Source organism: Dermacentor andersoni, chromosome 8 (genome assembly GCF_023375885.2).
Source record: "Dermacentor andersoni chromosome 8, qqDerAnde1_hic_scaffold, whole genome shotgun sequence".
Classification (NCBI taxonomy): Eukaryota; Metazoa; Arthropoda; class Arachnida; order Ixodida; family Ixodidae; genus Dermacentor; species Dermacentor andersoni.
Window position 1 is genome coordinate 46815061 of NC_092821.1, and position 72089 is coordinate 46887149.

Here is a 72089-nt window from a genome sequence, read left to right on the forward strand (position 1 = left end):
AGACTGTCGCCGAGTTTTTATCTGAGGCTGTAAGTATGGAGAAGATGATTCAACAGCCGTCGAACTTGTACGAGCGGCAAGTGAAGGCGACATCTCCTTCCGATATTTCCCGGCGACCGGAAGCAACAATGACAACCTCCGAGAACTCATCCGCACCGTTGTGCAGAAGAAATGCAGAAGGTTTACGGCGCGTCACAGGCTACGGTGAGCTCCACTGCGAGTGTTGTAAAAGATGAAGTGCATCCCCGCGCTACCCCCGCCTGCTCAATGGCCAGGTCCCACCACCTTTATTTTCGGGGGTCAACTGTCTGCATTAAACGTCGCGAGTCCAAACCAGCTCTGACCTCCAAACACTGGCGATTAGAGCAAAACAAGCGCGCCGGAAATTTTTTTTCAGCTACTTCACAACTATTATAAAATGGATTCATCATTGTCCATCACAAACCCGAAACTCAGATTGTCCATCAGAAACCCGTGTAAGCCGGCACAAACAGTCACACACACTGAACGCGTACTCTTACCGCAATGACATTTTCAAGCGCTCTTTTTTTCCACTTGTTGTCAGGGAATGGAATTGTTTAGACCCCTCGGTTACTAATTCGCATTCATTATCGGTCTTTGCCTCGAAAATAGAAAATATAATCTGTTAATGCACTCATGCTCTCAGCCCCCGAGGCATGCGCCATCACTGGAAGCATATTAGTGACCGAGTGCTCACAACAGAGTGCTTTCAGCTTTGCTGCTATCTGCCTCTGTACCACTCCATTTCCCATATAATTTCTGTTATCTTTTGGTGTAGATTACTTTGTGTTATGTAAGGTTAAAAATCTGAACTTTTTGTATTATTTCTGTTATAAGTGTGTAAAAGGTGCCGGCACTACAACTGCGTTGTTCGTAGAATTTCGGCTCGACATTCACTTCTAAATATCATTAAGGAAAGTCATTGTGTGTACCTTTAGCTCTTATGCCTTTGAGATGACTGTCACTGCGTTGGATTCCTGTGTCTGTTTTGCTGTGTGGTTCTGAGGTATAATTATACCTGCATGTAGAGTCTATACGCCCACGTGCTAGGGTCTCGCAAGGAGACTGACAGTATTTAAAATAAATAAATAACTAAATCACATTAAACCACGGTTAACACTGGTTTTCTAAGAAAGCATAACTGGCCACTAAGTCATCCTAGCTTTACCTATTGCTGATTTCGGCTCGTAAATGTACGAAAGATACGCCTTGCGTGAAGAAGGAACATTTCAAGCATGTCGTCGACTTGTTCAGAACTCAGAGTTTATCTCGTAATCGCGCAGAGCAACAGCAGCAATTTGTTTACAACGTCGCGCTACGCCCCCGCGGCTGTGTCAAGGTCCTGCAATCCTTTGATTATTGGCAACCTAAAAACAAGAATCCGGTGTGCATGGTGCTGCAGGTAATCTTCCCACTAAATTGGTGCCTTATCGCTAGCCTTATTGTAGTTCTAGGAACGCTTCTCATTGTGATTTCTAAAACACCTGCAACCACGATCTCTTCGATTTCGTTGACGTGGCCTGCTATGAACACGAACTTTCGCTTGTTTACAATGATGCACTCAATGAACGTGTCCGCGTCTCGCAGCCCGATGAATCCTGTCATCACGGCGACACTGTTTGTTGTCAGAACGAGCAGCACGCCAACCACGTGCAGCAATATTCAAATTGGCACTGGAGTTGGCGTCTCCTCCCTTCCGCCCAACAAACGGAAAGTGACACTGTGCTCGAGCTTTCTGAAAGCGGACAATGGCGCCGTCTAGCAATGCGCAGGGCGCCTATAATCTCAGTCGCAAGACAATTTGACGTTAAGTGCAAATATGCTTATAGTCGAGCAGTTTTTCAAAGCAAGACCTCAAGGCAGTCTGTAAGCATGTGCATTCCACTTACGCATATAAATTGTTGCAAGATTACAATATTAACTGGTGACGCCTTTCTTAATATCCCTTCAAAACGGCATGCGACGAATGCATTGCTCAAATTCAGAGCAGAGAACTGCACGGAAGCTCCGTGTGCTTGTGCATAGATGAGGGGACTCTATTTCGTATGTGTACGAAATATGTGCTCATCACACTGCTAACGGCGCTATCCAAACCTACAATACCAAAAAGATTTTCTCAGCACTCGCGCAGCATGCCTCTAAGAGGAGTTCCTCTTAGGCAACTTCGATTTCCATAAATGTAAGAAAAGTTGCGCAAAGGACGCCTTTATGATCTGCTGTTCATCGTAAAGGTGACGAATTAACGGCAAGGGTATTGTCAATTTGCCGAGACAATTCTCTTTTAAACACGACATCATCGCGTGATTGGTTTATCGATTGTGCTTGGCGTGTGAAACCAGCCAATAGGCTATTCAGTAGGACGCATAACGTGCGCTGCACAACATTTCTTGCCGCATGTCGTTCACATACGTCGGGGAAGATCAAATCACTTGTGTGGTTTTACACGACGCCATCATCGGAGTAAAACCACCACTACAGACAAATAAAATGTGTGTGTGTGTGTGTATGTGTGTGTGTGTGTGTGTATGTGTGTGTGTGTGTGTGCGTGCGCGTGTGCGTGCGCGTGTGCGTGTGCGTGCGTGCGTGTGTGTGTGTGTGTGTGTGTGTGTGTGTGTGTGTGTGTGTGTGTGTGCGCGTGCGTGCGTCAGTAAACTTAGCGGTGAGTCAGCGCTCCTCCTGTGTTTCTTTCGCCCATTCCTTCGTTTTGTTTCACGCTGTTACCCTTATCGATATGAAATGTCACTTGTAATGCACATCCGGCGTGCACGCAACCTAAGCTAGGTAAAATATTAAAAAAAGCCCAAGCTGTCTCTAATGACAGCCTAGATGAGCAGTGAAACTACCTTTGTAGCATTGAGTCTGCGCTATTTTATAGTCTCGTTCAAACAGTTCCCTGTGTGGCTAGCATATGTCGTTCACTCAGGACAAAAAATGAATTATTTTGTCTGTTCCTTAGAATTTTTGCCTGGCCACACATCTGTCGTGATGTTGTTGTGTGCATTGCATGCGTTTCGGATACAACCAGGCATCGTATCGCTTCCTTCTTGTCATTCGTTTTCTTAAGCGCCACGGCCAATGAACATTGTTTACGGCGCCTTAGAGCGAGTAAAATTTCGACAGAACACCAAGTCATAGTTCCCGATTAGGGGCCCCGAGGAGCGCTCTCTGTGGTAGAAAAACAGGCATTAACGCTGCTCTAGGTTAGCTACTATAAAAATTATGATATGAGGGACCAGGTGCAGGCCCTGCGCAGGTGGTTATTGTATATAGGCCTCATATTTTTTCGTGATTATTAATAACGTATTTACGTTAGTGATACTTTCGGAGTTTTTACTGTGGTCAACGTACCCTGCCGACAAAGGTGAATTATTGTTATTCGAAATTAAGATCAAAAGAAAGTAAACGCGCCCGAATAATCTATAGGGCCTCATAATCGCGGATAGTGGGATAAAAGGACCTAGAAGGAACGTACAATGTGCGTATGCTAGTACAATGTCCTCTTCATTTCCCGATAATCCGGTCTTTTGAGGTTGTTCTTTAGACACGGAAATTCTTTTCCATAAAAGTATATGTACGTGCCAGTTGGCGTATAGCTGCTAAATTTGAAATCGAGCCCACATGCAGGACAGAGGAAAAGATCAGCGTGAGCGCTAAGTGTTTGTTACCTTACTCCTCACGGATCGGTACAATATATTGCTGCGCTGTCCTCTACAGTGCATAATCACCGCTATTAGTTTATACGAAACTGTATTGATTCTGTCTATTGCAAATCAGTGAATAAATACATTCTCACAAAGAACAATTTCTGTGCGCCCTCTTCAAGCCCTCTGATCAATGCAAGGACTCGGGACAAATGACAAAACAGCAGACTTGAAGAAGGAAGAGGTTGGCTATGGTGTCTAGTAAGGATGACTTCGAGCGGTTTTATAGGCCTCTGTCGGCTTATCAGAACGCCACAAGCTGTCAACTGCTACATTAGTGTACAAATCGACTTGCAAAAGGGAACTGTGAGCTTGAAAACTGTCAGAAATATATACAAGACAATCCAGAATGTTGATAGTTCCAGCAAGTTCTTCTGACTAGTGTCTTCTTTATACAGAAATAAGCAGTCAATCTGGGAACTCTATGAAAGAGCCAGGGCCGTGCTTCCTTAACCTTAGATGCGCGATAGAATGTAATCACATCAGCGTGTCACGTTTCTTGCATTATTTTCACTTTTGACCTGGTATATCTTCGCCAGAATGCGTGCACTTGAGGCTTTGCAGTCAATAAACATATGAATCTTTGCTCCCTTGGCGAAGTATATTTGCTAGCTCAGTACAACTGTGTTTCTGTTCGCGCAAGAAGTAATACTTGTGCCCAGGCCTTCATCCGTTCTTCTTCTAATCATTTGCGCAATTATATATGTCTCTTATGTAGTTAGCAAACGTATCTTCTTGACTGGCTCCCATAGTTTTGTTCCAGTGGAGGCTTAGTTGTGATTCTTAGAGGAGAAGCCGCCCGAGTCTACAATAGATGGCACCCCATCACTGCAGTCGAGCCCGCTTCTTCACACTTGCAAACCGAGTGCTCGTCTGGTTGACCTCCTTGCATTTCCCCTCTCGCTAGCTCTCTCTCTCTTCTTCACACTTGCGCTGCAGCTGCGCTACCCACACCTCTTGAGTGAAAATGCCAGAAAAATGTACACAGCTCCAGGTAACTCGGGTGTCGCTACGGTTGTCCTGTATTTACCTGGTCGTGAACACTGTGATCTTCAGCAAAAATGGTCGCCTTACCGCTTCACTGCGTGAAGTCACAAACTCATGTTTACGACCTATACGGCCACATTTAATTTGTGTTTCGGTTGACTAATAATTGCACGGTAATTATTAGTCAATGAAAAGTGCCCCTTAGTAAACAATGAAAAGTGCCCCTTAGTAAAACGGCCGCATGTCCCAGGTGCAGTAAATGTAGGAGCAATAATTATTGTGAGCAGTGCGGTTTAAGTTTGCATACGCCAAACATCTTATTATTGCAAGCGATAAACCACCCTCGGTGACTTTTGTCTGGGAAGCAACAAAATGACGCCGCAGGTGAATTTCAACACTTTGTGTTATCCCATTCGTTTTCGCTTCTACTTTATGTAGAAACATACAAAAAAGATCACACAGCGTAATCGCCAGTGCGCTGCCATTGGGACACGCGATATTTATGCGTCTTAAGGTGCCTTTGAGCACGCTGTGAAATGTACAGTGTATTTCTTGCTATTCTATTGCTTCAAATATTGAAAAGCAACAAACGTCTTAAAGGACAGTTCTGAAAGTTAAATAACCACCCGAAAAAGCCTGCGTGGTAGGCTAGTTCCACGTGCCTACCTCACAATACCTTCCAATCACGAATCACGAATTTGGCAAGCGAAGGCTGAAAACCGTGTGCTTGGTAAGCTGAGTGCAACGCGAACTATAAAGCACACAGCGTTTGACCACAAGTAACATAAACATTACATTCTGAGCCACCATTCTCTTCACCTATCAGACAAGGAAGGCTGAAGTATCTGGTACGTTGTTCAGTCGGTGCTGAAAAATTACAGCACTCTTGTTGTAATGTTTTGAGAAAAACTGCCTTAGCAACAGCTATCGCAGTGAAGGAAACCAACATATGAACTTCTTTGGACCCAGTAGTAATGTTCTTTAGAGTTTCGTAATTTGAACGTGAAGTATGCTTCACAAAGCACAGAAATGTCAGTCGAGGCTTTTTTAGATGCCTGTTAACCAGATACACCGTTTGACACATCCTAACTGCTTTACTTTGTTTTCAAATACCTCCATATAGTACAACTGGCAAAATGTTTAGCTGGCTTGCACGAGCTCAAAGTCTCTGTACGGCAGCAGGTTTGGGTGAGAACAATCTATCAGTAAAATAGCGTGAGCTCAACTTCACCATTACGTCAGCTCGCCCCATCGTAACACGTAAGAAAGCAGAAAAGGTGATGTTCGCGTAAGGTAGCCAAAAATTCTGCCGGCTGTACATCTGCAATAGGAACACGTTGCGTTCCTATGCTCTCCCATTACATAAAACGCAGCTAGTGGTCTACGTCCCGCAAACTTATGGAAACCGAACTATATAGCGCTTATGTTCCACCCTTGTGGTCATATTTCGTATGCACTTCTGATTCGTCGTCTAGATTGAAGTGGTTTGTTGCTGAAATTTTTAGTGCATAAGGGAACTGAGAAAACCTAGGCGATGAATATACGGTCCACGTGCTGTCCAACCTGCACAAGGTGCATGTCTTGTAGGTCTGTATTTGTCGCAGATTTGAAAGAGCAACGGCTTCATTCAAAGCTCCGCGCCATGGCCCATACCGCTCTCAAAGAAGCGCGAAAAAGTAACGCAACGACAGCAGCGAACAAATGAATCGATACGTCACTCTTAGTTACGCCATGGGATAAGAAGCAAGACAAGAAGAAGAAGCGAGACAAAGCAGACGACATGTCAGTGCCCCGGATGTTTACCCGCTGCCTTGGCTCGACCGTATTCATTGAATTCCGGAGCCGTGACACATCTCCTCGCTGTCGTTATAGTTGTGTCTGAAGGTGGTTTCTGAGCTTGCGAGTGCCATGAAGAAGACACGGTATTATGGGCTGCCGAAGCAACAAGGCTGTCTGAGTTTGCACTGAGTTGCGGATAGCGAAGTCCAAGGCTGATATTCCTGCCGGCGAATAGCGTGATGCAGTTAAGTTCAGGGTATAAGCTGAAGGACGCCTGTAAATTCAGCGTAGGAATGGAGGTTTTGTGAGCTACCTTCCTTGTCTGCACTAAATTGATATTGCCCTAAGCCGATGCGGCTAAAGTAGCGAAACGAAAGTAGTGGAATATCCGCTCAGTCACGGTGTAAACATTTCAGTATGCTACTTGTTTTGGCAGTTCCGCGCACTGCAGGCCAAAAGAAACATTTTATGCTGTCTTGGAGGCAACTTGAACATCCCGCTTAGGCTTATTGTGGCTCTATTTCTGTTCAGGTTGCTGAATGCTACTAAGTGCGACCACTTTGGTGACGACACTACTACAATTAAGAGAATGTTACACATGCTGTATTGGGCTCCACGTTCACAAAATACTTTTTTTCTTCTTTGCTCTAATAACGTTTGCAACAGAGTAAGTTGTTGATGTTGTATGAACTAATCAGGTGGCTCATTTCCTCTCACAACACACCATGATTGACATCGCACCTAATATTTACCTACTCTGGAATTAGAGGCACCCAATAAATGTTGAATAAAGGATAGGCCCCCCACTTCTTTTACTTTTATTTCAACGAAGTGTGCAGTCTCTTGGAATAAAAGCATGGTATGGCGTGGTTTCGTAACGCACGCTGTGATTGGACGTTCGCATGTCACTGATACAGCGCGCTCTATGCTGTACAGCAGGCTACGCCTTACCTAAGGTATCGAGCAAAGTTAAATACTACTACAGCGAAGCAGTTAGCGTCTAGTTCTTCATTTTTTTCGGTCCACATACGCATGAAAAAGTTACAGGCCTGCATGGGACACGCAGCACAGCCACAATGTAAGCTAGAGAAGCGGCTCCATAGGAGCTCCATCTTCGGCACCACGCATTCTAGGGTTTACGCAGCGAAGTTGCTTCGCGTCATTTTCGAGAGAACGATCTGAACTGTCTGCCCGGCATCTATGGCGAGCTGCGGCTTGTGCTGCCCTCTACGCAGTGGTTCGCTGAAACCGACCTTGCGTAGTTGCAGCCGCGTGAGTAGATCTACGATTCACTTGTTCAGCCGCGGTTCGTACCTTGCGAGGAGGCGCCATAACATGTACCAAAGAGTAAGCACAGATATCGAGACTTTGCGGCGCACATGTCACATCCCTTCACCCATGGCAGGATACGATACCTGCTTGAGTTAACCAGGCCAGCTACGTGAAGCATGCAACTGCTACATGAGTGGACACCTGGTGGACGATCACGCAACTGCAATGCATCATTGAAATGCAACAATGCACCATCTCACATCGCGTGACAAAAGCCAGGATACGATCCTCAGGATAATGATGATGATTTGTTGGCATTACTTTTGAAATGGAACGGTGACAAATTCGGCTTTAAGTCACGAAGAGGACCTTAGTGTTGAAGCAATGAACGACAATCTTGTGGGCATCATTAAGGAGTGTGCAATAGAAGTCGGTGGTAACTCCGTTAGACAGGATACCAGTAAGCTATCGCAGGAGACGAAAGATCTGATCAAGAAACGCCAATGTATGAAAGCCTCTAACCCTACAGCTAGAATAGAACTGGCAGAACTTTCGAAGTTAATCAACAAGCGTAAGACAGCTGACATAAGGAAGTATAACATGGATAGAATTGAACAAGCTCTCAGGAACGGAGGAAGCCTAAAAGCAGTGAAGAAGAAACTAGGAATTGGCAAGAATCAGATGTATGCGCTAAGAGACAAAGCCGGCAATATCATTACTAATATGGATGAGATAGTTCAAGTGGCTGAGGAGTTCTATAGAGATTTATACAGTACGAGTGGCACCCACGATGATAATGGAAGAGAGAATAATCTAGAGGAATTCGATATCCCAGAAGTAACGCCGGAAGAAGTAAAGAAAGCCTTGGGAGCTATACAAAGGGGGAAGGCAGCTGGGGAGGATCAGGTAACAGGAGATTTGCTGAAGGATGGTGGGCAGATTGTTCTAGAAAAACTGGCCACCCTGTATACACAATGCCTCAAGACCTCGAGCGTACCGGAATCTTGGAAGAACGCTAACATAATCCTAATCCATAAGAAAGGCGACGCCAAAGACTTGAAAAATTATAGACCGATCAGCTTACTGTCCGTTGCCTACAAAGTATTTACTAAGGTAATTGCAAATAGAATCCGGAACACCTTAGACTTCCGTCAACCAAAGGACCAGGCAGGATTCCGTAAAGGCTACTCAACAATAGATCATATTCACACTATCAATCAGGTGATAGAGAAATGTGCGGAATATAACCAACCATTATATATAGCTTTCATTGATTACGAGAAAGCGTTTGATTCAGTCGAAAGCTCAGCAGTCATGGAGGCATTGCGGAATCAGGGTGTAGACGAGCCGTATGTAAAAATACTGAAAGATATCTATAGCGGCTCCACAGCCACTGTACTCCTCCATAAAGAAAGCAACAAAATCCCAATAAAGAAAGGCGTCAGGCAGGGAGATACGATCTCTCCAATGCTATTCACAGCGTGTTTACAGGAGGTATTCAGAGACCTGGATTGGGAAGAATTGGGGATAAGAGTAAATGGAGAATACCTTAGTAACTTGCGCTTCGCTGATGATATTGCCTTGCTTAGTAACTCAGGGGACCAACTGCAATGCATGCTCACTGATCTGGAGAGGCAGAGCAGAAGGGTGGGACTAAAAATGAATCTGCAGAAAACTAAAGTAATGTTTAACAGTCTCGGAAGGGAACAGCAGTTTACGATAGGTAGCGAGGCACTGGAAGTGGTAAGAGAATACATCTACTTAGGACAGGTAGTGACTGCTGATCCAGATCATGAGAGTGAAGTAATCAGAAGAATAAGAATGGGCTGGGGTGCGTTTGGCAGGCATTCGCAGATCATGAACAGCAGGTTGCCATTATCCCTCAAGAGAAAAGTGTATAACAGCTGTGTCTTACCAGTACTCACGTACGGGGCAGAAACCTGGAGGCTTACGAAAAGGGTTCTACTTAAATTGAGGACGACGCAACGAGCTATGGAAAGAAGAATGATAGGTGTAACGTTAAGGGATAAGAAAAGAGCAGATTGGGTGAGGGAACAAACGCGCGTTAATGACATCTTAGTTGAAATCAAGAAAAAGAAATGGGCATGGGCAGGACATGTAATGAGGAGGGAAGATAACCGATGGTCATTAAGGGTTACGGACTGGATTCCGAGGGAAGGGAAGCGTAGCAGGGGGCGACAGAAAGTTAGGTGGGCAGATGAGATTAGGAAGTTTGGAGGGTCAACATGGCCACAATTAGTACATGACCGGGGTAGTTGGAGAAGTATGGGAGAGGCCTTTGCCCTGCAGTGGGCGTAATCAGGCTGATGATGATGATGGTGACAAATGATCCCCTAGCCTTCATCATTTAAACAGGCATGCTCTACATGTGTTTTTTTTTCGTTCATCGTAACATTCTTGTCTATATTTCCTTAATCCTTCTTCCTCAAACATTTTCTATCTAACTTGTACAAATGCCTATGAAATTCCTACATTGCGTGCCATCTGGTGTAAAAATATGCAATTGCAATACAAAATGTGTACGTAACGTCGCTACGCGGCGCGAATCTTGCATCACGTGACAAGTGACAGGCTACAATTCTAATGGAGACGACGATGCTGAAGTGGAGCAAGGGGAAGTTTATTCGCATCCCCTTTGAAACAATGCGGTGACCAAGAGTCACCTATCCTGCTTTATTTAATCAGGTATGCCCTACATGTTTTACACTATAGCAATATTTATACATCTGTATAATATTTTTCTTCCTAAAGTCTTCTCTATCTACCTTGTACCCCCACCTATGCAACTGTTGCATGGGGTGCCACCTTGTGTAATGTAATTCAACTGCAATGCAAATGGCGGACGTATAAGGCTAGGCGGCGTGCATGTCACATCGCAAGACAGTGGGACGATACGATGGTAATGAGGATGATGATGAGTTATTGCCATCCCCTTTGCTAAATGGCGGTGACAGGGTCACCAGGCCAGCTTGATTTAATCAGGAGCACATTATATGTTTTCTAGCATTTTCTTGTATACATCTCCTTAAACTTTTTTTTATTCTTCAGACCTTATATAAGTATCTCGTACTGCTGCTACCTGTGCCTCTGCAACATGGCGTGGGGCCTAGTGTAATAATGTGCAACTGCAATGCAAAATGTGCATGTATCTGTGCTACGCAGTGCGCATGCCACATCGCATGTCACGTAATGCGCTAGGAATAACTTTTAGAGTATTTTTCCGCTGGGTGCTAAGCAAGCGCGGGTATTCTTCATTGGGGGAGTAGTTGACTTCCGCGCTGGGTCTGGGTTCGATCCCGGCGATAGCTACGAAGCACCGTGGGCCCTGGCAGTGGCGGACAGCACCGCCAACCGAAATGGCTATTGGAGTGAGCTTATGACAGCGTACGCTGTAAGACTTGGGCCGATCGGGGCACCTGTGCAGAGCCAGCAGCGGTGGCTCATACCTCCGTAAGGCAGGGGCTTGAAGCACTCAGCAGAGTATAGCGAACAGTGCATACATTCTTTGGAGTCACTCATACTACATACAAAACAGCATACGTTACAATAAAGAGCAGGAACAAAAGCATCCGAACCGCATAATTGATAATATGGCACTCCTAAAAACAATGCGAAGCACGTATCGCTCCCTACATACGTTTCGCAGAAAAAAATTACTGTTGCGCAAGCTGACGGGGTGACGGCAGCTTGCGACGTGGGATGTGACGTCTGTATCCTTTCGTATATAAAAGAACCAGCCAGCAACCGATTTAAACGTTGTTGCAGCACCGCTATGAGCGGTGGCCTGGTTGTCAAAACTATCTATGCTCATATTGCTGTAAATTATCATTACGCCCGTTACACCAAAGCAGTAAAGCATTGCAATCGACCTCAGCAGTTGTTTGTAGTGGTGGGTTTCAACAGCTTGTGTGGCCATCCACTTTCGCATGACTGGGATGGCAAGTCAATTTATTTTTGCTTTATATGTTTTATCAACACTCCAGGCGCATTTCTGCCGATGGCGTCGCCGTGAGGTTCCGTATGAGTGAAAGCGTGTGAGGTTGAGCCGGCGAAGGCGGTGCAATTTCGCGTGCGCAAGCGAGGACTGCGGCACGGATGCGTGCCCTATCCTGTCGCACGCGGGGCAGGAGATCAGGCGAGGAAGGAGGGGCATTCTTCTCCAGCAGCTGCTAGGGTGCATCGATGTCCTCCTCGCCTGCCGCTCCGTATCGAGGGGAGAAAACCAAGGCGTCTACTACGGTGTGGGCCACGCTAATCCCGGACGCGGAAGTAGACGCCTATGGCGGACGCCGTAGGAACGTGTGTCTTGAAAGCAACCTGCGACGTGGCCAAAGTACGCGCCTGCGCGGGCCACATCTTCAAAGCGATCTGCGATGTTTGCAAAGTGCGCGTAGTGTAGGTAGCTTCGTATGAGCTATGCTTTCGATGTTTCGTTCACGCTGAAGCGAGAGACGCATGACGAGCAATTCGCTTGCTGCTGCCGCGATTCCTCACTACAGAATTTCGACAGCAAGTTTCCATGCTCATCGAGCGAGATGCGTTCATGTTTACCTGTGTGCGCGTGACACCGTGCTGCTTAATTTTTTTGAAACACATTAGCGCGTTACATGGCTTGAATACATGATAAAATGTGCAATCGGGACTGAACAGGGTCGTAGGAAGAAGCAGGAAAACCAAGTCAGCGCTGTCGATGTGTGCTTGTTTCTTTCTAAGTCCTCATTGAGTCACGCTTACATATTCTACCTTACCTTTGCTAATTTAGTTAGTAAGCGGATGTTTACAAGTTTATACGGCCGATAAAACTACTATCCTTACTTCGTACAGCTATGTACTTATTTGCTATCGCAATTCATGCTTCGCCTTTCGGGCGCAACTGCGATATTTTTTTTTTCCTAAATGACATCATTTTTTTGTTACACATGCAATTTATGAAGAAACATTTTGCAGCAATGTTTGTGTTCTTATACTCTTTCTCGTAAAAGATATAGCCATAAATGTAACCTTACTCGGCACCTGTCAAACCGAAAGTGAAGGTGCTTGTTTTGTGTGAAACAAGAAAAATGAAATTTTTTTTTCTTAGTTATTTCATGTCAATATGATATGCAAGCAATAAACAATCCTCTTAAGGCATTTTCACAATGTTCTTATCGCTAACAAACATTAGCTCTCACAAGTGGGTCCCGATACAGTTGAACCGAGTTGTTAACGTTCTCAACGATCTTTGCAAGCGCCCAAGAAGCAGGATATTGTATTCTGCACCGTTGTTTGCAAGCTCTCGACTTCTGTTTCATACTAATCACTATAGTACGGAGAACTTCACAGCAGAGAGGTGAAAACAAGGCATGTTTTCTAGCAGTGAGCTCAAAAAATTGCAATGCGTGGCGAACGCGACGTAGCAGCACTCAGGCTGCAAAACAAGCAAGAAAAAAAGGAAGAGGTGCCACACGAGCAAAAGCTGACAAGAACAACAATCAGAATAAGCTACAAATACGGGCGATTTTAGCTCTCCTGAATGTTATCCGCGTACGATGCCTTTCTTTCCAAATCTCTTTTGTTCATCTTTATCGAAAACATTTTCTCGCACATCTTTCACGCGCGAACGACTGTCACATTTCTGACAATAAAGATTTCTTAGTGAAAATTTGGAAACATATTTGGCATGCAGTTGGAAGTGGAATAAACCACAAGTGAAATTGAGCTGCATACTTTGATATGAAGTCTTTTTATAGCAAGGCGTGTGATTTTCAAGTGCTAATTTTTTTGGTTAGTGTTTCACTGTGTTGAGAAAATTAGCTTCGTGTAATTAATTTTGAATCATTTCCTAGTTCACGCACTAAGCTATATTCCTGCCAAAAATTGTTTTGTTGTTACGAGTTATGAGTGTAGGCATGAGGACTATATATATTATTCATGTAACAAGGTTTTACAACTTATGACAACAGTTATAAGGCTAAAAAATTTAATTATGTTGTTTTACATGCCAAAACCGCGTTGCGATTATGAGGCACGCCGTAGTAGGGAACCCTGGAATAATGTTGGCCACATGGGGTTCTTTAACGTGCACCTGCATCTAAGTACACGGGTGTTTTCGCATTTCGACCCCATCAAACTGCAGTAGCCGTGGCCGGCATTCGGTATAATATGGGGCTGTCATGTACCTAAAAGTGTACTCTACTACATACACATTTATTTATTTATTCATTTAATTATTTATTTACTTATTTATTTATTTACTTTCAGGGCCCGGAGGCACTACATAAAGGAGTGGGGTAAACATAACAAAAATATGTGAAAATAACATTGGATTTAAGCAAAGCATGTTGAATGGCGTTCTCGAAGTCAGTAGTGTCCGTGATGGCGGCGATGGCAGCTTGTTCGATGAATGAAAGAATCACTGTAAAGATTAGTCTTACATGACGGCACGCCTACATTAAAGCAATCATCAGATCGAGATGAAACATAAAACGGCTGTGTGAGAAGCTGCTCTTTTAATACAGGGTTGAAGTGGAAAATTTGATGAAATAGCGAAAGGCGAGCGCATTTTCTACGGGATGAAAGATAGCATAAGTTTGGGGTATTTTTCATTGCTGTAACGCTGGAGTGACACGAGTAATTTGATAAAAATGAATCTAGCTGCACGGTTTTGGATTGATTCGAGGGAAAGTATTAGAGTGGTCTGGGCGGGATCCCATATGGCACATGCGTATTCGAGCTTTGATCGTACCAATGTTCGGTAAAGAATTACTTTAAGGGATGAAGGCGCAGATACAAAATTACGACGCAGGTATCCAAACATGCGGTTAGCATTATTACAGACGTAATCAATGTGGGTGTGGCATGAGAGGTTATTTATGATATGAAGACCGAGGTACTTTTATGAGTCAACAGGCGTTAGTTGATTACTGTTAAGAAAGTATAGGCGCGTGTCACTGCATATTGAACGGCAGGAAATTTCCATAGGTTTACATTTGGTTACGTTAAGTTGCATTATCCGTTTACTGCACCAGAGTGACACATTATTCAGATCGTTTCGCAGTTTGCGTGCATCAGGTGGATTAGTAATTTTATGATAAAGTACACAGTCGTCAGCGAAGAGCTTCATAGGGGAAGAAGTAATGCAGTCAAGGATGTTGTTAATATAAGCTAGGAAAAGCAATGGACCCAGCACCGATCCTTGCGGCACTCCCGATGTTACAGCAGAGGAAGTAGAGGAGTTATCATTAGCTGTTAGAGACTCTGTTCAGTTAGTCAGGAAGTCTCTAATCCAAGATAAGACGTTGGGGTCAATATTAAGTTTGTCGAGCTTAAGGATTAGTAAATTATGTGGGACCGTATCAAATGCCTTGGCAAAATACAGAAAAATGCAGTCAGTATCAAAACCTAGGTCAGTATTAAAGAACAGGTCATTGGTAAATGATAATAGCTGAGTTTCACATGAAAAGTGCTTCGTAAAGCCATGCTGACAAGGGTAAAAAATAAATTTGTTTCTAGGAAATTAACTAGTTGGGGGGGGGGGGGGTGAATATATCATATGTTCTAGAATTTTGCAAAGAATACTGGTTAATCAGATTGGGCGATAGTTCTTGGGTGAAGGGTGAATACGTAGTACCTGACTTGTGAACAGGAACCACCTTCCTATCTTTCCTATCGTCGGGTAGAATTGAGCAATGTAAGGACTGTTGAAAAATTTTATAGATTATAAGATGAATACACGGCAGTACATTTTAGAATTTTTGACATGATTTCATTCGGTCCTGCAGATGAAGATATTTTTAAGCCATTAACTAGATTTGTTACGCCGTCCCAATCTATTATCCACTCTATTCCCACCTATCCATAGGTGGGAAATTCCGAACCGTAATCAAAAGGTTACAGAGAGGCGACACTTTATGAAAAACTGATGTGAAATCATTATTCAGCAGAATGCAGTATTCATCTGCACGAACAGCGATGTCGGAATGTTCTAAATGTATTTGCTTGTTAAATTGTGCCGCTAGAAAGATTCCAAAATTTACGAGGGTTAGTGTGCAACTACGAAGCAAGCGTAACAGTAAAGAAAACGTGTTTTGCTTCGGCAACCACCCGAACATAAGCAGCGTTAGCTGCTTGATAATCTGACAATCGTATAATGAGCTTCGAATGTTTCGCGCATCAAAACAAGCGCTTCGTTTTGTTGCGTAGGCCGCGTAAAGTTGTATTGAACCACGGGGAACGTTGGTTAGATCGAACAATTTTTTTGGCTACATAACGATCAATAAGGTACGTTATATTCGCTTTTATACATCAACCAGTTTTCACTGACCGAGCGCTGATCAAGCAAAGCGTTCCATTTATACCGTCATAGCCTGAACGTCACCTCTAGAAAAATCACGGATATGCTTAACACTTTTTTTATACCAACACGAGCTTGGATATCAAAATGCAACACTAAGTGATCACTTATTCCTGGCTGATGACTTATTGCATAAACAAGGTCAGGTGAGGTAGTGAGGATCAAATCTGGGGTGTTAGAGCAATTAGGAGTAATGTGTGTTGGTTGGTGGACGAGCTGAATAAGGTTGAAATCAGAACATAGGTTTATGAATTGGGTACACCCAGACGAATTGTGCTCTAAAAAAACAAGTTGGGATTGCCAATTTATGTTCGGGAAGTTGAGATGGCCCAGAAGGAAAAAATAATCTGTAATCATCACCTTTTCCAAAATTTCTCCCTTGAAGGGGACCACAATTTTTGAAGCGATTGTCAAGGCATCCGCTGAATTTTATAACTGATATCTTCATTTATCCAGCTTTTTATTTCGTTCCGTCTTTTTTTTTCGACATTCTTTACAGGCTGAAGTATTGTTCTTTTTTCTGTGTGGTTGGGATTGCTGGCCCTTGGGTGGCTCATGCTCCTACGATGCCATCATTTATAAACAAAAAACAAATCGACACAGCATGCAGAATAATGTGTAAATGCTATTTCGCGACAAGGGTCACAGTGGGAGAGATAGGAATAAATTAAAGACGCAGCTGATTGCCGGAGGCACACTAGCAAAGGTATGCAGTTAGAATTTTTCGTATGCCGAGCCAACCTTGTGTATGTGAGTGCATCAGTACTTGCACTTTTTCCCTTGCAGCAATTAATCCGGTTATCAATTTGCAAAGAACCTTGGGAGTCCGGAAGGACGCATGCATTAGGCATACGCCTCGCTAAAGAACCAGCTTGAGCTTCCCCTGAAGTAACGTTCGTAAATGCAGGTATGAAATATGCTCCGTAGAAGCAGTGTAAGTGTACTCAAACGAAAGCATTGCACAATCAGCAACGACCAATATTAGATGATACGGATCATCAGAAAGATAAAATGAATGGTATAATTGACGAAAGCTTGTGGAACATTTTATTGCATTCAAGAATGTTTCAAGATCTTAATCGTTAGCTAGGAAAGTTGAAAGGAAGGACTAGGAAAGTTGTTGCCACTGCACATTCCTTATGCGAGTGAATCCATTTTTATCAGAACATTTAACTGGCAAACTTTATATATAATTTGCAGTCCTCCATGCTTGCTTCTGTAAAATGTCCCTCGAGTTTAACAATAGCTTTGTACTTGTTATTTTAATCCAGAAATGGAAATCAGAAGTCATTCTATCCATTATTTGCCTCGAAATGCCCACAACAACGTCACAAATCTTGAAATCAAGACCATTGCTTCTATGAGACCTGTCAATGTCCTTAAAATAGTAATTCATTATATTTGGCCTTGAATATTTAGTTGTAGCTTGGTTTCACATTGGACTGACGTCATGTAGTTGTCTTTTCTTCTTGCTTTCTTAATTTTTTGTCTCTGCCAGCTAATCTTAGAGCTCAACTCATAGGCGCCCACTCCTGTGTTGAGCATTGCAGCCCTCGGCGTCCAGCGATGAAGCTACAGTGAAATCACGAGGCGGACAGTGGAGGAGGAGAATGTGGCTAAAGGGTGGGGGCGAAAGCAGAGTGCCGCACAAGACTACGAGATGGCGTCACAGTACATTCGTAATCTGATTGCGTGCGCGACGCGAATTGTGAAGTACTTTACGGAAGCCAAGGAACATTTGAGGAGTTATGTATAAAAGTCGATGCGCTTGGCCAACACCTTATAGACAGGTTTTCAGGCATGCGTGTCACGTGAGATGAGGTAGGCTCCGTCACGCCGCGCCGGCCGTATCACTTCTGCTCGAGCGTGTTGGGTTGCGACTCGGGCATTGAATGCATGATACCGCGCGTTTCACGAAGACTCATTTTTTTTCATTTTACAAGCAATTCAGTCACTCAGTTGTGTTCTGCACTAGCATTCAATAAAAATAATTTTACACTTGCACGGAGGTTATGGGGCTACGATATTCAATTATAGAAGCTGGAAAGGCTGTTCGCGGCATTAAGACGTCGTAGCTGTTTCCAGCATTAAGACTTCGTGCGATACTTGATTGAAATCGGGCGGTGTTGGCTAGGGTATTTTTGAACAATGCCATTATTAACTATCGGAATAGTCAACCCATTCGTTTAAATACAATCATATCACAACTGCATTGTGTAGCGTTTTTTTTCTCGATCATTCACTACACTTTAGTGACAATAACATCAGCACAGTGCAACAGGAGTATTGAAAATAGCACAATTTGCAATGAGCACCAAAGAAAGAGCGCCCTGAAATCTAATGTTCCTGTATATCAAATTCAGTTCAAATTACGTAATTGTTTAAGCATACATACAAGGCTGTCCAGATCCAGAACATTCACAAGTATACGGGATATAAGTTAGTTACATATCGATATTTTAATGCAAGAAGTTCCGTTATCAATTTTTCAGGGTAACATTTAAACACGTTCAAATTTCAAACACTACGCCCCAGCATAGTAGTGCTCACATAGAGTACATCAATTTCGACATCAGAGAAGAAAAACAGTCTATATACAGTTAAATTATCAGACACTTGACTCCACACAATAAGCACAGCTTTTAGTTGCCGTAAGGACCACACAATACAGATAACACAAGCAAACAAGTAAGAAAACAAGCAGAAAGTACATCAAATTCACAATAATTCTTTTTCCATCAACCAAAATTCATACAATAAACAATTCAACCTGGCAAGACTGTCAATTGCCAAGATTTATTTTTCACGAAAGATACGAGCTTTCCTTCTTTTTTGTGCTCTTCTTCTGAAACGCGTGCAAGATCATTCCTCTGGTTGCAAAGGATGCTCAATAGTATGTTAGCCGCACAGTTTGCAAGTAAACTGGCGAACTAACTACACAGATACCAACCGAGATAAACACACAAAGCCTACGCTGGCTAACTGCTACACGATACCTGCGCACATAAAATTGTGTGTTCGCTTTCTGTATGCAAGCATTCGCTTACATACAGAAAAACTACAATAATAAAAATTGCGATTTCACGAATGTGAGAAGTTCGCAATGATTTTTATTGTTTGATAACTGCACGAGCACAAATTGCGTTGTACTACAAACAAAGTGCCTGCTGACGAAAAATAACAACGTGAATACAACTGATATAAAAGTTTACATTAGTTTATGCACGCACCTTCTTTGTTCGCGTGTTCTCATTTTTGGGGAAAAAAAAGACTTGCATCTTTGTCCCAGTATCAAAATTCGAGCGTCAGACTCCAGAGCTGTGCGCCACCGAAGCACAACCTGAGTGCCGTCGCCGAAAAAGAAGAGTTGTCTGTAACTGTATGTATAAGAGTGCCTCTCTCAAATCATTTGCCTCAATATATCTGGAAATCATAAAAAGTGTACACCTGCGCTCGAATTTCGCATTAAGGAATATCGTAATCATCGGTAATTTTTTAGTTTATCTCACAATTATTTTTTTATATTTTTCTTGTTTTCATGATAGGCAGAGTTCGCTGTTACTTCCTTTTATTGTACTTATTTTGCCTATGTTGTTTCAGGCTTCTCCCTCGTGCCGTTGCGAAACCTCTCTGCTGCCAGTGGTTCAGCATTACTTTAGCAGCAGCTCTAGAAATATTTTTAACATTTAAAATTTTTCTTCCCGCTTTGAAGCTCCTTTCTCCTTTCTGGTGTCTCGCATGACATACTCGCGCGTTACTGCGTAAGAAAAGGATGTGCGTTCACAACATTAGAAAAAGCACGCCTGTGTCAGGAAAGATCACCAGGAGAATTTGAATCTTTCTTTGAGAGACAGCTTTCTTTTGTCGTCTGCTATAGCTCGAGACGCAGATTGCCTTTGGTATTTTACACAGGTACAATAAAGGCGAGAGATGCAGTTCTGTAAAATGAGAAGTACTTGGGCGGGGTGAAATTCCATGCTATTCTATTTCTTCGAAGATAGCATAGGTTTCTGCTAACGTTCCAAATTTTTCCAGTTAATGGGAGTTTTCTAGTCATCTTTATTTTTACCAAACTGTAATACGCCTCTTTTGACCCGCTCTATACAAGAGTATGATGCTTTCGTTGTAGCAGACAGCACGGCTTGTAGAAGAACCGACAAGCCTCAGAACATCCTGCGGCTGAATTTCCGCTTGTGTGATGCAAGTGATCAGATTCGAACCTGCAATCGCCATTAACTGAAGTAATAATCTCTCCCTCAGTGAAAGCGCTAACAAAATTATGCAGAAACTCCACTGCAGTTGCCCGAGTATGCATAAGTATTTTGCCACTTACTCCTCTCCAAGCAGCCCATTGTCGTTATTAATCTTATGAAAATTGATCCGGCCAGTAAAACATTTTGTCATCCCCATGTTGGTCGTTATCAATCTTATCGGACTAGGCCCAATCTAAACGAATTTCTTTCGGTTATTAGCAACCTTGTCACACTAGATCCTACTCTTATGGATCGTTATCAACCTTCTTGCAATGGTTCCGATGTTTATCAAGCCGTATATGTCTTAATCAACTTTGTTGGATATAGTCGGAACCTTATCAACCATAGCAACATTGCTGGGACCATTATAAGCCCTTCTCGCTCTTTTGAACTTGATCCATCTGCGTCGATACGCTATTAAGCATGATTAGACCCAAGTTACCCCTCATTACCCCTTATCATTCTTATCAATATATTGGCAGCTCATCTGTCTCTGTTGCGTGACGCGAAATGCACGAGCCTGTAGAGATTAGTGGCTTTTAGGATGGTGAAGCAATGCCCAAACTAAAGGCGCATCCTGTGACCGCTGAAACGTATCGGGGATGTATCGTGTATGGCATTAAATTTTGGCAAAATCGGAACTTCCCTTATGTCTAGATTGATCTAAGTCTGCTCTACATGTTGTTCTAGAGCTTGCTTTTATTCCACCATCACCAAATCTTTCAGCATAGCTTTCATATAAACTTTTGTACTTGACATTTGTTTTGTGCCGCCAGTAGAACACATTCATATGGCTCAGATAAGTTCACCTTCTGAAGCGTGGGTGTTTAGCACAGTCTAACACGCTGGGCTGATAAACGTGGGGTCACAGATTCCGAACCGACCACCGCCAACAATTAGTTGACCTATTTTTATTATTACATTTACTTTATGGAGTAAAAGCGTCACGCAGGAGCGCCGGTTTTCCTCCTTGAGCCTTGAGTAGTCCAGATCGTTATGTCGTCCGCGGGGATAAACAAGAGGCACTACAAGAAGCTGCTGCCTGCATCGAAGAATACACAAAGCAAAGAGGCCTCAGATGCTCCACGGAGAAATCTGAACTCCTCAGGGTTGGCAGACACCCCACTGATGCCCCGCTCGAAGTAAGGCTAGAAGGACCGAACATACCGGAACAAAAGATGATTAGAATCCTCGGCATGTGGCTGCAAGGAAGCCGGAAATGCAGCCACACAATCTGCCTGTTAAACAAAGCAGCAGGACAGGTGGGCCGAATGATTAGCAGAGGGGCACACAAGAGATATGGCATGAAAGAGGAGGACACACTCAGGTTGGTCAACAGCCTGATAGTCAGCCGGGTCACATACTCACTGCCGTACCATGCAATCACCAAAACCGAAAAAGAGCAAGTGGAGACCATCCTCCGGAAAGCGTATAAAACAGCTCTCCACCTCCCAAGGAACACATCCAACGACAAACTCTTGCAACTTGGAATCAGCAACACTTTTGAAGAACTAAGGAAATGCCAGCTCAAGGCATAAGTACGAAGACTCAGCAATACAACAATGGGAAGGGCGCTCCTGACAAAGCTAGGTCGGGAAGTAGAAAAACCACAAAGTAGCAGGGCCACAATACCAGACCCACTAAGAGAGAAACTACGCATATAACCTATCCCTCGCAACGTGGACCCAAACCTCCATGCGAGTAGGAGACAGGCTAGGGCAGAGTTTTACGAAAAGACGATGGGACATCGGGACAATACAGTATACCGATGCGTCCCTATACTCACAAGCACACAAAAACAACGCGGCAGCGGTAGTAGTAAATAATCAAGGAGAATTAATCACAGGACTCACGGCCGAGGTGGCTAACATAACCGAGGCAGAGGAAATTGCTGTCGCACTGGCAGCGGAAGAAGGTTATAGAACAGGAATATCCCTCAATATTCTAACAGATTCACAAGAGGCGTGCCGGAGCTATATAAGAGGCAGAATTAGTAACACGGCGCTCAAGATCCTCAGCAGTTCCAATCGCTGAGGGACAACCCACACATAACATTATCTGGATACCAAGCCACGCAGGGATCAGGGGCAACGAAGGGGCAGACAGCCTAGCTCGAGGGATGACCAGCCGAGCAGGAACGTCAACCGCCCCAGAGGGGCCACAGATCAACTGCGGGAACAGCTATTCAGAGCTATTAAACCTCTATAAGAGGCTAAGATATCCATATCCCCCGCCACATAAAGCATTAACAAAGGAGGAGGCCACAGGATGGCGGAGACTGCAAACGGGCTCCTTCCCAAACTTACACATACTAAGTAGTATGTTCCCTACGCAGTATAGCGTAGGTGGTGTGAAGCTAAACCAACATTATACCACATTGCGTGGGAGTGTACAAGAAACCAGGCATTCCACAAACACAAAACACCAAGTGCGGAGCAATGGGAGAGCTGGCTCACCAGCCGCGAGCTAGAGGCTCAAAGAGCTCTAATAGCGCACGCGTGCGAGGCGGCCCGGCTCAGTGGAGCCCTGGACTAGGGGCCCTTCCATGGCTGAAGAGGACCCAAGCTTCAAGAATGAAGACTTCGGCCTCGACCCGCTAAAACCTTAAAAGAGTCAATAAAGTCTCCATTTCATTCCATTCCATTCCTCCTTGAGTCGACATAGAAGAATTTACGCATTTAAAGAAGTGGATTATTTGGTATTAGCGTGACGGTTTGCGGGTAATCTGGTAATATCGTCAAGTATGGTTTCCTTTTAATGCGTAAGCGTTCATTGGCGAGTACCTCCGCATAATCTGTTCGTCTCGTGCCATCTTATATATTCAAAATAAATGTATAATTGGTCAAGTTACTGCATGTAATCGCTATAATAGTGTAATAGTACATGATTGGTGCCTTTAGGGAAATAAAGCAAGAATGCTACTGACCGCTGTTCGAATCATGGACCGCAGCGTAGGTAGGTATTATTTTCCGACCACCGGAGCAAAGTATGTTCTTTCCGTGATGCCTTAAATCTGCTAAATGAACCCATAATTGACCATATTAACACATGTAATCGTTATAGTATTTTAATAGTAGATAATTGCTTGGGTTAGAAAAATATTTATAAGAAATACAATAACTGGTTACGTCATTCTAGCGACGCCAACTTCGTTAAAAATGTACAATAAGGAATTTAGGACATGCCATCGTTATTATAGTGTAATTGTAGATGATTGGGTGCATTAAAAAAAAACACAGGTTACTTCGCCGTCGCTGCATCAAGGTCGTAACAAAACAATGCAAATAAAACAGGAAAATAAGAAAGCTGTGGTGTGTCAAAAAAGAAAGTGACTGCTTTTCAGCTCAGTTGACACAATATATATTCAAAATAAATGCATAATTGCTTAAGTTAATACATGAAATCTGTATAATAGTGTAATATTAGATTACTGGTAAGAATGGCTAGACATGCATAAGCTAGTTAAATCAGTAAGTAAGAGGGAAATACCAATCGACTCAAAGACGGCTTCAAATCTCTGAATTTCTGGAGCATTTCTTAATTAAAATCTTTGTCTTAGAAACATCCTGTCTAAAGTGGAATTTTAACACATCGCTACATAAGAACAGATGCTGCCGATAGTGGCGTTGTGAATATAACTGTGGGATAAGAAAGTTGTCCAAAGAATATAAGAAACTCTCAAAGCTTTGAAAACGCAATAGGAATACTTGCCTCATTAATATTGTTTTGAATACAGTGTCCAGCGTCAAAGTAATATCAGCGATTGCAGATGCGGCGTCATATGTGAATGGAGGAAGGTCGAGTTTGTCTAAACTGAAAACTGACTGCAACTATTAGTTAAAGGCCGGGGCAATAGTACCGCGAATATTAACGAACTCTTCGTTAATTAAAAAAGTGCATTAACCAGTTACATTTGACAACACGGATTGCCAAAAGGCTTCCGAATCGCCTTCAGGAACATGATGCAATATTACCCTGAAATAGAACTCTTGTTAATTTAAGCTAAGCACAAAATACTGGTTTCACTTGAATAAAAACAGCAATTTCACTAGGATCACTACTGCGATTTAGGCGCTGTAGTACACTCATATGCCGTGACAAATGTAAAATGTCTATTGTAGTCCTCGATCGGTTTAGCAAAGTTCTGTTTTTCTTGCAGGTCGTTAGTGCAGAGTACGGAGGCACTCATGTCTGTCATAGTCATGTTCTGCCGCTTTCGCTCACGAAACTGTTTTAATATTTATGTACAACATTTGACTTATGAGGGAATAGGACGCATGTGAAGGCGTGATCTGCAGCCAAGTTTTACGCACGTGTTTTATTTACGGGCAAGCTAAAAATGAGAACATTCTCGTTTTTAGTTCTTTTGAGGAAGTATAAGAAATTCTTCAAAAGTTATCAAATTATTTTATTCTTTTACTGTTGTACGGCTTAGAAAAAAACGTTGGGGCTGACCTGCGGTCACAGTCTATGAGTTAATTACTGAATTTGGGGTTGATTACAGCGTACTTATTTCTTGATCATCACATGCGTTAAAGGAAACCCGTAGAATGTCATGCCACTGTCTTCGTAAGACTACGTGCGCTACCGAGCACACATTTTATAGTGTGCTCGGTAGCATTTTATAGTATATTTTATTTTATGTGCGGCGAAAACGTTGAATTTCGTGGGTTAACTACAAATTTATGAATAGAGAAACATCCCTTTTGCAGCGTTGAAAAGCAACCGCTTCACTGTTGTTACGTTATTTTTCAATGTTGCACAAACCTGGGGCGCTATAACGTAAAACTATTCCAAACTTTTCTATTCCAATTCTGCAGTCAGCCCTCCGCGATTGGTCAGAAACATTTTTGGACCACCCCCACTACACCTGTCTGTCACGCGACGTCACGAAAACCATGATAGCTTCCCATCTGATATGACGTGTACACGCTGATTATGCATGATTTGACCGAAAAAAGAAAAATAGTTAATTCTGATTCGACACCTTTTCACCATTAGCCACCCGGCTATTGGTCAAAAGTTTTCGGGCTGCACCCACTTCACCTGCCTGTCACGCAACGTGACAAAACCCCAAGAGCTCACCGCGTCAAAGTGACGTGTACGCGTTAAACATGCAATAATATGCCGAACACAGTTGAATTTTCTTCAGAATAGCCGCAGGCTGCCCCGTTCCGAAAGGAATAAAAGATGGCTGCCGCTGATCGCTCAGGCGCTGGCTACTCGCACCTGCCGATAGCATGGGTTTATTTGCGTGTAATAACATTTCTTGCGTGGCCATGTAACGTTTTCAAACCGTTTTGGCACGTTTACGACCTCATGCTGCCAACTCTTCATTGCTGAGGATTCGTTATAGCGTCATTCTTAAGCTTCCGTTGCATTCAGCCGCGATTTTCGACCAGCCACCGCAAGCTAAGTAAGAGAAAGCGGACCAATCGCAGACGCCGGCACCACATTCTTCATCCGGTTAGCGACCTTCAGTGCAGTGGCTCGGCCCTATCTAATCCCTCTCCACTTGAGCGTGCTCCTCATTTCTTGTCAGCCAATTATATAAGTGCAGTGTAGGCAATGTTATTCGTTTTTCAAGCAAACAATAGCAATCTCCTATGAACGAGGAGAGCGTTTTATTAGTCTGTTCAGACAACCTTGCGGGTGACCGCCTTGTGCTTGCATCAGCGGTTACACAAATTTAACGTCAGGAGATTGGAATAGAAACATATTGGAATAGATTTACGTTATAGGGCCCCTGCTGTGCTTTTTTTACACTGGACTCCGCCTGTCTGTTTGAGAGATATTAGGTGTATTTATTGATGCATATAATCAGAAAAATGCAATGACTGACGCAACGCATACAGCAGACATGCTCATTTCATGGCTCCAATTACGGTTGAGTAACTTTCCCCTTAGTTTCTTTCTTTCTAACATGCATGTATGCACATGGCCGAAAAATATAAGTTGCCCTTATACAGCTTACTAATTCGTCGAGAGCACGGGAAGCAATTTTTGCCACCAGGATATGCGCTATTCAGCGAAGGCTCAGCCAGAATGTGGGATATAAAAAAGAAGCAACCATCAGGAGGAGTGGTTCGGCACAGTCATTGCTATAGACTTAGTGCAGTCATGGGCAAGCCTCGAACGCAGAAAGGGGACGAAGCCGCTGAAAGAAAGACGCATTCATTGAGAAGTGTTTCAACTAATTTATCATTTATTGATGGGCATAGTATACATTGACAGGATACAAAAATATCATCATTGTGCACCTATGGCCATAAATGAACTTGATTCCGAGAAAGCATTTGATTCTGTCGAAACCTCAGCAGTCATGGAGGCATTACGGAATCAGGGTGTAGACGAGCCGTATGTAAAAATACTGAAAGATATCTATAGCGGCTCCACAGCCACCGTAGTGCTCCATAAAGAAAGCAACAAAATCTCAATAAAGAAAGGCGTCAGGCAGGGAGATACGATCTCTCCAATGCTATTCACAGCGTGTTTACAGGAGGTATTCAGACACCTGGATTGGGAAGAATTGGGGATAAAAGTTAAGGGAGAATACCTTAGTAACTTGCGATTCGCTGATGATATTGCCTTGGTTAGTAACTCAGGGGACCAATTATAATGCATGCTCACTGACCTGGAGAGGCAAATCAGAAGAGTGGGTCTAAAAATTATTCTGCAGAAAACTAAAGTAATGTTTAACAGTCTCGGAAGAGAACAGGAATTTGCAATAGGTAGCGAGGCACTGCAAGTGGTAAGGGAGTACATCTACTTAGGGCAGGTAGTGACGGTGGATCCGGATCATGAGATGGAAATAATCAGAAGAATAAGAATGGGCTGGGGTGCATTTGGCAGGCATTCTCAGATCATGAACAGCAGGTTGTCATTATCCCTCAAGAGAAAAGTGTATAATAGCTGTGTCTTACCAGTACTCACCTACGGGGCAGAAACCTGGAGGCTTACGAAAAGGGTTGGACTTAAATTGAGGACGACGCAACGAGCTATGGAAAGAAGAATGATGGGTGTAACGTTAAGGGATCAGAAAAGAGCAGATTGGGTGAGGGAACAAACGCGAGTTAATGACATCTTAGGTGAAATCAAGAAAAAGAAATGGGCATGGGCAGGACATGTAATGACGAGGGAAGATAACCGATGGTCATTAAGGGTGATGGACTGGATTCCAAGGGAAGGGAAGCGTAGCAGGGGGCGGCAGAAAGTTAGGTGGGCGGATGAGATTAAGAAGTTTGCAGGGACAACATGGTCACAATTAGTACATGACCGGGGTAGTTGGAGAAGTATGGGAGAGGCCTTTGCCCTGCAGTGAGCGTAACCAGGCTGATGATGACGATGATGATGATGAACTACAGAATAAATGGAACACACCGGTGAGTCGATGTCTCAGTTTCCTGATGGTTAGGTTTATCTGCTATAAACTATTCCAAGCCATTCCAATCAGTACCAAAAAAGAAAAAGCAATGGACTATGAGGAACAGCTATCATTTGGGCTTTATGAATCTCCCTTGATCTTAAGTATAGATACTTTGTCATGAAAACGAAAGAAGCATTTTTGACTGCTGTAACAAAAGCATTGTGCTGCTGGTAAGTGCACGGACACGTTTAGTTTATGAAGTTTGTTCATCTTGCCATTCACAAAGAAATCTATCGATTTTGTTTGTTCAGTGGAAGCTTTGTGTACCTCTTCTGGCCACTTTGCGCTTGCTGTCTTCACGAGTAAGAACCTAGGCAATGGAGTACGTGCCACTAGATATGTGTTTAAATAGACTACTTACTCCTGCCTGCTGTACTGCGTGTGGGAAACTTGTGCGATTTGGTATGAGTGTCACTGGGTACCGATCAGTGACACTTAAAACAGAGAGGTGGGGCCACCGGATATGGGTTACTGTGTAAAGTCCCATTCTTCGTAAATCTACCAGAATAGGTCTGAGTGACACAACGGATGCACCACTGTGACAATATGACACGGAGGATATAAAATTCCTAAATGGCTTCATTTGTCTTTCCAGTTTGAACACACACCCTCATCATTGTTACGTGCACAACAGAGAGCCATAAATATATAAGCGGGCATGGAGCTAAATCGCAGTCACGCGCGGTTGGCTACCCTATACTTGATTAAGGGAAATAGGCAAATAAATGAAAAATGTTGAGGGTCACTGCGTGCACACCAGCAAATAAGTGCTCATTCACGCAAAATCGCGGGCACTTGAATAGCCGAGTGGCCTTCAAGAAGCTCACTAGCACTCTCATGACCTTGTGCATACTAAAAGTTCTTCGGCCAAATTGACTGAATCTTTGCTGGCGAGAACAGTCTGTCGTCTAAGCGGCTGTAACTATGCTGAGAATATTTTTCGATAGTCGAAGGATCGACGGGGGCGCAGATTGGGCTCGATAATTTCTTCACTTACGCAAGAATTTTATGCGGCACTGTTAACCATCGTGACGAGGAAGTAATGAACATTCTCGTAGTGACGCCAACCAAAGGCGGCACCCTAAAGTGTTTTTGACAGCGGGAGAGTACTGTTGGACGGAGAAGTCACAATTCAAGCTTCCTTAAATGCGTTCTGTCGAGTTCTTAGTCTGGTGATTGCGATTGCTGAAGTTTCATGCAATGAGCAACTGGTGCCGTTGGTGAACCAGACGTGCAATTTAATGGCGCTATTCTCTGTAACGACGCAGTGACTCGGCAATCACAGGCATACACTGCCATATCCGCTGTGGACATCTTTGTGCTTAGCGTGCTTAATATGATATGCTAGCACCTGAGGAGAGCTCTGACGCTGGGCAAACTCGGCAAGCATCGCACACTACCTTCGTCTTAGTGACACGGACTGCTAAAAGGCACTGGCGACGAAATTGTGCTCGTGTCATTCACTATTGCTGCTATCTTGGCAATTAAAACAAGATTCGCCTAATTTAAATAGAGATATTGCACACGATAGGTCATTTATATAATTTGAGCACCACATACAGTTAGAACCCACGGCCAACGGCCATAATACTGGCTACGTGACAGTTTAGCGCGACACCGGTGTTAATGCACCAACGTGCAGAGGTTCATTCCGAGACAAGGATTAGGTTTGCCTAGTGCACGCTTCCTCTTCGATGTTTCCCAACTACGAGACTCCGAACACTCCTAGACACATTTTTGTGTTCTTTTCTGAATTCGGTACAAAATCCTGCCTTCATTTTTTTTATGCATGAGCAACAAGCTATACACGTAGCGCTGCCTACGCATGCATCAATGGTGACCACCTAGCAGGTGCTTTCCAAAGTACGCTCGGGGTCCACCAGCAGACGGCAACACTTCGCATCAAGAGTGGCTGAAGTTCGCGGATGCGATACTCCCTATCTTCGGGTGCCAGAGCTCTACTTCAATGGTGACAGTTGTGAGAAAGGTGCGGGCCTCCATGAGAGCGGACATGTACAGGATGTTGCCGGAATTTGGTACAGCCTATTTCGAATACGTTGCGAGTATGTGGAGCTCGTATCAAGTACACGCTTCGTTTTGTAGACAAATACAATTTTTTGTAGTTTTTTTTATTTTACTGTTGACACATTTCTCTTTTTTGACCTAACATTAAACACACGTCTTTGGTGTCTCCGCACGGATCGAGCCCGGCACACACTGTGCTGATCTTGCCCCCGAAGAATACACATGACATCGCTGATTAAGTGCCGTCAAAATCATCGCAAGAGAGGTAATGACCGATTGGTAACACAATTGCGCACTCTTCAACACACTATCCAAACTCCTGGGTAAATAAGAGCGCAAGTTAGTGGTGCGCCGCAGATGCAACAGCGCTGCGTACCTCGACGGTCTACCCTTCCCGCTGGAGGCAGTAAGAAGTCACACAATATATTTAAAAGTGAATCACTGTCAACTAAGGTAGGTGGGCTCTGACAGCAACGCAGGGTTTAATATTTTCCAGCACAGGCGTATCACTCATACGCCAGAAAACAAAAATTATTCAATTCAGTGCAAAATTGACACGCGAAAAGTGACCTTACGTGGCAGGTCTGCCCAGACAGCGTCAAGATGTAATAACTTCACAAGCATGACGCATATGTTTCAATGAAAGTGGAACAGCAATATCATATGTAGCAGTTAGCTGCAATCTTCGCCCTGAGCTACCTCTTACCAATTATCCAATAAACCACAATTTCGAGGCTGTCACCGCGTAAAAGCACGCTAAATAGGCACTTGGACTTATTCATACTGATAAAGCACAGCATGATTTAGGCCCCTTACAAAGGTGGCGCAACAACCTCGTACTTAAAAAAAAATTGCTACATAAAGTCACAAAAAACACGTTCTACTTGCACGAAGCCACACATAATATAGGTCCAAAGATTGGTATTGCGTGACCGCTGATGCTAAAATTTAACGGCCTCTGGAAACCAACAAAATCAGTCCTTGCAAGCTTCATCAGCTTCCACACACAGCCCGATGCACCCATGCAGTCGTGCACCCATCAAAAGCAGCATGTTAAAGAAGCGAAAAACGTTGGAGCAGGCAAATGGGCATGCAGAACCTAAGCGAAATACCTCTAACCCGCCTGTCGCACTGTCGACACACCAAAACAAAACTTTGGGAGGCCGTGATCAACTTTATCGCTTAGCCGTGCGTATGATCAACTGGAACAGAAACCATAATGACAAAAAAAGAAATTGTGATAAGAAACATTTTGATGATCCATGGCTGCCGTTACTCCCGCTCTTGAGGCCTCACGTGAAATGATTAGAATTGTGTTACGGGTAAGTTCTTGCAGATATTTGCCTATCTAACTGAGCATCGAATCGATGTCCTGCCGCCAAAAATTTCTTCTGCACCGCCCGAAACCAGTTGAACTACATCCGTGAAGTTAGCAGGAACCCGTGAACATCATTATTATCCAGGTGGGCTAATTTTTGGCAGTTCTACGGGACTCTATTCTTCAACCACGCGAACGCCGTAGGCGCGGTAGCCGCGGACGCGGCACCAGACGCGGCCTCCATGGCTCTCGTACGGGGCTATGACCCAGACAGCATGCGAGAAATGGAGCTTTCGACCGCGGAGACGCCAGTTTTTGATGAAACTACGGAGTATACCATCCAGAAAAAGTTGGAACAATGGGAGCGAGCAACCTCGACGCGCGCCCGTTCCGAACATCAACGCAGCCACGGTGGCGGCAGTGACGGCCACGTCACCACTCTGGCTCTTGGCAAGCAAGCTCAAAGTAAACGCTGGAAGCCACAAGTCATGCCGAAATTCGGAGCGGAAGACGCTGTAGTCATCATCAAGCCAAAGGGAACTCTGAACCTCGCACAATTTAAGGGCAGCAACCAGATCTGGGTAGTAACGTACGCTGCCGCCGGCATTCCGCGGGCGACGCAGGCGCTCGCTATTTGGCCGGCCTGGCACCAGAATATAATTATTATTGGCATCAAGAACGCCCAACTTATTCGTCAGGTCCTTGCGATCGAACAGCTTCAACTTGGAGGACAGGCCCGAGCGGTTCAAGCCTACCTCAAGTCATCGGACAACACAAGCCGTGGTGTCATTCAAGTGGATCCCACAGCCACTGAAGCGGATATTACTCAAGCCATTTATTCGCCAGAGGCTCCAGTAGTAGGAGTCCGAAAATTAGGAGAGACCAACGTAGCAGCGATCACGTTCGAGGGCCGGAAGGTGCCTTTCAACATTTATTATTGGGGCGAAGCTGTGCCAGTTCGCCTCTACCGCAAGACGACGCCAGCCTGTCCCCGCTGCGGCACGATCGGACATCGCGCCGATGTTTGCCCTAATCCACAGGCCGGTCGATGCCAGGCTTGCGCCGAGACGGATCTAGAAGAAGGCCACGAGTGTCAACCCAGCTGCCTCATTTGCAGGGGCCCTCATGCCACGGGATCAATTCAGTGCACGCAAAAGTACAGGAGAGGCGGTGCTGGAACTGGGGCCAAGCGGAAGCCTGTCAATGGAAAAGCCAGTCAGCAAAATCACTCCAGGAACGCTGGAGGGAGCGAAGCCCCCGACCTGCAAGCTCGGACGCAGGGCGTGACCCCTTCGCCTCTACCGCATGCAGGAGCCTTCAGAGGGGGCCCTAAAGGAGGCGGTCGTTCAGCAGACAAGCACGATGGGCCAGAGCCAGAACACAGTCCCGGAAACAAAACGAGCAGCAACAAGGTGAGCTGGGCCAGTGTGGTTGCCTCCCCTCCCCTCACGTTGTCTAATGAGAGACTTAGGGCTGAGAACGAAAGGCTCAAACTAGAAATACAACAGCTTAGAGAGAAGACGGCAGCGAACGATACAGGAAACTCTAGAGCACTTCAGGTACCCTCAGCTCAGGCGATGGAGGAGGACAACCCTCCCCTGCTGCCGTCAGATAGTGCAACTGAGTCACCCCCTCGTATGTCAGAATTCGGCCGAGGAGCGTCGGGCGGCAGCGTAGCGTTGGCGGCTGCACCCTCGACAGAGGAGTGTACGACACGCGCAGATGTGGACGCAATTACAAAGAAATTCAGTGCATGGATGGAAAGCATGGAAAAGCGCATGCGAGAGGAAATCGAGAAAATGGAATGTCGCATGCTACCAAGCCTACAGGCTAGCGTAGAAAAAATTGAAGAGACGCTAAGCAAAAAAATTGAGCAGAACTTACAAGGAACGACAGAGCAGACAATTCATAAAATGTTAGAGCCGCATCTCTCAAAACTCCATGCTTACGAGATTAGGATTGACCGTAAGAGACAAGAATTCGCTGAATGCTCGCGCACTAAGACACCCAGATTGACAGGAAAAATGGGCACCAGGCAGATTGCGTCTGATGATGCGCTTGACCTGAGTAAAGAATAAGGACTGACCTCTTCCAGTTTGCAATATGGCTCGTCAAACTAAGTTAACAATATTACAATGGAACTGCAGGGGTTTTAAACGTAAGCGGGAATCTCTGCAACAGTATGTGGACTGTCTAGATGAGAGGCCGGATGTAATCGCGCTACAGGACGTTAATGTGGCAGTTAAACTCAGGTCGTACAGTACGCATCAAACAAACACTTCGACTTGCATACTTGTACATAAAGAGAGTACGGCTTCAACTATAGACCTCGAACGTAATGCTGAAATAGAACATGTGTTTATTCGTATCCTCCCTAACACTCGTTCCAGTAAAGGGGCGTACGTACTTAACATATACAGCCGCCCTAAACACAGGACAGCAGTCTTCGACGAAATTTTTCGGAAAGCAATGCAGGCTGCAAAAACTGCGCCTCTCATTATAGTGGGGGATTTTAACGCGCACAGCTTTCTTTGTGGTTACAACAACGAAAACGTAAAAGGCAGGAAACTGGCAGCAGCAATATCGGATATGGCTCTTGCTATTCTGACGGACTAGCAGCATCCTACAAGAATAGGCTTCAAGGTTTCAAGGGAATAGGTTTCAAGGGACACATGCCCCGATTTAACGCTAGTCAAAAATGTTAAAAATAGTTAAATAGTTAAAAATGTTAAAAATAAAAAATGTTAAAACCTTAGGCAGTGATCATTATATACTCCGAATTTGCCTAGACCACAACAAGCATCGTAAACACAGGGGACAAGCCCGGCTTACGGATTGGTCGCTTTTTCGAGAGTCCAAGGGTCCTCAACTCGACTCGCCTATTGAAGATTATGAGCAATGGGCTGAGTCACTTCTAGCTGCCAGAGAGAAAGTCACAAGAACGCTGCACACCTCAGAGGATGTCCCGGCAGTCGACAACCACCTTCTCCACCTCTGGGAGGCTAGGAGAGGCCTCACCAGAAGGTGGAAAAAGCAAAAACACAATCACAAGCTTAAAATCAAGATCGCTGAATTTACACGACAAGCGGAGGAATACGCGTGGACCTTAGCCAAAAACAACTGGCTAATCAAGTGCGACTCATTGAGAGGCGGGCTTGGCGTCAAGTCGACGTGGAGACTCCTGCGATGCCTCATGGAACCCAGCAAGACGAGCGGAGAGCAGCAGCGGAACCTCAAGAGAGCCCTCCACGGCTATGAGGGTACGGATGAGCAGCTGGTGGCAGCCCTGACGAGCAAATACCTCTGTACGACCAAAGATGACGAGCCTGTGTTGCAGTATCAAGGCAAAGATAATCCAGAACTCGACAAAGACTTCGAAGTAGAAGAAATACAGGCGGCGCTACTAACCATGAGAAGAGGTACGACGCGAGGACATGACAAAGTTACAGTCGGCTTGCTCGCCAACATGAACAAGAAGATGCTAGGCCAGCTGACGGATTATATCAATGAGTGCTGGAGAGCTGGGAAGCTGCCCCTGGCGTGGAAATCGGCAGACGTCAGCTTTATCCCTAAGCCGGGCAAAGAGGTAAATATTAACAACCTGCGTCCGATTTCGCTCACTTCATGCGCCGGCAAGCTGATGGAGAAAGCAGTGCACGCCAGACTTTCAGCTTATTTGGAGGAAAACGATTACATGCCCCACACCATGTTTGGCTTCAGGGAGCGCCTATCCACGCAAGACGTACTGCTGCAGCTCAAGATGGAAGTTATTGACCCACCCAACAAACGCAGTAGCAGAGCCATCTTAGCCCTGGATCTCAAGGGCGTTTCGATAATGTGAAGCACTCAAAGATCCTGGAGAACCTGGGGAAGACACAGTGTGGAAGAAGGACTTTTGAATACATCAGTGACTTCCTACTAGACAGACAGGCTCATGTAAAAATTGGAGATTTTAGGTCCCAGCCAATCCCTATGGGCACCAGGGGTACTCCACAAGGAGCCGTCCTCTCCCCTCTGCTCTTCAATATTGCTCTTATAAATTTGCCTGAGCAACTCGATCGCATAGAAGGAATTCGGCACGCCCTCTATGCAGATGACATCACGGTCTGGATGACGAAGGGCAGTCTGGGGCAGATGGAAGAGGCGCTCCAAGAGGCTGCTTCGACAGTTCAAAAGTATGCCGAGGAGTGCGGACTGCGCTGCTCTCCGGAAAAATCGGCACTTCTAATCATGCGCAGACGAGAAGATGAAGCCCCGGTCAAAATTAGGGTGCACGACGCTGCGATCCCTGAAGTGGAGACAGTGCGTATCCTGGGATTACTGGTTAATAACAGGGGTGTCAACGCAGCAATGATTACTCAACTCCGTACATCCTGCGAACAAGTAATGCGAATGATCACACGTATCACTAATAAAACGAGAGGGATGATGGAGAACGACACTCTTCGGTTGGTCAAGGCCTTTATACTCAGCAGAATTGTGTACGTAGCTCCGTACCTTCGGATGAGGAGGTGCGATTTAAAACATTTCGATGTCATGATCAGAACAGCATATAAGAAGGCACTAGGACTGTCGGTCAAAACATCTACAGAACGCTTATTGCAGTTGGGGGTGCACAATACAACAGACGAGATGATTGAGGCCCACCTATTAAGTCAATATGCCAGATTGGCAGGAACGAAAACGGGACGCAAGGTACTAGAGGACCTAAATATCAGCTGTCCTTACTACACGGCAACCAGACAAGACATTCCGAAAGAGTGGAGGGGCAGATTCGCGACACTGCCTCTTCCTAAAAACATGCACCCAGAATATCATCAAGCAAGGAGGAGGGCAAGAGCCAAGAAGATGGACCAGATCTATTCTAAATTAGAGGGAGCCTTCTTTGTGGATGCTGCAGGTCCGGTGGGAAGAGTCTCCACAATATCGGTGGTGCATCAAGGGCAGACGGTCAATGGACTTTCTGTTCGCCACGGGGAAATTGCAGAATTGGAAGAGGCGGCGATCGCCATGGCGGCTTCGCATCCTAGTTCAGAATACATAATTACAGACTCGCAAACTGCATATAGAAATTACACGCGGGGCCGAATTGCACCGCTAGCTTGCAGGATCCTCCAACAATCTGGGGTCTTCGCTTCGCGCGAAGAGCTGATTTGGATGCCAGGTCACGAGGGTATAGAGGGAAATGAGCGTGCACACGCTGCCGCCCGAGCTTTTCTCGCCCGGGGTCCCTCCTCCTCCCTCCCCGAAGACTCGGACTTCCCAGTGCCATTGATAACTTATGCAGACGTATTACAACACTTGCGCTTATCGCGACGAAAATACCCGGGCCCAACTAAGGGATTAAACAAATCAGAAGAATGTCATTTACGAAGGTTACAAACCCTATCATTTAATAACCCAGTCAAGCTACATGCTATTGAGCCATAATCTTTTTCGGCCGAGTGTAAATTCTGCGGGCAGAAAGCAGATTTGTACCATATGGTATGGGCCTGCCAGGCTAATAGTGCCTTAGAAGCTATAAAACAGCCAACGTGGCGAAGGATGGGAGGCAGCCCTGTCCAGCTCAACCCTCAAGGACCAGCGAGCCCTCGTGGAAAGAGCTAGGGCGGCGGCCTTAGCCAACGGAATTCCGGAATAAGGATCCGACCTCCCTTCTCCTAACTCCCCTCTCCTTTTTTTTTCTTTAAATAAAACGTTTTCATCATCATCATCATCAACATGCCTGTAAGCTTTGCCCACCACAAACATGCCACGGGTATTCCTTAATTCGGTCCTAGAACGTCAATAGAAAGGAGAAGCACCAGCACCCACGAAGAAAATTGCGGCGGACTGCGGCCTCCTCTATTAGATGCACTTAGAAAAGCCGCCACCAGTGGCGGGTCCGTCGGCGCGCTCTCCGCGTCCCTAGCATCACTTGTGATGACCTACTTTTGAGATCACGTAGCGAAAAAAAGTCAACATTTTGCCCATTTTAGGAGCCACGCTTACGTGCAGTATGCTTGAGAACTTCGATGCACTGACCAATTACGTCTGACAATAAGTGCCTCGCCTAGTTAGACACCGACCAAATTATTTGAATAATCTGTTTTAAAGGGAACAAGTAAGAAAGAATATGTACGAAGTACACAAGAAAGCGTCGGGCGTGTTTCGCCACCAAGAAGCAGATAAGTTTTTCGTAGTTAATGTATCAAAAGAAGGCAATGTAAGTTAATTTATTGAATCAAGACATACACGTCAGGGTTCTTCACGTCCACCCTTGAACTTGACTTTGCGCAATTCTCCCTCAATAATTTTCGCTCATGAAGTTCTCCGCTTCGATCAACATTTATTACAGCTTCTTTTTGTTTAAGACTTTACTGTCTAGGGCGCCAGAGTTAATGGGCCCCTCAAAGGTCAAAGATGAATAGCGACACAATATTTTGTTGAGGGTACTGTCGTTAGCGTATGAGTACTGTCGTTAGCGTATGAAGATCAGGTTTCAAGTTAAGGAACCATGCAAATGCTGCAGAAACGCATTCATTTGCAAATTGTTCAGGACACCGGCGTTTCTGAATGTTCGTGCGGCATTTTCTGTGAAGCGGAAGCTTCAATCATTAACGGTGTATAATGATGTCCTGTTTCTATCTGCTCTCTAATCATATTTATCAATGCGGCACAAGAAGCTGACGTCCCGTGACGTTTACGCGACGTTGCAGTTCATGAAAAGCAGAGAAAGCTAGTGAAAGATATAGGCAAGGCTAACTGTATGTAGCCCTCCTAACAAGAACGAAGAGCTGAAACTAAATATGCGTGTATAGACAGCAGTCTTTCTAGGCTGCTGTCGTTACCAAGCCTGAATCTCCGGAAATGGGCCTAAGAGGCGACCGGCAATGTTAAGTGGGATGTCAGGTCCTTCGAGAAAGAGACGCGTACTTTGACAGCGACCGAAGAACACAAGAACCTCTCGGAGACAGGCGCTTGCTTTACGCGTTACAAGGTCAAGGACATCATATTTGCGGATGAGGCAGTGCAGCCGTTCTCGTCATAATAAAAACTGGTCAGGATGGTTCCCCGCTATCTGAAGAAAGAAGAAATGCTACTGCCTTTGATAAATCGCCGTACGTCGGTGCATAGAACCACCACGCTGAATGTTTTCGTCCTTATGTGTAACGTGTAAGCAAGGCCAGGAAAATGGAGTTGCTTTTGATATTTTGGTAGTGCTCTGGCGACGAGCGCTGGTGTGGCTGCGGAGCACTTTTTTGCTTTTCCTTTCTTCATTTCCTGCCTTTCACCGTGAACGTTAGGACTGTGCACTATTTACCACGCCAACTCAGTCTATTTTCTTCAACGCCAAAGAGCAAAATTCCAGTTCGCTAGCCCATGCACATTTTTATCATGAAGTGAACAAAAACTAGAATGGAATGTTATTTTTTTTTTTTTTGCAATAACGCTGATAATGACAAGAAAATAATAACCAAGGAGTACATTGCGGCTACTATAACATCAAAACTATGGAGTCAATTAAGCCCCACTCGGTTGTTTGAAACACCACTTTTATATTCTCCTTGTATTTTTTTTTTTCACTAAAAGCAAGGGAGTGCGACAGCAAAAATGAAAAAGAAAAGACAGTACGAAAATTCTAGGGCGAGAGATGGTGCGTATCAACTCTTCAGATTGATGCATCTGATAGGGTATGTTTCTGAGGACGTCGTAAGTAGATGGCATGTTGAAATTTGCATGAATGTGGCTGTAGTCACGTTCCCAGGCCTTGGCCTCCTTCATCATATCCTGAGTGACGGGTACTGAAATACTTCCGTGCTACTGCCCCATAATTTCGCTTCTATGGTGGCGACGCCACTGCATATAAAAACACCTTATTTGGAAGGTTTCCTCCTTTTTAACTTAGAACTTCGATTGGCTGTAATGCCGCTTTTTTACAGCGAAGCTGTCATTGGCTAGCCTCAAGAAAAGTGGTGGCGCCGAACAGAAAAGCCTTGCGTAAAGCCAACTTTCTCGCGAATGCTCTGTAGCTCTCAATGTAATGTTGCTATCTTGGAAAGAAACTATACTGAAATTGGCCGCTGAGACAATTCTATCATTACGCCGACTTTCATTTACTTATTTAGTTATTTCACTTATTTAGTTAGTAGTTAATATTTAGTTAGTAGTTCACTTATTTAGTTCACAGTGAAGCTGTAAACGACACAGTATTCTCATCTGCTGTCAATACATGCGCATTTAGGAAGGGAGTTTGATTACAGAAAACGGCTCTAACTCTTGCTTTATCGAAACTATCCCGAAACAAATTATATGACCATCAGCTGGTAAGAGGACTCTAGCAATACGCCGAGTTTCATTTACTTTTCCTAAATACGTAGTTCCCAACAAAGTTGTAAATATTGTGGAATTCCTGTCTGCTGTCGATATGTGGGCTTCTACGTGACGGAAACAGACAGCCCCCATATTTGTCCACTACAATAAAACTCTAGTACTTCCAAGTTTCATACAGCTAATTAACTAGGCAGTAGGCTCATTCGGAAAATACAAACAAACGTGTTTTCTTTCGTGCACATCTTTGGACTAAGCTTCGTCAACGCATATCGTAGCTAGCGTCGAGACTCGGTTTAACGGCCACCTGCGTCTAAACGGCCTCCGTGGAAGCTGCGTCGACAGCACCTGCGTCTTTAGAGCGGCTTAGTAAAAGCCTTTCGGCGGCAGCTCTGTGTATTTATGACGTAGTGCGTGACGTAGTGCGCGCCTACATTTCTTTGTATTTCGCATAAACGACATATAAATAATTATATGTATATTTACATAGCAATAAAACTCTATATCAACATAATTTATACCACCATAACTGCTTTGCTGGTCAACCACTTTCACTGGGTGGAATGACTCCTCAATTTTTTCGTTTTTTTGTGCGTGTTTCTGACCAAAGTTTTATACTTTTTTTGTCAGTGCGGCGAAAATTACGTCCGGCGAAATAGCATATCACAAGGAGAGTGGAACACTGTTCTCATTATTTCCCACAGTGGGGACGTATGTTTGGTGTGTTCACGATTAGCAAATCAGGCTCATTTTATGCTTTATATCGAAACTTAAAGAATATGTTAAATCTATCGTTTTCCGTACTAACTCGCGCAAAACGACTGCGTTTTCAAGATCCGCCGAAAAAGTTACCGAGAAGTAGTAACACGTGCCACAACTGTTCGGTTACAGTTAGTGCACAACCTCTTATTTCACGTAGATTGACATGGGTGCATGACTTTATATTTTTCCCAGTGACCGCTTTCACCAAATCTTTGGCACTGGGGTGGTTATCACTCTCGCGTTAAACGCACGTTTTTTTTTCTGTCGCAGTCCGCCAATGTTCTCCAAAATTCGATAGCATGACACGTCGATCTAATCAGTTGATACGAGCGACGCGAACAGAGTGGTGAATATGGAGTCTAAGCGAGCAACAATACTCGCTTCAATTAACGTGGTGGCTTCGCCGCCATGGAGTCGAGTCGCGCTGTTAAACGTAAGACTTTAATTGATTTGAATAGAATTCAGGAGTTTTACGTACAGAAAGCACAATTTGATGTTGGGGCACCCCATAGCGGGGGACTTCGGATAAATTTTGACCACCAGAAGATCTTTAACCTTCCGAGCATGTGTTAGTGGGCTAGTTGGTTAAGCATGATTACAAAGACGGCGCATGAGTGTGCATTGTAAGGCTCACAAGTGCATCCCAGATTTCGATGGAACCAGTGTTCTGTACAGAGCTGACCATCAACTGACAAGGGAGATATTGGAAGCGCTTGAGATCAAAAAGCGTGGTGTTGATTGTATCAGTGAAGCCTCAGTTTCGCTTTCGACAAAGGAACTGGCGTATCTTGAGAGTGACGCTTAAAAGTTATTCTGTATCTTGGCTTCTTTGTGCGATGCAGATTACTGCCCCCTTTATTCCTGTTGTTTTGATCCTTGACAGCAGCTATATATTACTATGTCAAGAAATAAAACTCAGTTGTTAGTGCGCCTACGTGCTGTCTCGTGTCCGCCTTCTTCGTGTGTTGTTTTATTCGGCGCCGTCTTTGTAATTTAACCTTCCCCCAAAGCGCGGGACACGGGCGTTTTTACATTTCTCCTTTCTCGAAATGCAGCCGCCACAGCCGGCATTTGATCCCACGACCTCGTGCTTAGTAGGGCAACAGCATGGCCTCAAACCTACCACGTCTGGTAAGCATCAGACGGAGTCTTCGGTATCCAGGCGCAGCGGCCGCATTTCGCATGGCTCAAAATGCGGAAAAGCTCGTTGAACCACGCAACTGCCACCGCACTACGGTGTACCTCATATTCATGTCGTGGCTTTGCATGTAAAACCCGAAAATCATTTCTTTTCGTTATTGTAATGAGCCGTCCCGCGTGCATCCACACCGGACTGACTCAAGTCGTGGAACTTGATTCATCGATCTTCGACCATGTTCGCCGATACTCTGACATTCTGGAGGAAGCTGTATCTCGAGGTCAGCTCAATTTTCTTTATTCAAATACATGTGAAACGCAGAAATGAGGTCTTAAGATAGCCACTGAACCTACTTAAAAGGCCCCTAAACTGCCCAGAGGTCGAAATTTAGTTGCGGCGTTGCAGTTGTTCGTGAGTCTGCAGCGAACACGTACCCGCGGTAATTTTTCAAAATGGTGCCGTAATAGCGGAGTTACATGCGTTTGCTGATTGTAACACGGCCCATGCTCGTTCCCCTCTTTCCTCCGTTCGTCGACCAGTCAGCTTCTCGCCGAGTGCTCCTCCAAATGTCACGTAGCATACGACATCGCCAACGCGCCTTTCGAAACCCAGTCCACGCTGTCGGCTACCCGCTGTCGCTGCCGTGCCGGCCCATACTCCTGCGCGGCCTGACGCTATGGACTGTGTGTTGCGCGCATGTCTAGAAAGGCTCGGCCGTATAATGGGTCCGTACGGTGACGCACCATGCCGAAGCAACTCCGCTGGAGATGAACAGCTCCCGCCGCCGCCTTCCCCAGATCGTGGCGATGATATTGGTTGGTACGTTCTGCTGTTTGCGCCCACTAGCTGTTAGCCCGTTTCGCGCTAATGGCATCATCAATGCAGGTGCGCGTGCGGTTTATGCGTGGCGAGTATAAATGCCACGGAGGACGCTTTCTGCAGGGAGGCGATAGAAGTAGTTGCTTAAGGAAACGATGGCTGCATTACACGGTACCCATATTTCCCCAGAATATGTCTGAATGGCGTCCCCGAGGCGGCGTACTACGCTTTCCTGGAGGAAAGAGCAAAATATGCGTTCATTACAATGTTACTGGGCACTCCGCCTGGCATTGAGCAGGGAGACATCATGAGGCAGCCGCTGTCGTGTCGTTTTGTTTTTCTAGTCGGCGCTCTTGCAGCCAAGCACCGCGCTCTGATGCCTTCTAGCCAACTCGAAACACTGTCGGACTCTGTTCGCGCAGCTAATCAGACCGCTAGGGACCACTGTGTTGGAACGCGAGCGATGTGGCTCTTGCGTTGGCGGGCCGTAGTTGCCGATTCGCAAGTGCGCACTAACGATCAACATGACGACAAAGAGCAGAGAGCTCGCGCACATGCCAACAGAACACCGAGGAAGGAAATAATAGGAGGGAGCATGCCGGGCAATGCGATTGAAGCCGATGTGACGGGCCAACACGCTATGTAAGCGTCAGAGCGCGGGGTAGGTTTTAGTACTCGCGGTAGATTTTTTTTTTTTTTCGATACACATTCGTAATCGTTTGAAGCTCTTCAAATAAACAAAAAACATGGCTACCACCGCGGCACTTTCGCCTAATGCCGCGCTCAAGTTTCTGCAGTGTGGCATCGAATTGCAGTGTTGCACTATGCGTGTCCGTTCGGCGAGCCGCATCAGAGAGAATGCCTCTCAAGCGTGTCAGAAGTTGAAGGCAAATGTTGCAGGCCTCTCCTAAAGGTGCGCGGCGCTGCTACACTGCTGACTATTTCTGCGGTAAGTGTGCGCCGCGGTTCGTGTTGCAATGAATTACATAGTAACGTCTGTTGTCATTGCAGAAGCTGAGCACGCATATCATTAACTTATAAAGGGAGGCTAAAAACTGTTTTGTAAGCTGGTCAGTTCTCGTGTGAGGGATAAAGCAAAGTTTAGTTTATGAGTTGGAGTGCACCTTTCTCTTTCGTTCACCGACACACGTTATGTTTTACCCGCCGTAGTTGCTTAGTGGCTATTTCGTTTGGCTGCTAAGCACGAGATCGCGAAATCGAATCCCGACCATGGCGGCCGCATTTCAACGAAGGCGAAATCCGAAAGCCCCCTGGTACTTAAATTTATGTGCACGCTAAAGAACTCCGGGTGGCCCAAATTATTCCGGAGTCCTCGACTACGGCGTGAGATCGTGGTTCTCGCACGTAAAACCCCGTAATTTTTGTAATGAGATTGTATGCGTCCGATGACCTACGACTTGTTCGTGTTCGCAGTACGCAGTGTTCGCAGCAGGGTCATTGCATGGGAACATAGCGGATACCGCATGACCAGGACGTATATCGATCAGAAACTCCAAAAGCTGGAAAAAGCGCTGTTTCCAGTCACTGCTGCTTTTCTTGGGAGCAGATAAATTGACAACGAACTGCGTTTCACGCAACAGCACAGCACGTACGTAGCAAATGCAACTGATCATTTCTTGTGGTAGTCAGCGTCATCTGAGAAAATAGGCTCCTGCGCGTTTCGCCTGCAAGGATAAGTCCGCTTCCGCAACGCAATCAATTTCATGCATGCAAACCCTCATGCGTAAGGTGCCATGGATTCAGCGACAATGTCAACCAATAAAGCTCGCATACCAGGGCAAAGTACACATAGGTAAGGCTTCGGTCAAAACATGTGATGAATACATATTGCTTCTTATCGCTCACAATGGTCTGTTTACTTCGGCCGAAGTATACCTGTAGCCTCTTAGAACTTGCCCAAAGTGCGGAAAAAGGATTTAGAGAAAAATGTGACCAGAGGTAGAGGCAGATCAGCTGAGCAGCCACGGTGGCCTCCACCTAAGCAGCTAACCGCTGCCGGCCGAGCGCGCACCGATAAAAACTACCGTTAACCAAGCGTCTCGGCAAATCTCTAATTTCCTCCGTGAACTCAACGCAAGAGGTGACGTGCTGGGCCACCACTGTGGCTTCTCGGAGCGTTTGCTTTCCAAGGCTGGCTGCGTGACGTAATGCTCCCTCCTATGTATTTCCTTCCTCAATGCAACAGACTAAGCTGAGGTCGTAGGGTACTTGGTAGACCAATCGACCGCGTCTACTCCTGGTGACATCACCAGATGCACACTGGTGACGTCAGGATGAGCGCGAGGGATACTTAAATGGCCCGGATAGAAACACAGGATTGACTTTTTTTTATTTTGTGGCGCGCCTGCGGCGCGTAGCACTCCTGCGTTTGGCGTCGTCGATTGCGACGGCATTCTGAACTCGATGCGGGTGCCCAATTGAAATGTTTATAAAATGTCGGACGTGGTTTAGGGACCCTTTAACAATATGTTTTTCATTCTAAAGAACAATTTATTTCCAGCAAGTACTCCAAACAAATTTTTCATGTAGGATCTGATAACTTTATTAAAGCGCAAGATGAAAGCACGTTTAAAAAGATAGCTGCATCAAGTTTGTGAATTGATAATTCTGCAACAAAGATAGCCTTGTAAGTTTCCTACACTGCGTAATATAGGGCAATTGACTTATTGAAATGCACTGACACGTACATGGTAATTCTGATCATGTAAATTAGGAATGACGCAATTACATTGAAGTAAAGGCGCGTGGTGGCTCATTGAACTCTAATGAATGGATGTATGAGTATATATAGTGCATCGATGGGAAATTTGTTGTTCGAGTACCGGGTCTCGTGAATAAGTGCATGTGGTGTTAGGTGATAGTTTGGATGGTTCGTTGCGTTAGAATTTATGTGATTGTGAACATGTCCCTGCAGCGAGAAGCACGTGATTGTTTGAAATAAAGAAATTTGTGTGCGATCACAAGCTGGTTGTTGTCTGCGTCGGGAGCATGAGAAACAGTAAGGGAGCCTTTGACGTTATTATCTTCATAGTCTACTTTTAAAGGCGAAGCTTAGGCGACTCTCAAGTTTTCGCGTTAGCATGATTAGGGTTATTCAGGCACTTTCCGGAGGTTATCTCTGTATGCTTCTATCTACAATTTTCCTGCCTCCTGGGTCCCGGTATAGCCCGTGGTCCACCAGGTTGCCGTGGTGCCCTCGGCACATCGGGCTGCCGTGCTGAGGGGACCGGGATCAGAACAAACCATTGAATCAAGCTAGGTGCCTATGTTTTATTCCATTTCATTTATTGCAACCTTAAAGGCCCGAAGGCATTGCGTAAGGCGGGGGCTGTGTTAAGGTAGTACGACATGCGCAAAATAAAACTATTAGCCCAAGTGTAATAGCTGCGTTATGTACATCAGCAGCATTCGTTATGTGAGTGTGCTACAACAAAACAGTGATGCAATAAAAAAAGAACACTAAAGCTCCTAAGTTAATAAGACAATTATAAGGTCGATGTCAATGTGAATAAGACTCACCTGAGGCAAAATATGCCAACATAACAGCAAGCGACATTGATGACATGTGATGATGCCGGACAGTTGTTGCCTAATCGGTACGGTTTTTACACGACGCTGTGCTTTTGGGGAGGGCGTTCCATGGGGATATTGCATTTGGAAAAAAATCAATAGGTCATGGCCGACGTGCGACCGCGAATGTGTTGACGCACGTCGATTTTGGCCAGGCTTCATGGCGGCTCCGCTAGGTGGCACCGATTGTTCTTAGGGAAGCAAGAAAGAGGAGTTCCGCTGCAGTATGCGCCTCATACATAACTCGTTTAGGCGGTGGCGTTACGTTGTATCCCTGCATTGAGTCACTGCTATACGCATTAGCACCGACAGTCTTCATGAGATGGGCTCTGTCAATTCTTTTGCCCTTTTAAAGTAGCATGCACACACCTACGGGCACATACATAGCCAGCGACCCAAGTTGGCATCAGAGAGGTTCATTGAACACCAGCACAGACCTATTGGCACATATCCTGCGCTCTAAGTCTTCATCAAGGAGCATCATTTAAGAGTGGTACACATCCAAGGCCGCACCTGTGGTGACCGATGTCGGTATGAAAGAGATAGACATACAGACAAAGAACTTTATTGATGCTCCTGAGGAACAGCGTTAGGGTACCTCCCTTTTCAGGGAGTCCCCGTAGCCGTCGCGGGCCGCACCCATGTCGGGGTAGAAAGATCGCGGTCCTCCGCCCTGTCGCAGGCCCTCTGGACAGCCCGTAGTTGCTCTGAGAGGTCGCCGCTTTTAAGGGCTGCCTCCCAGTCGGTTAGAGTGGTGATTCGTTGAAGAGTACCACATATGTACACATTGTCACTTACTCAGTGACTCAAGTTATTCCGATGGCTGGTTTCGGACCCTATTTCCCCCTCACAACAACCCGATGCTCCATTCATTCAATCATGCACCACAGATAGATAGATAGATAGATAGATAGATAGATAGATAGATAGATAGATAGATAGATAGATAGATAGATAGATAGATAGATAGATAGATAGATAGATAGATAGATAGATAGATAGATAGATAGATAGATAGATAGATAGATAGATAGATAGATAGATAGATAGATAGATAGCACCTGGAAAGTCTCTTAAGAATTTTGACGCATTGCAGCCACAATCGCGACCAGGAATTGTCACCGACTTGTTAATTTAAATAATAATAAAATATCTCGTACTTCACCTGGCCGGCACGTTACCTTTGGTGCTCATTTAGGCTCCTTCGCCCGTATATAGGAACCAGTTCTTGTCCTCATAAGAACGCGACTCCTCGTTGAAATGAAAGGTCTAGGCTGAATGAGGCATTGTTTTCCTCATTTCTGCCATCGCCAGTCAGTAATTAAAATATTAACGCAATGAAATAAGCCGCAAACATTCTGTATATTGAAATCATTAAAATGCAGAAATAGAAAAGTAGAGCATGGCTGACAGCCACGAACTATGTGTGAGAAAATGTCCGACTACTTTGTGTGGCCTTAAATCCTTTTGACGGTGTAAAACATACTCATGCTCACACTTTACGGCCAAACTACAGGTTTTGGGGGTCATTACGGTGAATGGGGACCGTAAGGCGTGAAATGCAGGACATGGAATCCTTTTATTTACGCATAAATGGCATAAAATATTCAGAACGGGCAGAATACCCGCTTTCCTACCATGTATTCTTAGTCATTTTACGTCGACGAATATAGCATAATAAATGGTTAGCTTCGCAATTCATATTAGTATTAAAATGGCGTTCACTTGTCGATGCACTTACTAGTCATTTAAAACGGGCATGTTAAACCCAACAAAAAGATACCCATAATGACACTGCATTCCATAATTCTTACTATAACATCTATAGGTAATCCTGAAATATTTCCATGCGTTGATCTATATTCAGCCGAAAACACAGCTTAGTTGCAAAACAGTTGGATGCAATACGCTCAAAATGGGCCACACAGAGGTGATATCGCTCATGCAATACGTAGGAATGAATGATAGAAGCAGCTCAAATAGCCAACTAGCGGCTTGCACCAAACACGCAAATAATTTATCAGGAAATATCCATGCCAGCAGCTCTCTGTACACTTGTCGAGTTCTTGAAAGCAAAATTCTGTCGAAGACCTAATCCGTCTTAAATAACAGGATAGTTCTTTTTATCACTGCGTATTATGCAACTTCATTCACCTTAATATAATTGCAGGCACTTCTACCCTCTCGTTTGGTGAAAGGTGAATCTCACATAAGATAGCTTTTGCAGGCAGCATAATAGGCACCAGGCACGTGGGGACATAAGCGAGTGCCTCATATCTTCGTTTAATACACTATTCATACCACATCTATCAAATATTTAAAGCAACTTGTATTCCATACGCCTAACTTGGTGGCTAGGCCTGCCTACCCGCGTATGATCTCAAAGCACTGAAGCACTAATGCCGCTATTACTGTTAATGTGATTTTAGTCTAAACACGACATCACTGACGACTTGCCGTTCGTGTGTGCGTGAGCATGTTTTATGATCGAACGTGCCATACCATAATATTCCGAAAAGCGCATTCTAGATGCTCATCGAGCGGCAAATAATTCTGCCGATTGAAAATCTTATTTCAATACTTTCCTTGCAACTTCAGAATCAGAAAATGTGTACCGCTGCAAAATAAATAAGGAATATTCAATTTCTGAGGGAGAGAAAGGCGAATGCGACATGACATAGCTTTTGCAGGCAGCGTAACTATGCAGGCACGTGGTAACATAAGCGAGTGCCTCAGTATCCTCGTGAAATTACAATACTTCGTAGGAATGTCAAATATGAGATCATCAACTATTTGATATCTAGGGCACTTAGCAAGTACTTATTAGTATGATCGACGTGAACCCAATACGCGGCACCACTGGCCACACAGGCAAACAGCCAACATGTCCACCATCGAACTCGTCTTTCTTAAATATTTTGAAGGTGGCATTCAAGATTACAGCACAGGTCCAATGACACGTGTTTCAACGTGTGTCCGAAAACACGGGGAATGCAGGAGATGGAAATTGAAGACGATAAGGAAAACAGGAACGTGAAAGCAGGAGACAATGTTTCGACAAGTGAAATTGTCTTTTTCAAGGCGCCATATGCTCTCTCTCCTCAACACCGTATATATATTCTGCGGTCCTTCTAAATGGCAGAGAGGCTTAGTCGGGTTGGCGAGGTAACGGGGATCGAGGCTGTCTTAACAGCGAGGGTGTAGTATGGAAAAGAAAGATGACGTGCTAGTGAACGTAGGTGCACGAATGTCAGGTAGCACCGTGTGTCAGCCGGTTTACGCGTTACAGTTGGTACCTCTTTTCGTGGAAGGACCCTGGACGATGGGCAGAGGGGGGTGTAGTTATCTGCCCAGCTGAAAGACAGAAGTAGCGGCAGAAAATCGTGCTCGTGCAAAAAAATGAATAAATAGGTATAAAAAAGAGCGAAATTATGAGTGAAAGAAAAGGAGGGTGAAGAGGTAGTAATATTACAGTGAAGCTATTTACCTCCAGCCCCGTATGCTTTCCCCGGAAGCGTTCCCAGCCGGGGTATGCATACGTTCCAAGTGAGGGCACTCTAAGCGGCTTGCGTCCGTATCGTGGACAGGAATGCGCGCACAGTCAACCATTTGGGGGAGAGGGGAAAGAGTGTGGCGACGGCGCCAGTGCACGTGGCCTGCACTTCTGTGGTTTTAAGGTCACGTGCATCGGAGGTAGTGGCGTGGCTGCAGCAGCGGTTGCGACAGATGCATCGGATGTGCGGTGACTGCGGCGGTGCTCGTGTGAGCGTACTTGTATGATAAAAAAAAAATGTATGATAGGATAATGTATGCAGTCCATGTATGCAACCTAAGTAGCTTCGCTCGTAATCTGCCTCCATGCGAATGTTCCCGCCCTACGAATTACGAATTTACGGATTAAGAGAAAGCAACCCGAGATAAGTAACTAAGTGCTGTTGCCGGTAGTATAAATTTAGCATAGCCAATAGATTCTGAAGCTCCCTGCGAAACATTTATGCTTATTAGTTGCAATGTTTTGAATATATGGATGAGGTAGGATTCTGGTTATTTTCTGCCTCGGGCAGAACAGAATTTTGACTGCAGAATGTAAATTTTAAGTTCAACAAAGTTATGACCTGGTTTGTTCCAGTGCTCCAGTGCTTTGAAGCGAGTTTGCGCGGTGATCGAGGAAAATGTGCTCATGCTTGGTTGTGCGCGCATGACACCATGCTTGTTAATTTAGCTAGTGTGCCTATGTTTACAAGTTCATACGGCCCATGTAGCTACTATCCTTACTTTGTATTGCTAGCTGTCCACTAATATGCTATCGCAATCGATGCTTAGCCTTTTGGGCAAAACTACAACTTTTTTTTCGATAAGCCAGACGTAGCAAAACAGAATAGAGACTCTCTTAGATCACCCGGCATGTGGGCAGGGGTAGCCGAGCAGTGCCCAGACCTTGATTTATTCATTAAGCTAATCTGAAAGGAAATTGTAGAGTCAACGGGGCATTGCCGGAAGCGCAGAAAGATTGTACCCCGCTCAGCACCAGATCCTTAATCAACTCGTGGAAGGAAAGGATATCGTAATAAAACTACCAAACAAAAGACAACAGTATCGTAATCTGTGCTATCAAAAAGTACAAAAAGGTGGTGTTGAATTTACTGAGCGACCACCCCATTATCAAAAACTCGACTCTAACCCCATTTCATAATACATAAACCTCGTGCAGATTACAATAACATAGCTGCTCTCCAAGGAAATAATTACCCAGTCTGAATATCGCTTTATGATGCCCAATAACGAAGAAGCCGGCCGTTTTTAATTTGTTCCTAAAATAGATGAGGTTCCCTTAGAATAAATATATACAGCACCAATTCCAGGCAGGCCTCGAGTGTCTAATAACAACACACCTACCGAGTCACTACCAAGATTCTTAAGTCATCATCTGTCGAACATCCCGACCACCTTCACATCTTTTGTTCAAGACACGCCCCACTTCCTTCGAATTATCGGTTCAATTAATGCCGACAAAATCCTCTCGGGCCGTATTATTCTAGTAACCTTAGATGTTTGTGATCCTTACAATAACATACCCATGAGGGAAAGAATTGAGGCCGTGCCGAAGTCCCTCACAGTCAATAATCAAACATAGGCTCCTCAAGTTAGTCCTCAAGCTCAACTATTTCGAATTCTAATCTATTCACTGCCTACAAACTTTCGATAAATACATTGGAACGCCTTTCGCTTCCACGCATGCCAACATTTTCATGGGACAGCTTGAAGCAAACTTCATAAAATCGTACCCTTCAAAACCCGATGCCTACCTGATTTACATACACAACATATTCATAATTTGGGAACACGGCACAAACGTGCTGACCCACCTAATCAGCCATTTCACCCGCTTAGACCCGGGTATTAAATTTAAGATGGCTTAGATAGAAAATGGAAAACTGATAGCAACACTTCGGCGAAAGCTTGCGGGTAGCCAGCGGTACTTAGACTATACTAGTCATCGCCCGCGACACTGCAAGCGAGTTCTTGTCGGACAAGCGAAACAAGTAAAGAGAATCTGTTGCGAAGGTAACGATTATATCCACCGCCTAAGTTATCTTAAAGTAACGCTAGCGGAAATACGAGCGTCTTTGAAGAGCGTTCCAGGAATTTGCAAAGGTAACGTATCACCGCCACAGAAATTTTCAAGACATTTTAGTGCACGTAAAAGTGAGCCAAGATCATTTCCCTGCAATGAAAGCAAAACCTGCAAGAACCTTCAAAGTTATCTCAAAAGGAAAAACACCGCAAATATGTAAAGACATGAAGTGAAAAATAGCCTTAATCTCACTTGTTCTCATGTGATTTGCATCCTTGAATGTTTCTTCTGCAAAAAACAATACGTCGGTGAAACGGAACAATCATTGAACATCAGGTTAAACGGATATCACGCGGGCACAGCTGCGAAAGCTTTCCAAAGCTCTTGTCGAGCGTTTGAACTAACTAAGTCATACTTTTGACGTACTTCAACTCTACTTCCCACAGTCAAAGTTTCGATCTGCGTGAGACAGGAAATGCAGAGAATGACACATTATCCATAATTTCAAGACCGGGCAACCAATAGGTATAAACCTTTCAAAGAAAGCTTTAGAATCTATTCACTATGCTAAATTGCAAGCTGTATATTGCAGCACTTAGTAATTCTTCATTAGGCGGCTTCGTCTTTTGTGTTTTTGTTGTTGTTGTTATTATTGGATTGGCAATAATATTCCAACCTCCCCGCCTCCGTTTTCTTTCATTCTTTCGTTTCGTTTTTTTTTATTTATATATTTATTCATGTCCTTCCATGAGCACCATTTTCGTCCACTGTTTATTATCTCTTACACAGAGACCATAGTTCACTGACCTCACTAGAAAAGCACGTAATAACATTGCCTACACTGAGCGGCTTCTCTTATCTAATTTGGCTGACAAGAGGCGAGGAGCGCGCTCAAGTGGAGAGGGATCTGATGGGGACGAGCCAGTGCACTGAACATCGATAACCGGAAGAAGAGGGTGATGTCGGCGTCTGCGATTGGTCCGCTTTCCCTTACTCTGCTTGCGGTCGCTGGTCGGAAATCGCGGCGGCGTGCAACGGAAGCTTACGAATGGCGCTAAAACGGATCCTCAGCAAAGAAGAATTGGCAGAACGAGGTCGTAAACGTACCGAAAGTGTTCGAGAACGTTACACGGCCATGCAAAAAGATTTATTGAACGCAGTTAAGCCTATGCTCTCCGGCAGGTGCGAGTGGCCAGTGCCCGAGCGATCGCGGCAGCCATCATTAATTTCTTTCTGAACGGGGCAGCCTGCAGCTATTTAGAAAGAAACAGTTTTTTTCGGCCTATTAATGCATCTTTAACGCGCCCACGTCACTTTGACGCGGTGAGTCTTCGCGGTTTTGTGACGTCGCGTGACAGGCAGTTTAAGTGGGTGCAGCCCGAAAACGTTTGATCAATAGCCGAGGGCTAATGGCGAATAGGCGTCGAATCTTTTATTCGGCCCAATCATGCATACTCAGAATGTACGCGTCGTATCAAATGCGACGCTATCGCGGTTTTCGTGTCGTCGCCTGACAGACAGGCGAAGTGGGGATGGTAAAAAAACGGTTTTGACTAATCGCGGAGGGATAATTGCAGAATTGGAATAGCAAAGGTTGGAATAGCTTTACGTTATAGCGCCCCAATATGGAACAAATTCTCCTTAAGCGCAGGCACTTCCTTCGGTGAAGCATCTTGTCTTTGATACAGTGTATCGCTTTTAACCCTTTCAGGTGCAATTAATTCTGTTGATTTGAAACCTAATTACACCAGATTCCTTACATCTTCACAATTATAAAAAAAAGCATACAGCTGCGGAATAAAATAAGAATTTTCAGTTCTTTAGTGGGTTTTGCGATGTTTTAGAAATGCAGACGCCATGCGAAAAAGCACTACAAGAACATCAGGTACGAGAACATCAACAATTTCACGTCTAGCAGGCTTGAAAAGCACCTATCCAGTCACTTTAAAATTATGCCTGGTGCAACACACTGTGAAAAACAATGAAAGAAGTGAACCAGCTGCATACGACATACTCACACCGAGCAAAAATACCCAATCATCGTGCCTTCTCGGCTATTTTACTAAAACAACTTCTACACAATATTCAAGCTTGCAGCACATTTCCAATCAGAAGTGTTTAAGGGGTATGCGACATATTTACTTTCATCACCGTTCTTGTCGTTTTTGCACAATTTCGACGTACACAGGTGTGCACACATTGCCTTAAGGGTTAATTTTCTTCCGCATAGGTTTTACTAAGGGAAACATTTGGAAGAACGAAGTTTCACTTCCTATATGAAACCTTTGTAGAAAATATTCTGAGTGCACGTATTAACAAAAAATCGCGGTCTTGAGGCCACCACTTGTGTTCAGCGCCCAGCACGGTAAAGGTTGTCCTCGAAATCATTTATCACTCCGCTGGAGGCACCGGTAGGACAATTTTTTCACTTTCGCTGCAACAGCTTTTGTACAGACGATGCGCTACCAATCTCTTCGGCTAGATAATATACAACGCTACATCATTTAGGTAATTTAGAACTGCCTGCTTCTAAAAAATGGTTCTGCGCCAAGAAGCAGCGCCCGATGTAGGGTGATACGCAGTTGATAAGCTAGAGGAAAGTGTTTTTGTCTTTCGTTCATCCTCTGTTTCGGGGCATTCTAGCAAGACGTGCAGTATGGTCAGCGTCTGACCACATCTACTACAGACGCCACGTTCACCACCAGTCTGCACAACATATAGGGTAGCAAATGTGTGCTTTATTCTCATAGACAAGTCGTCTAACAGTAAAGTACCTAACATCTGGTAATTTTTTTCAATCCTATTGAACATGGTTTTCAGAAAGGCACGTCCTGCCAGACTGAACTATCTCCTTTCTTAAGGACATCAGCTCTAATTTTGATCAAAACGTATCTATAGATGGCCTATACCTAGATTTCTATGGGCCTTTCGACAAGGTTCCTCATGAACGGCTCTTTATAAAACTATCGCGTTTTGATCTTAACCCTTCTGTTTTCCAATGGATACGCAACATCCTAACTAACCCTCAAGAGTCCGTTTACGCTAACCAATGCTCGTCTAGTTTATCACCCGTAATGTGCCGCATGCCGCTGCTCTTCTTAACATACATTAACGACTTGCCTCGAGGTTGTTCTCCCAAAATGCGTTTATTTGCTCATGATTGCGTAATGTATCGTCCTATTTCTAACGACGCCGATGCTCGTGCTCTGCAGTCCGGCCATAACGGCATCGAAACCTGGTGTAATAATTAGCTAATACTTCTCAGCGTCAAAAAAAAAAAAAAAAACGTCGCTACTTACTTTTCACCGTCGCCAATCATTCATTAAGCTAATTACGTTATCACTGGTTCTGAAATATGTGCTGTGACTTCTTATAAGTACTGAGGTATTGAGGTATAACCTCGGTTGCTCCTCTCACATTTGCAGCATTAACAATGAAGACAATTGTGTTCTATGCTACATGCTCTATATTCGTCCTGTTCCCCAAACAGTAAAACTACTAGCATATTTAACACTAGTTCGGCCGAAATAGGAATCCGCATGGTCAATGTGGGACCCATACCAATCTAACAGTTCATTCACTCCGGCTACTCTTACCACACTAACGTCACTTAAGTCATCTCTGAACCTTCCTACCCTCCTGCACCGCTGCAAAACAGCAACACTGTGTCTCTTTTACAAGTGCCATCAGTCGCTGCTTCACCAGATCGACATCAAGCCTGCGCATCTCAATTCATCCCGTCATAGCCATTTAAAGACTGTTTATATATCCTATATTATATCCACTGCCGCGCCAAGGCCTCTCCCGGCGATTTCCAATTACTCCTATCCTGCGCCAACCGATTCTGGGTAATTGCTGCGAATTTCTTAATTTCATCATCTCACCTAGTCTTCTGCCGTCCTCGACTGCACTTCCCTTCGCTTGGCACCCATTCTGTGATCCTAATGGTCCAATGGTTACTAACCCACGCATTACATGGCGTGCCCACTTCCATTTCTTTCTCTTAATGTCAATTAGAATATCGGCTATCCCTGTTTGCTCTCTTATCCACACCGCTCTCTTCCTATCGCTTAACGTTATGCCTAATATTCTTCGTTCCATAGCTCCTTGCGCGGTACTTGCTTTCGAGCTTCTTTGTGAGTCTCCAAGTTTCTGCCGCATATGTCAGCACCTGTAGAATGCATTAATTGTACGTCTTTCTTTTTAACGATAATTATAAGCTTGCAGTCCGGATATGACAATGTTTGCAGAATTCACACTAACGCATTTTTATTCTTCTGTAAATTAACCTTGCATAATCAGGGTTCCCTGTGAGTAAACATCATAGGCAAACCTAGGCAGCTCGCACCGCTGCTCATCTTAACTCTTCCATCATTCAAACAACAAAAGACAGGAATAATCTAACGGCTGAAGCGGTGCACCACTCCAGTTCATCGTTCAAGGCATTCATTGAAAACGTGATCTAGATGTGCACCCCCCCCCCCCCTCTCATCATGTAGAACCACAAATGCGGTATTCGAGGTATGAATAAATATTTAAAAATAAAATAACGTCACTTACGGTGCGCTATTGTTATCGAAAGCCACTTTGCTAAGTGTCGGTTAATACATTGGAGCTTATTCGATGTTTAAGGGTCTCTAATGGATAGCCAAAACTGTAATGTCGGCGGCCTGGATTATGTACTTACAGGCTTTTGTTACAGATTTGGAACTTTCGTCTTCATGCATAATTCGCACAATGCCTGCTTTCCCGGCCACCCATAATTTTACATGTTGGTTAGATGCACACATATTTCGCACAAATGAGTATAGTTCATTGACTACTGGATGTTTATGCTTCCGTAAAGGCAGCAATGCTCTGACTGCTCTTAAACAATCTGTAACCATAATAGCCTACTGTAGCTTAATTTATTTGTATGTTTCATCGCTGACAATACTCCAGAGGACTCTGATGTAAAGATGCTCGTCTACACGGAATAAGTGAAGGATAAACCAACTGCTGCATAAGACATGCCGGTACGAGGAATTGATGGATCCATATAAAATTCCGGATAGGAGTAACTCCACCGGATTTTTGAGTAATGCATCGAACTATGAGATTGTGCACCATGGTCAGTTACTTCGATAAATGACGTTCTGTTCTACCAGCAGCCAAAAGCCATGGCGATAACAGCTTTCTGCAGACATCGCTCGAAGTCCAAACAGTGGGACACCAATTTTTTTCTGTCAGTTTGCTCACAGACAGCGGGAACAGCTCTCTCACTGAAGTTCACCCGCAACACACTGTGCTACCTGTCGTTTCGTTTATTCACGGACACCTACATTTCGAACATACTTTCATGAAGTCCCTTAAACTGGAGTGAGCTGAAGAACGAACGTATAGCACTCGCTGGCACTCGCTGTACGCAGTGCTTTACGTTGCGATAGCAATGCCTAATGCTCTTTCGCTACAAGCGAAAACGTAATTTTACGAGCTTTCAAGAAAACATACCGAGTCGTAGCGAACGTAATGCGACAGCGTATAGACAGCATCGTTGTCCTATACATTCCATTCAATTTATGCACGCACTAGTGTACTGCAGTGGCGTAACGGCGTACAGTTTAGTATATTTTCTGTTTCTTTCTTCGTGAAAGCTTGAAACGATATGCAGCAATATGTGCTTTTTTTTCATGTACCTTACATGGAAGGAATTGTTTTGCTGTGTCTCATTTTGTTATATTGCTACTTTGTTTTTAGAAAGGGCATTTTCTACGCGAAAGCAACCTGCTTAAGAAGCCCAAAAGAAAGCACGACTGTCTTACAACGTGTGTCTGGCTGTCAAGTCCAGCAGTGGGGCGGCAACCTACGCAACTTGTGGGTGCCCAGCAGCTGTCATTAGGGCTCGTAGCCATATCCTTGCGACAATAGGCTTGATCCCCTGGCTGAAGAAGAGGTGTACGAAAGCACCCATTGGACTATCCTGAACCTAGCTTCCTCAGCAGTGGAGGCGACCAGTAGACCAAGCCAATAAACGTCCAGGATGTTAATTGGAGAAGCCCTAGCCATGGCGGCGCGGCAATGGCGATACCAGTTGCCTGTTCGACGTGTGTTCCATGCATCAATAGCAGCAGCTCGAGGAGATGCACATGCTTGGAGAAAGCTTACAGAAGCGCGGAAATCAAAGCTGTTAAAACCAGGCTTGGTCTTGTGCACGTTGGATTACCACTGTAATATCAGCAAGCACTGTTGCCAGGAGGCTTTGAGACTTAGGTGTCTACAAATGTCTTGCCATGAAACCAGAATCCAAGCTTCGTTCCTGACTTGCGTGCTTCTGACGACGAAGCTTTGGCACCTGAATTGCACAACACACTCAGTCCTAATAAGCTGCATATATTTCAGCTAAATTTTGTTACGGCAAAACCGTATTAGTAATTTTTTTACATATTTCATTAGTGTCCCCAAAGACTCCTTTTGATACTTGCGGCTTTGCAACTGTACATTCTACTCAATATAGCGTACTGTTGCAAAGCCGCATGAGCTCAGTTTGTGTGAGGTGAATGTAAGGAGTTAATCCTTAAGTCATTCAACATTGTTAAACGGGTAGGTAGGAAAAATGTACAAGTAAGGCATTACAGTACAAGTTTATTTTTTTTGTGAGAACAGTACAAGCTTGGAAAGTATGCACTTGTAAAGGAAAATAGAAATAGGACATTGTTGTGGATGTGACAGCACATCTACAAGGAAAGCACATACACTAAGTTCCTGTTGGCAAGAACAGTATAGCATAAAGCACACGTAATCATATCATATGTGTAGTTTTTCATGCCTATTAGATATCCCAAGAGACATCGGTGGAGGCACAGGAACAGGATACTATTTCAAGGCTGCAGTACCAAAGCAACTCAAGGCAGAAAGCCGGGCTAATTCTGCTGACAATATCCTGATTTAGCCGAGTCATTGAGAGTGAGAGCTGGATGAAAAAGGCCTCTGCAATTTAATGGAACCGAGAAGCCATTCACGGGTTAGGGCCATACACTACGGACTTAAATATCGAAATGCTTCGGCACACCACGCACAGCTGTGAGAAGCTATGCGCATCAAGGTTCTCTATGGTATTGTGAGCTATTCGGGAGCCAAATAAGTTCATGGCGTGGTGGCTAACCCTGATCCACTTGTGATTCTTAACAGTGGAGGTGTGATGTACTTGAGGTAAAACGTCCTTAGAGCTTGAAAGAGAGCACTCCAGAGGTTGCGAAATTGGAGTGGGCTCTACTGAGTTCCTAGGAGAACAATCTATCAAACCCGAGAAAAAAACCATGAGTACTAATTTACGGCCAAGTTTTCGGGCAAATAGCTATTACTGAGTGTGATTGGGCAGATTTTTTTGTTCACTCGGTAAATTGGATTGCTATTGAGGGTATCTTCTTTGAGGATGACTGCAAGAGTGTGTAAATGAAACTTGGCAATTCTTTCTTTTTGCACATGCTGCCAAACATTGATAAAAGCAGTTGGATTCTTCAAATGTAGCTTTGTACAATTTGAATTCGACTGCAGTTTGAAATAGCAGTCATTTCAGTTGAGAAGGCTCTCAAACCGACAAAATCTTCATAGCTTGTTAGTCCAGTGTAGAACATTACATTCTCATTATTTTTCTTAACCCTGTATATAATACAACTGGACGTTCTTTCTCTCCTCAGTGATCGCACTAGCACGACTGTCTCTCTCTACTCTTACATTTGGGGTGATCTTTCATGCAGTTCTCCCCTCTTCAGTGAGTTAGAACTAAGCATTTGGGTTGCAGTTTTCGCATGTCTCTTTCTTGCTGTTCAACTATTGCTTGAGGATGTTGCAAAATTTCTGCAGGCAGGGAGTACACAACAGTATGTTCTGCTTCAGATTGCGCTCTATCCCCTTCATACACCCTGTGGGTGGCACCTTGAACTGTAACTTTCACAACAGTGCTGCAACAGGCAGGTATGTCATCAGGGCCACCTATATCCGCTGGTTCTGGTGTCAAGTGTGCCTGATGAGATTGTTTCAAATATTTTGTGCTGAGTGGTTTCGTGCGCTGCTAGGATGGCTTGCGACTCTTCAAAAGATTTAGCGAATCTGAACACAGATGGGAGTGCACTGTGTCGCAGAATATTATTACCACTTATCACGACAAGGGTTAACTCACACGGTTGTAAATGTTCCGAGCACACGTTTGGGAAGTTTTTTTACTTGGAAATTGGAGCCTTTAGCCCCCTTAATAGCGATGAACCGTTTTTGTCCAGCACGCTATTCTTTCGAAAGTGAAAGGCAGAAACAGTGGAGTAAACATTTTACGCGCTGTACGCTACACCATTCGATATTTAATTCAACCATTCGATATTTAATTTCAGGCGAGCTGTTGTGAAAAACAAATAAATGCGGAAGGGAAGTCTTGAATATCAGTAGACCACTCATGCACTCGCACGCCCTATCAATATTTGCATCAAAAAAGCAAACCATGCGCAAAATGCAAACTATAGACAAAAATTACCTTTCTCTGCTTGTTCAGCTAACCACCCGTAAACTAATTCATTACGCAGGGTGAAGTGTCCGCCAACAGTACTTAAAGAGAGTGAGCTTGCAACCACCGCGGTGGCTTAATCGATGAGGTATTCTGCTACTAAGCTCCAGATAGCGTGCTCGACGCCGGCCGCACATTGATAAACGTGCAATGCAACGGAATTCGTGTTCTTAGAATGAGGGGCGCGCTTAATAACCCATGATGGTAAAAATAAAACGTATAATCTCCGTTGCGAGGTTAAACCCCATCAATCATAGAAGGTGCCAGTTACCTGTAGTGCCGAACTTCGTGGGAACGGGGCCGCATGCTGGTTTTACAGAAAAGCGCAAGAAGATCGAGGTAACTTGCAGTTACTAATCGCGACAAAAGATCGTATTGCATGGAATTAAAGTAACAAAAAAACGAAAACAGGTCACACCCGCCACACTTTTACTGGGTAAAAAAAGCGCACATTTAAGAGGTAGAGCTCAACAATTGCGCAGCGACGCCCTGTAGTCGCAAGCGGCGCACGCTAGAGAGCATATTTCTTAAATTGAACATGGAATTTTGCCTTCGCGTTGCTAAACGCTGCGTGTTTTAACCTCGCACGACAGACTTTGCTAAGCTATATGCCTCTCCGATTCGATCCGAACGTCAGCGAAAGATCTGACACATAGAAAGCTTCCTTAGCGTTTGTAAATAGGATAATAGCAATATCATAGAAAAGACGACACGTGCTTCATTACTGCATTCGCGACGTACGTAAACACACATGTTCCGTCCGTGCGCGTCGGTCATCCGGCGTCGCCTGCTCCATGTGACATCAAGATCGCGCCGGCGGTTGCAAAGGCCCGTACTTCATGTCACTGCGCATTTTGCGTAGTGCATAGTATGCATTTGGCTATTATGTTATCTACGCACAACAATACCTTGGTATACCGGGGTGAACCAGACAGTCCTCGCCTCTATTATTTATTAGCCAAAATAAGGAAGACACAGGTAATTACAAATATGCGTACTATTATACGTACCTTACATTATTTTTCAGCATGGTCCCAACGCGGGTTGAGTCATTTGTGCCCTCGCATCACGAAATTTGAGATGCTCCTGTCTTCAGCCAACGACGCACGCGGTCTTCCCAACCGCTCATGTTCATGCAAATCTTCACGGCCTTTTACGATCTCGCAACACCGCCACGTCCCACTTCTCAAAGCGAGACACCTTTCCCCATCTGTGGGCTGAATTTCCCTGTGTATTTCTATGGGCATTTGTCCCTTGCTCCTAAGAAAATGAATCACACTTCGTTTCTCGTAGGCCGTGGACGTGAGAAGCACAACTGACATCTACAACAATTTACAGCAGCGCCGTGCCACGGAACTACCAGCAGAGAAGGAAGGACCAGTCCTAGAAATGTCCATCGCCTGAAATATATGTGTTGACTTCCCACTTACAGCCATACATTGGCTAAGAAAATAGGGGCAAGAAGTTTATGATGCGCCCTCGCGTATATATATATATATATATATATATATATAGTCCAGGCTCGCAAAGACAGCATACTAATGGACTGAGCCGTTTGCGTCTGAAATTCAACAACTTCACAGTGGAACGTCCCTCCCACATATTTATGTTGGAAGAACGTTTTCCTCTGTCATCTTCAGGAGTAGCCAAGGCCTTGACAAAAGAACCTGTCTTGTATTGAGTTCGTGACATACTTCTGCAAGGAGCTCACGTTCTCCAGAAGGCTGAATGGAAACCATTCAAGCGCATGAGATTGAGCTATGTGTTCAGGACAAAGCTTTCACTGGGCAACAAGACTCATAATGCCAGCTGCACTTCAAGAGGAATTGCTGAAACGTTTCCATGATTTACTCCAAGTATTGAGAAAATAAAGTATTTTGCCCGAAGTCGTGTCCTGTGGCCCGACATCGACAACAATATTTTTGGTATGGCCAAGTCTTGCACGGTATGCAAACCACATCAGCGTACGCCTCAACCAGTGCAATCAACGCCTTGGCATTTTCAGGAGAATGCTTGACCACGGCTGCACATTGATTTTGGTTGGCCCTTTCAACGGCAATATGTCTTGGCAATCGTCGACACTTACTCAAAGTGTGTGGATGATATGTCCGTCCCATCTCCATCTTCTGAAGCCACCATCAGCTGCCTGGCATCATTGTATCTGATAATGGCACCGCTTTCACAAGTACGAACTTCCAAGAATTACTCAAAAGGAATAACATCAATAGCATTGCAACCCTAGAACCCTGCGTCCAATGTCACTCCACGGTGTGTAGTTCAGCTTACAAAAGATAAGCTCAAGACAGCGCCAGGCAAATTCCAAACGAACATTGGAAGGCTGCTTTAAAGTACAGGACAACACTTCCTAGTCTGACAGGCTTGTCTCCAGAAAGCTGCTATGGGCCGCATATTACGTACGCCTCTCAAAGCCATGTGCCCTGATCCCAGGATTACCGTGACTACAAAGCAATTTAAACAGAAATTGTAACAGTACAAAAAGCATTCACTAGTAAGTTGGGAACTCCTGGTACTCAGATCTTCATAACACATCTTCATCCTGGAACTTTGTGGTTGCCACCAACTGTTATGAAGCCAGTGCGCGTACTGAATGATTTGCGAGAGTTATGGTGACCATAGCAGACCTCACGACCGGATTCCCGGGGTGTGCCAGACTCTCCAAGCAGAATTCAGAGCCTGGAAACTGTGGCAACTGATGAGACGCCACCGGAACCAGCGAATCCAGGGACAACGTTACTGCCCACACATTCCTCACCACCAGATCTGGGATGGCCAGCCATTCCTGAATATTCGCCACCAGAATCTATAGTTCCGTTACGGAGATCAACTAGCAAACCCGACGTGTATCTTGTTACTCTCCGTAGAGGAAATCTGGGCCGGGGGGGGGGGGGAGAGGTGTTATATATATGCTTCTGAAAACTAGCACCACTAGAAGCTCCTTGCGGTCACGCTCCAAATAAAAGAAGTGCGCGAGCCAGCTCCGCGGCAGTACCAGCACGAACTTCGAACAAAGGCGGCACGCTCCTTTTTGAATGCAATCATGACGATATATATATATATATATATACATATATGTTGTCATGATTGCTCCGCAAGAGGGGGCAATCATGATCTGAGCTGTGGAGACTTCAAAATGAAACGAATAAATAACGTGACTATAATGTTTCGGCTGCTTAATACCATGTGATCGTTCTTCTCGGAGGGCGCCCTTCATGGCAAGCAATTATACAGTGAAAAACTTATACAAATCTTCCTTGTTCTGAAATGGCTTGTAGTCCTCCTAGGGTTATTATTATTATTTCTTTTGAACACATATACACATATACACAGGTATCAGGAAAGGGAAAGCGAGGAGCAGGCTGGCAACTGCCACCGGAAGGGGCACAACGCCTGCCTACTCTTCTGAAAGGAGGTGGCAGCAACACAGAAATGGAAGATAGGAAGGAGGGGAGGAATAAGGAAAGAGGAAAGAAGAGCAACAGGACAAATATAAAGACCAAAGTAGAACACTGCAACAGGACAAATCTAAAGACTAAAGTAGAACTCTGCAGCCAGAATTAAAGTGATGCCACGTCGAACAGCCTCCACAATTATCAACCACATCCATGGCTAGTTCGCTATGCGGCTAATTGTGTTCTCCATGATGAGACGCCAAGTAAAGCTGCACGTAATCACCGCTTCACCGGTAGTCGGTTCACAATGCACAGTATAAGGTGTTTGAACCCGCCACCTCCCATCTTCGATGGAAGAAAGAAGCGTTAGGGTACAGTACTCATCACACACAGTAGGGCCGGTCACTGAAGGTCACGCTACTACAGAATGTCGAACGTTCATGCTACAAACGTGAACCTAAGTTAGTTCTATAAAGGTTAGTAGGGCGCGATGGGCCTGATCACGTTTAGATGCACAGCCACTGGGGTATAAACATTCCTCGAGTGTCGCACACCGCAGGCCAAGGAGATGATAGTTTCTCACTAGCGACATGCGCTGCGCACTGAAAGCGGGACACTCAAATATAAGGTGCTGAAGTGTCTCGTAGCAGCCACAAGACGTACACAATGGACTTTCCGCACGGCCTTGTCTGTATAAACGTTCGTGAACGTTCACGCAATCAAACCTCAGCTTGAGCAGTTGTGCTCTAGCGCGACGAGGCAAGCCTCGACCACGAACACGGGGCGGGAACGTTCCATTTGCGACGTGCTGGTCTGGATGCTGCTTGAGTAGGTGGCGACGAATCAGCAGACGAGCGTCATCAAGCTTGCACAAAATTTCTGGGCAGTCACAGTTGTTATGAACGCAACTTGAAGCGAGCCGATCAGCCTCTTCATTCCCGGCGATTCCTACGTGTGAAGGTATCCATTGAGCAAGGAGAGATACCCCATGTGATGTAATTTTGCTTGCAGAGTCATTATGCTGCGCACAAGTGGACAATCAAGCTCACTGCGTTGTAACCTTCTAAGGGCAGCACGGGAGTCCGTAAAGATGACAACCTTCGATGTAATTAATTCCTATTGCACGTATTTCAGTGCAAAATTTATCGCTGCTAGTTCCGCAGTTGTTGACGAAGTTGGATGAGGTATTTGAAAGACGCGTCGTACTTGAGTTGAAGGGCAGTAAAAGGCTGCAGAGGCGCCTTGACCGTCATTGTGTACAGGTGCATCTGTGAAAACTTGAAGATAATCTTGAAACTTTTCGAACAAGTGAGACTGAGCCAATTGGAATATTGCCGAAACAGCCATATCAGACTTTTTGTGCATGTCAGGGATTGTGAGGAAAATGGGGAATACGTGTTTCGTGATACCTCTTGGAGGCGGAGACGTGTCTGAAGCAGCATGTTCATAAATGGTAGTGATATCCATAAATAATGCCGCCATTTTTCCCATGCGAGATAATGGGCGGTGAATCAGACGATCAAGGAGCGATTGACCATTCGATGCGCGGTGCAGACGCTCAATATGATATAGAGCTCTCTGATCTGCTTGCAGCCTCAGGGGTAACTGATGCGCTTCAGTAAGTAATGCAATAGATTGCGCCTCACGAGGTAATCCAAGCATTAGTCGGAGGGCAATGCGATGATCTCGCTCCAGTTGGGCCATCAAACTAGGTGGTATGTTCAAAATTGGTAATGCGTACAGCATGCCTGAGAGTACAGATGACTGGTACACCTGAAGAGCCGTTGTTTGGTCGCAACCAGCACCTCGAGCAGTCAAGGCGGCCACATACTTAAGAAGGGAGTGTGATTTGCGTCGTACATATTTAACGGCAGGACGCCAAGAGATGCGATCATCTACAATTACCCCAAATAACGGTGTTGTCGCGCCCAGTTTATAGACGTTTCGTCAAGATACAGTCGGCTCATTGTTCGACGAGCGCGTTGTTTAGGGTGATATGCTATTGCAGCCGACTTAGCAGGTGATAAGAGCAGGCCAACTTCACCCAAGTACTCCGAAGTAGCGTTGAAGGCTCTTTGCAAGCTTGCACGAAGCCGCGGACCAAGGTGCGAAGGGCCCCTTATCCACAAAGCAATGTCATCTGCGTAGACAGCTATGCTCACAGGGAAGTCAGTGCTTCGAGGCAAACGACTTGGAAGCGCGGAGAGTACCGCGTTAAACAAAAGCGGCGATAATACGCTGCCCTGTGGAACACCGCGCTTCACGTTTCGGTATTCACTAGTTACTCCTCCCACACGCACTTTCATCTGGCGCTCCGATAGAAAATTATGCACAAACTGGAGCAGACGACCCGAAATTCCCGCGGTTGCAAGAGCGAAAATAATCGCCTTATGCGGAACTGAATCGAAAGCTTGCTGTATGTCTAGGAAGAGCATGTAGGCAGAATGCTTATTTTCTTTAGCAAATTCGAGTGCTGAGACAAGGTCTGATATGCTCTCCAGAGCCAAACGGCGGCGACGAAAGCCACTCATGACATCAGGAAAAAAAATTCAGCTCCTCTAGCCTGACATCTAAGCGAAACAAGACCGTTCGCTCCATTAACTTGATGATGTTTGAAGTTAGGGATATTGGTCGGTAGGACTTGAGGTGCCTTGCCGGACGCCCGGGCTTTAAAATTGGTATTACCACGGACGATTTCCACTCATCAGGGATTACACCGGTTCTCCATACTTCATTATACTCGTCCAATATACGGCCATGGAAACTCCTATCAACGTTCCGCAATGCTTGGTACGTCACACCATCTGCGCCTGGAGCAGTGCGGCGTTTGGAGAGGCTCAGCGCGTGTCGCAGCTCCTCAAGAGTGAAATCTGCCTCGTCCATCTGGCAAGCTGGACCGTAGGAAGTGGTCACGGTGCTGTGACTTGTCAAAGAGGGAAGGTCGCTAATTGTGGTGTCACTGGATGCAGGAGAGACGAAAATGTCTGCAAATGCCTCTGCTATTACTTTTGGTGACTGGCCACTCGCTATGCTCAATGTAGCCGTAGGATTCTTGCAGATTTCAGGAGTGCGGAGAGCCTTCAGTATGCGCCATACATTTCCAAAACCACTTCCAGTATGCAACGAACTACACAAAGCTTCCCAGCTCTTGCGACGAAGCTGTTTTGTATGCCGCCGTATGGCTGCATCAAGGCGATTGTATATAGTCCAGTCGGCGCGTCGTTTAGAGTGCTGTGCCAGTCTATAAGCGCGCCGTCGACATGCGCGGAGCCGCAAAAGCTTTAGATCGGGATTTGGTTTGCCGATATTCCGTCTTCGTTGAACTGTAGCTTTTTGTAAGCACTCACTCATAAGTTTAAATAGGCTGTCTTGAGATGGTGCCTCTGAGATCAGCTGTCGGAACTTGTCCCAGTTAGTAACTGTATAAACGACATCCTGGCGACGCGCAGTATGTGTTGGTGTTAACCAAATGGGTAGGTGATCTGAGCCCCACGGGTCGGGTTCACATGACCAGGATAGGCACACATCTCTCGTTGTTATCGCAAGGTCTATAGTGGAATGCTCCTTTCCTCTACCAATAAATGCAAGTGAACGGTCATTCAGTATTTGGAGATCGTTCTTGATAATGAACTCGTTAATCTCTGCCCCACGATTGTCTTGGGGACGGCTACACCATCGTGGATGGTGGGCATTAAAGTCTCCGCATAACACAAACGATGCACCACACCGAGACACTAAGCACTCAAGTAGCGAGGTATCGGAAGAACGTGTAGGCCTGTTGTATATGCTTGCTACCGTCGTACACACACCTCTGAGGCTCACAGTAACAACTACACACTCAAACTCATCGTCACAGATGCCGTCTGTGAATAACCGCGAAGTCCAAGTCAGCACGAACGTACACTGATGCTTTTGAAGCATTAAGAGTATGCGCCGCCTCCACACACTGGAATGAGCCACAAGCTGCTTCCGCGGGACACCCACGAAGCCTGGTAATCGATATTCGTCTTTCCTTACGTTAGTTTCCTGAAGCGCTATAACGTCTGGTGGAGTCTTCATAGCGACTAGTCGAAGGGCTAAATCAGCGTGCCGCGGTCGCATCGACCTGACATTCCATTGCAGCACAAAGGGGCTACGCTGCTGACAACTGTTAGAATTGTTTCCGGTAAAACGTCTAGCGAAGGCCCTCGACGACAGGAACGAGTGCCTCCAAAAGTTGCTCTGCTGCTTACGCTGCTGGCGTCTGGCGACCTGCGATTAGAGATCTGATGACGTTGACAAGCATCTTTAGAAGATTGACAAGTTGCACATCGTCGTTGGCTGATACCGGTTTAGGTACTGTGTTTGCAGTGCTTTCCACTGTGATCGAAGTCTTTGTAGATACTTGTTCCGGCGGTTTCGATAGAAGCGCTGGCCACGATGTGTCTGAGAGGCAGAAGGTCCGCCCCCCTACTTTCTGATGTGTTGTTTCTTTGTCACTCTTTGAACGCGCTGCTTTTCCAGTCGCTGGGGCATCACTATGGCGACGGGAGCTCTCATTTCCTGCTGCCTTCTTTATGGCTTTTTCTTTTAGTGCCTTTAGTTCATTCTTCAATGAGGGACATCCTTTATCCGTTGCCAAATGTTCACCATTACAGTTAGGGCACCGATATGCCTGACTTTCACAGGAATCTACATGGTGATTCTCACCGCATTTGGCCCAGACCAGATCTCTGGTGCAAAAGCCCTGAACATGACCAATCTTGAAACATTTATGGCATTGCAAAGGCCGTGGTACGAAAGGTCGAACAGGATAGCGCACAAGTCCAGCCTTTATATGACTAGGCAGCTTTTCAGAGGCGAAAAGTATCTTCATGCACTTTGACGTGCCCAGCCTTCAAACGCTAATGATTTTGCATGGTGGCGTGCAAACGATCATGTTCTTAAACACGTCGTCTTTGAGATCCAAGTCCACATCAGATATGACACCAGCCACTATATTTGTACCCTGTGGTATATAGGGACGTGTGTGGACCCCACAGATTTCAGACAAACAAAGTAGAGTTTGCACCATCTTATCATCAGTCGTGTCAACGGCAATGACATTTTTCCAGGGGTTCACCCGAACCTCTTGGATTAGTCCAGGGGCAAGTTTGAAGAAGAAATCATTAAGTTTCTGTCAAGAGATAGCATTCAGGCTTACCATCGCGTCGGTGGGAATGAAAGCTACTGTCGTAGTCTTGATGGTGCTGTATATGATTGTCCTTTCACTTGAGGACGACGCCGGAGGCGTCCGTCGTGGGCGGCGGTGCTTGACAGGTATGAAAGCATCCGAATCTTCTGATCTTGAGTCAGAAAGCTCGGAATCAGTAGCGTCGGATCCTACTGCCGAACTGAGCTGCTTCCGAGCCGCGGGCGGTCTATGCTGACCGCCAGACGCGTCCAAGACCATATCTTCCATGGCAAGCTCCGCGGGGAGGATCTCCCAGCAGCGTAGAAGACTTCAGGGTTCAGCACAAACGTCGTCGCCTGTTACTGATGCACGAAAATAATGCAAACAGAGAAAAACTGCAGCACCAGAAGAAAACCAGCAACCGAGCACAGTAACTTCGTCGTCGTCTAGGGTTAAAGACAACATATAAAGAGTCATCGGCAGGTACTGCTCATGTTGAGCGATATACAAACAGGACTTGTTTCTCTCTTGTTCCCCAAATCCTTGGAAATTTCTAGCTGTTTTAGTTAACTGATAGCGCTGTCCGTTGAATAAAACTATTTAGGTAAACTTCATAATTGGGGCTATCTGATATTAAACATGGTATTGATGAAGACAAGCTGCAGTGTCTCCAAAAATATTGCCTTTGCTGGCAAATCATACTGAATTTTGAGCAGCGATGATCGGACTTTTGTTCTGGCTCTCTGAATAAAAATCCTTCTTGGCGCTTTTTTAACAATCCTAGGGCGTAAATGCACTGAGATGGTATTTGCATATGTTTTCACTTCGAACTGGCTATTTGAATCAGTGGTAATTTAGAACATAATGTACTTATGTCCCCCCAATACAGTTACAAAGTCTGTAAGAATGTGCATCATTCTGAAATTGCAGGATGTAGAAAGCTGGTAGCTATTTGCTGATTATAGTTTGCGAAGCAGGCAATTGCCTCCAAATTACTATAAACAAAGTATATTGAAGCGAGCTGCCGGCTTCCCCGTCTTTCACCAATAATTAATTTTATAGGACGCGTCTAATCAAAACAAGATAGTAACGTGAAACAGGTTTCTATACAAAAGAAGCAAGAATTGAATCAACATTATTGATACACAACACTTAAAACAAGCAAGGTTATTCATTCTGGAAAAAAAATGACGCAACTATTTATTATTTTGGAATATCTGACATATCGATTTTCGAGTGTTTCTTTTTTCCAATCTGAAAGTAATTCTGCTCCACGTGTGAACATATTTTCCTCACACGAGCTCATATTGTGCTTGTTATTTTTTATCAATGTTATATTTCGGGACACACACACATTAAAATAATACATTCGCGACAAGTAGGGCAGCAGAATTGAAATTACCCGAGCCCTATAAAATTGAGAGAGCGACAGGGAAAGCCTTTTATCGAGATAGAGAAGAATTCTGTCAGTGCTTATGAAGATGTTTTTGTGGACTGTGGCCATTCTGCTACCTAAGAAATTCTAATAACTTCATTCAATAAACACTCTTAAAGCCTAAATAAATAAAACAATATAGCAAGGTGGCACACGTTTCTCTGCAAACGAAGTAAACATTAAGGAACCACAAACATTGTTTCAAAGCAGTGAAAACCAGCGCCAATCAATTTTTTTAATGGAAGCAACAAGAAGGCACAACGCAACTCTAGAAAACGCGGATATTTCAAGTTCACTTCACTTTCAAGCGTGCCCTGTAACACCCGTTTTTGTGTCTTGTTTCTTTTCTTGTTTTTCTTTCTGTTTTTTTTAACATAAGTAATTGCGCTGCCACGTGGCAACGCATTTACGTACTCGTGCGCATATTGAAACAGTTCATTTCCTTCTTTCTCAGAAACGTAGTTCGCGAAAATTTAATAAAAAATGATTTGCTGCCCTTCTGACAATCAGAGCAGCAAAAAAATTTTATAATTAAGATGCTGCTAGGAAATACTTTTTCTGGGCTGCGGTTGTTGTGTTACGTAGAAAGGAAGAAAACTGACTGCCATAGCAAGGTTTAGTGGGGCGCTTAAATTTTTCGGACGCTATTCTAACTGTGCACGTGTCCGGCTAACGCCAACGCGATAAAAGCGGGAGCGGCCGAATGAGTGGAACAAACAAACGATTTAATTTACCGCCTAAGGCCTGTACTGAGATCGCACGTGCACCGCTACCCTGCTCGTAAACATCCGAACCAGTGAAATTACATCAATTTTAGGTTCGAACACTGATATTCTTTTGCACTTTTGATATTTAATAGTGGTATAATATTTAGGGAAAAAGGCACGTGCTGCGAATTTTTTTTCATGACACTTGCATTTTAATGCAAAAATTTTGAGGAATAATTGAGTTAGAAACGTAATACCTGCCATGATTGAACTGAATAGTGTAGCAATATAGCCCTCATCTACGGCATGGATAAACGTATGACATACGTATCGTATACGCGGGGCCCCAGGACAACAGCGACGACGGCGAAAATTGGCTGTGAGTGACCATGTAATCACTATCGCAACGAAAAATTCGAGGACCTACAATAAAAGAATAAAACAGAAAGCTTGGTTCTGCGTTTAGCTCATCTTACTTGTGTGGATTCCTAGTACCCATGCAATGACTTGCATATTTATGTGAATGAAATTAAAGTGGCACTTTTATCACTTACCACTGATTCGCTTGCTGCTCAAATGTCGCAGCAAGAATATATCATTCGGTATACGCTTTGTATTTGTCTCTCTCGTTCAACATAATGTCTCTCCTACACGTAAGCGGAGAATCGCGGCTACAGCATTTAAGCAGGGTGCTGCTTCGTAACAGCGAACATAGTAGTTTGCATAACACTTATCACCGTGAAACTTGTTTCGCATCGTACATCGCTGTTTCCCTGTTACTTCTCTTTCGTGCAGCCATGTAGCGTTGGTTGTTAATTGCTTTGGATGTATAAGCCTTTTTGTTAACTGTATCTTTTGGCCACTGAGAACTTCTACAAACTAAAAAAAAAGAGCAACTGCCCTGAATTTGGTAACCTTATTGCAATGCCATTGATCCACTAGACTTCATGTGAGCAAGAATGTGCATGAAATTGCCGCTGAAATGCTGGTTTCTTTTTGATCACAACGGTGTTCGTCTGTGCTTCCCGCGATTTTACTGAATATCATGGTAGTCTGGTTTGATTCCTCAGTTGGATTACACGAAAGGTGAGCAGCACATCTGTCTATTATGAAGTACTAAATCCCTGTTCGTTTGCTCCATTCTTGCTTGCATATCTGTGTACTGGCTTCTAGCCGGTTTGAATACCTTTCGAGCTATTAGCCTCGGCGTCTGTCGTGGCATGTCTTATTTAAACTAAACGGGTGGTTCCAACTTCAAGTCACGCCACAATATTTATGGGCTTGCACCTGCCGTACTGTAACCTACACTATACGCTTCTAGTTGTCGTAGGAAAATGACCACCTACGTAATTTGCGTAACTTTTGTGAACATGTAATGATTAGTCACCGTTTAATGATGTCATAATAAACAGAGATACATCATTGATGATTACATGTTTTATATGCGTTTTATAGAACGCATGCTCAGAGCGTCTGTCAAATCTTTATCAAGATGAGAACCCTACATATGTGAGGTCTCACT